Source organism: Dromaius novaehollandiae, chromosome 21 (genome assembly GCF_036370855.1).
Source record: "Dromaius novaehollandiae isolate bDroNov1 chromosome 21, bDroNov1.hap1, whole genome shotgun sequence".
Classification (NCBI taxonomy): Eukaryota; Metazoa; Chordata; class Aves; order Casuariiformes; family Dromaiidae; genus Dromaius; species Dromaius novaehollandiae.
In genome coordinates, this window is record NC_088118.1 from 8,923,643 (window position 1) to 8,993,169 (window position 69,527).

The 69,527-nt window shown below is 54.9% G+C and overlaps 3 protein-coding genes and 1 pseudogene across 3 annotated transcripts; 2 read left to right on the forward strand and 2 right to left on the reverse strand.

Annotated features, from left to right (window-relative positions):
• The first annotated feature begins 2,913 nt into the window (after positions 1-2,913).
• On the forward strand, positions 2,914-3,681 carry LOC135330428 (olfactory receptor 14C36-like). Its single transcript, XM_064524074.1, has one exon. The coding sequence runs from the start codon at positions 2,914-2,916 to the stop codon at positions 3,679-3,681; it is 768 nt and encodes a 255-aa protein (XP_064380144.1).
• Positions 3,682-8,375: 4,694 nt separating this feature from the next.
• On the reverse strand, positions 8,376-21,113 carry LOC135330429 (olfactory receptor 14A16-like; annotated as a pseudogene).
• LOC135330430 (olfactory receptor 14A16-like) lies at positions 21,112-36,293 on the forward strand. Its single transcript, XM_064524075.1, has 2 exons — positions 21,112-21,269; positions 35,489-36,293. Exons 1-2 carry the CDS (start codon positions 21,112-21,114, stop codon positions 36,291-36,293), a joined length of 963 nt encoding a protein of 320 aa, XP_064380145.1.
• A 12,201-nt stretch (positions 36,294-48,494) lies between these two features.
• LOC112979199 (olfactory receptor 14A16-like) lies at positions 48,495-55,949 on the reverse strand. Its single transcript, XM_064524076.1, has 2 exons — positions 55,828-55,949; positions 48,495-49,227 (listed from the first exon to the last, which is right to left on the reverse strand). The coding sequence occupies exons 1-2, from the start codon at positions 55,947-55,949 to the stop codon at positions 48,495-48,497; spliced, it is 855 nt and encodes a 284-aa protein (XP_064380146.1).
• Positions 55,950-69,527: the final 13,578 nt, after the last annotated feature.

Consider the following 69,527-nt stretch of genomic DNA (forward strand, 5'->3'; position numbering starts at 1 on the left):
GTCCAGATTGACTCATCTGAATCAACACCTGAACCATGTGTCAATGAGCTCCCTTCTTGTCCCAGTCTAGGTGTCCTGCCTAGTGAAGAGATGGGAATAGGGGCTTCCAGAGTGGGACATTTCCACCTATCATTAGATAGTCATCCTCTGATGAAATAAATTGCAACATTGGAATCAGTCTCTCTGCACTCTTTAGAGAAGGACAATAGGTGATTATTTAAGTTTACTTCAGGGAACATTTCCCAGGAGGAGGGAGCACAAGGGACAGAGACATTCAGGCCTTCAGCTGCACCTCTGCTTCTGAGTGTGGCCAGGCTTTAGGGACAGAGGGAGCTCATGGCAGCCTGGCAGCACTGCCCAGAGACAGCTGTGTGCAGGAGCAGCTCCTCTGCCAAGAGCAGCAGGGCTGCAGGCACTGCCTGCTGCTGCTGACATGAGATGAGATGAGACAGAGTGAGGTGAACGGCTGTGTGGAGTGGGAGCATGGCTGAGTGCTCCTTGTGGGAGGAATCTTCACAGCCCCGGACACGGTAAGCCTCTGGCTACAGGGCAATACTACTGAGGTTCCTGGAGGGGTCTTCTAAACCGATCCCATCCCATGACTGTTTTTTTAAAGACTCTCTCCTGACTTCTCCAGTGCAGGGGAGAAGACGCTTCAGAGCAGGGATTCCCTGACCCACCATCACAGGGACAGGGCATCCTGCTGCCTTCTTCCATGGACACTGCAGGGGTGTGAAGCCACGGTGTGCTCTCATGTCTACATGGACTGTAATTCAGAGCAGTGTCCCTGCGCCCCAGGGTGCTGTGTGCCTGGGGCAGTGACTCTGCCACCTGTGAGGGTCAGCACTCAGCCTGCCTGGGGAGCTCCCCATGGCACTGCGGGGAGAAGCTCTGAGTGGGAAGAGTGACCACTAGCAGGGCAGGTACTTTCTACCATGGAGAGACTGCTGCATGGGTCAGGGCTGGGGGACATATCCAGAGGTGACTTTTCAACAGGAATGCCAATGCAGGGGATACCTGAAAGGGAAGGAGCTTTCACGACCTTTCAGTTATTTATTTTCTGTCTGGGTGGGGTGAAATAGCATTGAATCTGTCAGGTTTAGACAGGGGACTAAGGCTCCAAAACAGTGACACGAAGAGAGGAGCAGCTCTGGGAGGCACTCAGCAAATGTCTTCATCCACCCCTCAGCCTACAGACACAGCCAGCATCACCTTCCCAGCCTCAGCAAGGTTTGTCTGCCCTGCTCCTTAGCACCTGCAACCACGAAGGTGCCCCTGGGCAGTGTCCTGCCCCCGGGAGGTTTCTGCAAGGTAGAGCTGAGCACCCAGCCAGTGGGATGGGGCCTGTGAGCACTGACAGGGGAGAGATGGGACAGAGAAAGAGCTCCCTGCAGGGACAGCTCCAGGCAGCAGTCATGCTCAAAGTGTGAGAGGAAACTCTCAACTCCAGCACCACCTGTCCTCTCCCAGCCAGCACAGCCCTCTGCTCTCAAGGCTGTGAGGTCCAGGGCGTGAGTTGTTTCTTCGGCAGCTGGACATGCAGGAGAGGAGACACTCCTCTGAGTGCCCCTCTGTGCCTCCCTGTCCCTGCCTGCCTGGGCACAAATGTCATGGTATTGCTCCATGTTTCCCAAATGTCCATGCTGTCCGTGTCCTTCCCCTTGGACTCTCTGGGTAGGGGGTTTCTGATGCAGTTCAGACACCGACCCTGCGTGTCCTGCCATGCAGACGTGTCCTTGACAGTGAGGTGCCCTTGTAGCCTGTGGGGCTCTGGGCAATGCAGTGTGGGGGGCTGGGAATGAGCCAACTCTCTCCTCAGGACACCCCATCCTTAGGACATTCCGCCATTTCCCTGGATTGTCTGGCTGGGCTGCAAGCTGCCCTCCAGAAGGGCCCAGCTCTCCCATTGCAGCTGGGTGTTCTCTAGGTGCCCCAGGGAGAAGCCACCTAGATACTGAGGCCACGGAAATGCTGCTGGGTGGCTGGATGTGGGCAGCTGGAAGGAACCTGGTGTGCTGCTTGCTGGCTAGAAGGGGAGGGCAGAGACGTGCCTCACACACCCTCAGAAAGAGTGCTGATGGGCACTTTGGAAGTGGATCCCTCTGCTCTCCACGGTGTCGTTTCTTTTTTGGGTAACATGAGTGCAACTGTCCTCCACCTCCAAGGTGGGAGGACAGGGCAGCTGGGAACAAGGCAGATGGACAGACCAGCTCTCCTGCCTCTGCACTGAAGCCAGAGTGAATCCTTTTGCCTCTCTGGAATCACAGCTGGTCCCTCTGAGTGCAGCAGCAATGCTGAGGATTTCTACCTCCAAGGATCCTCCTCCTGTGCAACAAGGTCAGCTAAAAAAAAACAAGAAGCCGTAAAACTATTCATGAACCGACATTATTTGCAGCTGGGAGTGAAGATGCTGAAAATCCCTTCAACATTATGAGTAGAGCAAATCTGACCGGAACTGGGAATGTGAATCTTAGTCACCCCTGTTCCCATGTAGGCAGTGCTGTAGGTCAAGTCTGACTCCTCTGGAGCCCACAGGCAGAGGCCCCCGCTCCTCACGGCAAATTCAGCCAGCACAAACCCGAGCTCAAGCCATGGAGCTCAAGGACGGTGCTGCTGAGATGGAGAGAGGTAATGTGTGTGTGTGTTTGGGAGGGTTTTAGCACAAAGCTTTGCTCAGAGAAGTCTGTCCTAACTTGTCAATGTCTCTTCTTCCTTAGAAAATCCCCTTGTGCCCTAAAGGAGCAAATGTCCAACAGCAGCTCCTTCAACGAGTTCCTTCTCCTGGCATTTGCGGACAGTAGGGAGCTGCAGCTCCTGCACTTCTCGCTCTTCCTGGGCATCTACCTGGCTGCCCTCCTGGGCAATGGCCTCATCATCACAGCTGTAGCCTGCAATCACCATCTCCACACCTCCATGTACTTCTTCCTCCTCAGTCTCTCTGTTCTAGACCTAGGCACCATCTCCACCACTGTCCCCAAAGCCATGGCCAATTCTCTGTGGGACACCAGGGCCATTTCCTACTCAGGATGTGCTGCCCAGGTCTTCCTGGTTGTGTTCTTGTTTGCGGCAGAGTATTTTCTTCTCACAGTCATGGCCTACGACCGCTTTGTTGCCATCTGCAAACCCCTGCACTACAGGACCATCATGGGCAGCAGAGCTTGTGTCAGAATGGCAGCAGCTGCCTGGGCCAGTGGTTTTCTCTATGCTGTGCTACACACTGGGAACACCTTTTCAATACCACTCTGCCAAGGCAACAGAGTGGACCAGTTCTTCTGTGAAATCCCCCAGATCCTCAAGCTCTCCTGTGCAGACTCCTACCTCAGGGAGGTTGCCCTTCTTGTAGTCAGTATCTTTTTAGTCTTTGGGTGTTTCATTTTCATTGTGCTGTCATACGTGCAGATCTTCACTGCTGTGCTGAGGATCCCCTCTGAACAGGGCTGGCACAAAGCCTTTTCCATGTGCCTCCCGCACCTGGCTGTGATCTCCCTGTTTGTCAGCACTCTCACGTTTGCCTACCTGAAGCCCCCCTCCATCTCCTCCCCATCCCTGGATCTGGTGGTGACTGTCCTGTATTCGATGGTGCCTCCAGCAGTGAACCCCCTCATCTACAGCATGAGGAACAAGGAGCTCAAGGAGGCACTGAGGAAACTGATTCAGCTGGTACAATGTCAGCACCAGTAACCATCCCATGTGCATCATCTCATCATGCTCAGGATATTTTTGGTCAAGGCTGTGAATTGTTCATTTCTTTTTGTCTTATTTTTCTATATTATACTCATTTTGAAAGGAAAACAGTTGGGTTCTTCCTGCTCCTCCTCAGTAATCCCTCTCCCGAATCTGACCCAGAAACCGTGTTGGAGCAGGAAGCCAGGCTTCCCCCTTCATCAGCAGAGATGGGGGAACCTCAGAGCCTGCTAATCTGAGCTCCTTCGGATGCCCCCCATGCAATGAGGAGAGTTTCCCTTTGCAGTCTCTCTTTTGGTACTGACACCCAAGGGAGCTCAGGGGCACAGAGTCAGGCTCAGATGAGTACAGGCAGGGGAGACCATGGCTCCCATGTCCATTAGGAGAGCTCAGCTTCCCTGGGCACCATCAGGGTGTGATCACACAACCCTCTCCTGCCAGGGTGACAGCCAGGTGTCACTGTGGGCTGGTCCCTTCCCTCTACAGACCTCCAACACTCAAAGCAGAGCAGGAGTGGAGGGGAGGAGAGTCAGGCAACAGCTTCTGGTGACAGACCTTCCATTCCTCAGTACCTTCGCCCTCTGCCACAGCAGGCATTGCCCCACTGTAGCCTTTGTGTGAGGGCTGCAGCTTTCCTGGAGAGACATTGACGCAGCAGCAGGACTTTCTATTTTCAAGGTTTCTTCTCCTCATTTCCACACTGTCCTGCTGTGCTCTCATGTGGATATATGGCCCAGGAGTTCTCATAACCTGGTGGTGGTAGGGCTGTGTATCCATGTGCATGTGTCCTTTAAGTACAGGGAGGACCAGGCAATGGGCACCCTTATGCCAGACCTGGCCTCCAGAATAAGATTTCTGTAATGAAAGAGCATCTCCCCTGTGACATGCCTGAAGTCTGGCCACAGTGGGGTAACCAGCAGGTAAAGCACTAAATCCAGGGATGCATGGGGAAACGAGGGCTCTGCAATTGCAGGAGAGGCAGTGGGGACCCCGGCGGCCCAGGGAAGGGGCCCTGGGGAGTGATTCCTGCACCCCCAGTGAAACACCACAGGCTGGAGCTAGTGCACCCCCAAGCACATCTCCTGCCTTTGCAAATGCCCTGGGGTCACGCTGAGCACCATCCATGAGCACAGACACGTGCCAGCAATATCACTGCTCCCTGCCCAGCTGGGTCTGCTTCCCACCCCAAGCAGCACAGCACAGCCAGTGTGGGATGACCACGTAGCCTCACAGCTGCTTGCACTGCAGAGCAGCACCACCAGCCAGGTGCCCTGTGGGGAGCACGGGCCAGGGGTGCAGGAGTGGCCAGGCCAGCATGGACACACTGACCTGGGGAAAGGCTCTCTGGGGAGGGGGGATGTCCCGGGAGAAAAGCAAGGCAGCGTTCAGAGATAGAAAATGAGAAGGAGAACCAGGTTTCTCTGTGCCCCAGCTCAGGGCAGGCGGCTCTGTCCCTGGGGCAGCAGGAGCTGCTGGAGGGGCTGCAGGGCCAGGGCTCTCGTGCTGTGCTGGGCAGTGGGGTGGGCCTGGAGGGGCTGCAGGCAGACAGGGAGGGGGATCTGCTGGGCACATGAGCAGGGGAGACAGAGAGTTACCAGCCTCACTGGGAGCCTTGTCCCCCTTGCCGGGGTGCTGCTGCCCTTGTCCTTGGGCCTGGCCTGAGTTACGCTGTGGACATGCCTGGCCCTGGCCCTGTGCTTCTCAGGTGCTGACCTGACTCTGTCCCCATCCTGCTGACCTGACTCTTTGTCTCTAGCTCAGACCTGCCCCTTCACTAATGTCAGGAAAGCCTTCTCAAGGGAAGCTATGACTTGAGGAGATCCCAGAGAAGGCTGCAGGTACAAAAGGTGACCATATAACCACAACAGCAACTCTTGCCTGACAGCCAATTCAAAGGTGTGAGGAGAGCTTCAGGATCGGGGCCCCTACTCAGGTAATGCTGCATGCAGAGTTTTAGCTGGATGAAAAAGCAAGGGCAGTGACTTGGGTCTGATTTTGTGATGCATAGTTGGGAGAGCAGGTTTTTCTGTGTCACAGCTTTGCTGTTTATGAGCCATGTGTGATGGGCTTCTTGCTACGAAGAGTATGTTGTTGGGAGCAGCCAGAGCAGGGTGCTCCCTCCATGTGGAAAGTGCAGCCAGGAGCTGAAGGTGCTGGCAAGGCAGGCAGGCAGGCAGGGACCCACCAACAGGAGGTCCTGTCCCACAGTGCCCAGACAAGAGGAGCAGAGCAGGTTTGGGAATGGTAACCGGGGTCAGGCACAGTCCTGCAATGCACAGACAAGACTACAAGGCTCCAACTGGCCCTGCTTTGCATGGGAGGTAGGACTGGAGACCTCTAGAGGTCCCTTCCCACCAAATCTCCTCTGTGACTCCAAGAATTCTTGCTCCTCAGCCTCTGCTCTGGAAGCACTGGCAGCTCACTCTACACTGGAAGCCCATGAATGTCTCAGGGCAGCTCCCCGCGGCTGGCACAGCTTTGCCTGAGGGACCTCCTGGTCCTCGGCCTCTCCTCTGCCATGGCTGGTGCAGGGACAAGAGCTCCTTGGGCAGGGCTGGGAGAGCTCCCCTGGGAGGTTCTCTTTTGCAGTGCAGTGGTGAGGAGCATTGTAGCTCCCATCTGTGTCCTGTCCCTGTGCCCACCCAGCCTTCCTGCCCCACGTATGGTCCCCCAAACCCACTGGGCAGGCACCGTATAGGACAAGGTGCATTCTGGGGTGGGGAAATGTCCCTCCTCCCACGGTCCCCATGACAACCCTTGGTGCCCCATCCCTCCACAGCCCTTCTGCTTTGGCAGCCTCCTCCAGCACCTGGCACCTGCCCAGCTCCATCCGTGTCCCAGGCAGGGGTGAGCACACTGCCATCCTCCGGGGTCTGAGCCTGGAGAGAGGTCAGGCCGGGCTGGCTGTTCTCCTCAATACAGGCACTGAGCCCAGCAGGACAGAGCTGGCCATACAGCAAAACTCACTGTAAACCTGGGGTGCGCAGCCTGGGGTGGCTGGAAACAGCCAATGTGAGAAGCTGGTCTGTGAAGAAAGTCCTGGGACACTTTCCCGGTCGATCCACACAACCAAGGGCACAGACTGGTCTCCTCTCTTCTGCGACTCACATGCCTTCGTTCCCCTCCATGAGACCTGGCTCTGCACCACAAACCCACCGGTGTATGTCCTCACCCTGCCTGTTCACACAGCTCAGCTGACATTGGCGTTCTCCTCTCCTGGGCCCTTTCCAGCTTGGAATAGCCCCCTCCTGACTCTCCCCACCTCCCCTGTCCTCTCTCCAGCCCAGTGCAGCACAGCTGCCCAGGCTGGGGTGGCCCCGCAGCAGTGCCCACCGCAGGGTGCAGAGCTCTGGGCACTCACACCACAACCCAGGTCCCGCTGTGGGCACAACAGCTGTGGAGTGCAGGGATGTGTGTAACCGCCCCATCAGCCTCCAAGCTGGGACTGGCCCCAGTGGCACAAGGACACAGGACAGTGACACTCAGTGTCCCTTTTCTTGTGTCCAGGAGACTCCCTGCCCCCAGACTGTCTGCAGCCCCTCGTGCTAGCCTCTCTCTCCAGGATGGCATGAGAGTCCTGGCCCTGCAGCCCCTCCAGCAGCTCCTGCTGCCCCAGGGACACGGCAGCCTGCCCTTAGTTCACATGCAGAGAAACAGATAACACTTTCTCAATAATTCCTCCTTCCAAGTGCACAATTGCTTCTTTCCTCTTTCCCAGGGATGTCCCTACTCCCCAGAGAGCCTTTCCCCAAGTGAGTGCATTGGTGTTGGCATGCCCGGCTGTTCCTCTGTGTTCCCTTCCCTGTGTTAACTGCAGAGCCCCAGTCTGGTGCTGCTCTGCTCAGCGAGCAGGCTGTGGTGCCCCAGGGCCATGGGGTGATTCCACACTGGCCATAGTGGTTGGGGTGGGAATCAGACCAAGCTGGATGGGTGTCATTGCACCTGCCAACTCCCTACCAAGGGGTCTGTGGCTGTGGATGATGCTCTGAGCAATCACAGGGCATTTCAAATGGCTCAGGCTGTGTCCAGGTGTGTCCTGAGATCCAGCCCAGGGTTTTTCAATGAAGGTGACATGAACCACTGTCCAGGCTCCCTTCCCTCTGCCTGCAGGGTCCCCACTGTGGACATCTGTCACCAGCCCTATCATAGGGCAGACAGTCCCAGGCAGATACTCTTTGAGGATTCAGCATCCCCAGGAGGACTGGGCACCCACAAGTCAGAGCTGAATCCAGCCCTCATTCCCTAACACATCACCCCATGAGCTCATCATCTTGAGCCCATGGAGAGCCCCACAAAAGCAACAGTCTCTTTCAGGGTGAAAGTCCTTGAGTGAATTCTTGTCTCCAGCTTTGGAAGAAGAAACCAAGCACAGCACTGAGGAAATCCCCTTTTACTAGAGAGAGGCCAGCTCTGACACAGTGATAGACACATTTACAGAAGGCCTCTGGCTTAGGCAGACAGGGTTTGTGCCTCTGGAGAAGTGGGATGAATTCAAACATTTCTGTACAAACATGATTATCACAGGGAGAATGCCCAAAGCACAAGAGCTGTCTGAGATGAATTCAAGTCACTTACAAAGAGGGATGGGCAGGTTATTGCTACTGAACTAGTACCAGTTGAATCAGTTTCCTCAGTGCCTCCTTGAGCTCCTTGTTCCTCATGCTGTAGATGAGGGCGTTCACTGCTGGAGGCACCACCGAGTACAGAACAGCCAGCGCCAGATCCAGAGCTGGGGAGGAGGTCGAGGAGGGCTTCAGGTAGGCAAACATGTCAGTGCTGATAAACAGGGAGACCACAGTCAGGTGAGGGAGGCACATGGAAAAGGCTTTGTGTTGGCCCTGTTCAGAGGGGATCCTCAGCACAGCACTGAAGATCTGCACGTAGGACACCACAATGAAAATGAAACACCCTGAAGATAAACAGGCACCAACTGCAAGAACCACAGCTTCCCCTGGATAGGAGTCTGAGCAGGAGAGTCTGAGGATCTGGGGAATCTCACAGAAGAACTGGCCCAGGGCATTGCCTTGGCAGAGTGGTATTGAAAAGGTGTTAGCAGTGTGCAGCACTGCACTGAGAAACCCACTGGCCCAGGCAGCTGCTGACATTTTGACACAGGCTCTGCTGCCCATGAGGGTCCCATAGTGCAGGGGTCTGCAGATGGCAACGTAGCGGTCATTGGCCATGACTGTAAGAAGGAAATATTCTGCTGAAATTAAGAAGATACCAGAAGAGCTGGGCAGCACATCCTACATAGGAAACGGCCCTGGTGTCCCACAGGGAATTGGCCATGGATTTGGGGACTGTGGTGGAGATGGAGCCAAGATCGATGCTGGAGAGATGGAGGAGAAAGAAGCACATGGGGGTGTGGAGGTGGTGGTCGCAGGCTATGGCTGTGATGATGAGGCCATTGCCCAGGAGGGCAGCCGGGTAGATGCCCAGGAACAGCAGGAAGTGCAAGAGCTGCAGCTCCTGCATGTCTACAAATGCCAGGAGGAGGAACTCTGTGAGGGGGCTGTTGTTAGGCATTTTCCTCCTCTGGGCTTTGGAGGACTGTCGAAGGAGGAAAGGACAGTGACAAGTTACATCAGGCTTCTGTGAGCCAAACCCATTCTGTTTCTCATAGAACCCCCCATGTTTCCTCTCTACTTTACCTCCGTTTAGCTCCCTTTCTGGAGCTCTGTTTACACTGGCTGAATGTGCCATGCAGAGCAGGGGCTTCTGCCTGTGGTCTTCAAAGGAGTCAGTTCTGCTCTGCCAAGGGCGTAAATGGAGATCAAACAGTCCCGGGTATTTGGGAGGATACCTGGGGATGGGTGCTGGGAGCTGGGAGCAGGGGACTTGGTCCAGTGACCCAGGGGGAATATTCTCTATTTGACATAATGAGAGCTGAATACAGCACTCACGGCAGCTGTGTCTGAAAGAGAAGACCCTTGCGAGGAATTCATCTCCTCCAGCCTTGCCCTCTTGAACAGAGGGGTCTGTATCTGAAGCTGTCACACCAGCTCCCACTCCATCAAGGCAGAGAAACAGTCGAGTGAAGGCATCCATTTTCTCTAGAAAATGTGGAGGAGTCTGATGCCAGATCTATATGTATATGTGTATATATATATGTATTTTAGATGCCTTCTTCTCATTGTGGGAGCATTCTTTGATGGGGTTCAGTTCTTTGGCACTTCAGTCGCCCTCAGCATGAGCACTTGTGTACACGAGGAGGAAAAAAGGGCTTGTTGTGACTTTGTACAGAGTCGTGGGATCTGGTCTGTCGATGAGTCTTGCCCCTCACTGTCCTACACTTGCACCTCACTCTGATAAAGGATAACCACACTCACACCTTCCTCTAAGAAAGAAACTGGACTGAGCTAGGAGCAAAGGAGTTCAGTTTCACAATGAAGATTTCCAAATTCTTCTCTCTCAGCCCAGAGATGGAGGGAGTGATGAGGAGTGTGACAAGGTTTCTGACTCACCGGAGCAGACAAGGACTCTCAGATATCACAGAAATGCTCCAGGGAAGCTGTGCTTTTCTGGAGGGCAGGTTGCAGCTTGACAGGACACCCCAGAGAAACAGTCAAGGATCCTAGCAATGGAGTCTCCTTAAGAGAGAGTCAGCTCATTCCCCAACCTGATGAAATGCATTGCCAGGAGCCTCACAGGTTGGAAGGGGGTTGAAGCTTCTCGCTGACATAAAGACACCACCATGCAGGACACACAGGGCCGGTGTCTTAACTGCAGCTGAACACCCCCAAAAGGTCTGAGAGAAACCTCAGCAAGTCCCTTCATCCTCACCTCAGCCTACAGACTGATGCCAGCATCACCCTCTCTGGCCTCGAGAGGGTTTGTCTGACCTGCTCCTTAGGACCTGCAGGCACAGACATACCCCTGGACAGTGCCCTGCCTGTGGGAGGGTTCTAAAGGGCAGGAATGAGCACACAGAGGGTGGGATGGGCTTGGTGAGCATCGACCGGGAAAAAGCATCGGGACAGAGAAAACTCCTGGCAGGGGCAGCTCCAGGTAGCAGAGGTGGGCAGGGAATACAGAAACATTATAGGAGGATGGAGCTGAGCAAGTCATGGTCAGTCCCTGCAATGCTAACATCTTCCTCGGTGAGCTCAGTTCTGCCCTGCAGAAACCTCCCAGCAGCAGGGCACTGTCCAGGGCATCCCCATGTTTGCAGGTGCTAAGGAGCAGGTCAGATAAACTCTGCAGAGGCCAGCAAAGGGGAAGCTGGTGCTGTCTATGGACTAAGGGATGGGTGAAGGGACCTTCAGAAGTTCCTAGCACACACACTGACTGCTCTTTGAAACTGTTAATGAGTCTCAGTCTGCTGTCCAAGCCTGACAGCTCCATTTCTATTTTCCCCTTGCCAGGTGGTAGGAAAGAAGCGGCTACCTCTAGACAGTTTCAGTTCGCTATTCTTTAACATATATTCCTTTCCAAGTGGGGTGAGAGTATTTCAGCCCCAGCTGCACTGCTGCTTTTGAATGCTGTGTTGCTGCTGATGCTGGAGCAGGCAATGCCAGTGCAGTCTGGCACAGATCTCGTGTTGTTTCTGCACTGGGCACTTGGGCTGCCGCTTGGTAGGGAACCTCTGGAGTCTGCCGCGTCAAAATCACAGCGCTTGACTGAAACCCAAGATTAGGCTGATGTTGCAAGCACTGTAATTCTTGTAGTCCTAAGTGTAACGCATCTGTGGGGCACTTAAAAACACTTCTCAACAGCATGTTGTTTGCCTTGGGGCTGGAGCAGCTCCCAGGGTCAAGTTTCCTTGGCTGGCACTCCCCGGAGCTGTGCCTTACTGCTGATCTCTGTTGCTCGCCCTGACACATCCCTTTCTTTTAAACAAAACAAACTGAATCCTGGGTAAAATTGTCTGGAACAAACACATATGCACATTTCCTGCAAGGGCCAGACAGAGCTCTCCATGTCACGATGAGCGTGGCAGGTAGCCACTAAGTTACTTTGCTTGATAAATTTGGCCTACCAAACTTGGTTACCTTATGGTGACACTTTCCGCCTTCTCAGTGATCACAATAATGTGATAATGTGTTTTGGCCTAAAAGGGCCAGCAAAACTGACACTTGTACCTTTCTCATCAGGTGATCTCTTTGCACTGTACAACTACTGGTAGTTCTGATTTAATGTTGAACTCCAACGGTAAATTCGGGCAGGACAAAATATCAGTGTCATTTTGTTGAAGCCCACCACGCACAAGACAGGAAGCTTTGCACTATGGCATTAACAGTCTCCTTAGGTCTGACAGTTACACACATACTTTGCCTTTTATCTGGTAGCTTTATTAAGCTATTATCTGTTTATTAGTCCTCTTCAGCAAGAAGTCCCAAACCAGTTTCATTTTGTTAAAATTCATAGTATCTCAACAGTGTGAAGCCACACATTTGATACTTATCAATCACAGACCTCCACCATGCAGGAATAGCACGTAGCTGTAGAAGAAGAACAGCAAAATCTACAGGCATGGTTTACCTTGAGTTAATGAAACTCATCACAGGAGGTCACCAGTGTCAACTACAAGAGTGAGTAAAAAAAACCACACGGGCTTATTCTTCCAGCAGTGTATTTGCAAAGCTGACTGAAGAAATATGTCTTTTTTAGATTGCTCCATTAACTTGAACACCTCTTGGCAGAGGAATGAAGAGTTTTTTTTTCTCCTTTCCTGTTGTACTTGTCCCCCTTTTTCAGACTCATACATAGCTTGCCCTTCACCACTCCTCTCTTTACACTCACCTTCCTCAAGCCAAAACCCCAATGAGGGCAAGAGTTGTTGCACAAAAGCTGTCATGACGTTTCTGGGTCTCCTTCCAAGGCAACCCTCTGCAGTGCTGAAGAGCCAATGTAGGGAACAGAAGTACCTAGGGAGGAAACTGTGGCTTAGGCAGCACGGGGAAGTTTCTTGCGGTAAGGCCAGCTAAACAGCACTGTCTGTTGCCCAGGAAGGCTGAGGAATCTCCACACCTGGAGGCTTGCACCACTAGTTCAACAGGTGGTCAAGAGCCATATTCTCAGAAGCAGATGTCAGGAGACTGCACCAGCAGAACCTTCCAGTAACATCACCACCTTCGCTGTTGAGCCATGCAGGACTACGTAGTGTTGTCCAAGCAGAAATGTGGGCTGAAGTACATGGCTGTCCCTGACCTGAGACCACCAAAGTATTGCCTTCAGAGTTGAAGGCTCAGCTCTCTTTAGGCTCTTCCTCGGGGCGAACCATGTGGCTCTTCCTTGGGACGGATCTAAGGTTTCCTAGTCGGCAAACAGTGGCTTCCTGAGGCTAGTTTGGGCTAGGTGTCGAGGCAGGCAACAGCACTATGTGCACAGCACCTGGTTGCCACCTGCTCCTCCTGCACACACTTGCCTTGGCACCCAGCACTGCTGGTTTCATAACCGGCTGGCTGTGGAGAACACTTGAATGTTGCATTTTCTTGCAAAGGTCCCTTTTCACTTCTTTCTGGTCTTCTATCCATTGTGTGCACCAGGGTAGCTGTCCCCATGGGTGAGGGCCGGCCTAAAGCCCCTGGGAGGGAGTGGGAGTGGGATGCCACGAAGCGGGCAGGAAAGGTGGGAGTATCCTGCAGGGAAATATGAACCTCTGCAATGCAGGCAGAGCCATCCAAGATGAGAGGCACTGCCAGGCCTCCCAGAGAGCCTCCTCGAGGAAGGCTCAGCAGAAGCTGCTGCCTCCCTTTGGCAAAGGGAAGCTTTGCAGAGCTTCACTCTGCAGGCAACTGGAGCGTTTGGGCATTTATCTATCCACCGCCAGGAGCTAGCCTTTGCAGGAGTTGCCTGTCCTACAACAACATAGAGGCACACCTCCATGGGGCACGCTGGTGCTCAACTCCCTGCTGTGGGGTCTCTCTCTCCCTCAACAGCCCTTTTCTGGGAGATTGGAAAATCTTAAAAAATATGTTCAATCCACACCACCTGAAATACAAGTGCATGATATACAGCCTGGGGATGAAGTTTTGTTAAAGAATAGTGAACTGAAACTGTCTAGAGGTAGCTGCTTAGCACAACTTATATAAAACTTGCTTAGCATGAGGAGCTAAATATGCTGAAGCCTCAGGCCACACTTAGATAAAATAATGAACTTTTCCTTAGTCCAGTAAGAAAAGGGCCTCAGAGCTGGTTCAAGCTGGGAAGATGAAGTTACAAGCAGTCAGCATTCCTGCGTCTCACACTCCAAAAGGGAGGATGTCAAGGCTTTGAAATAAGACCAGCGCAGGGCATCAGGACCTCAAGGGACAAAGCCTTAGCTCACTGCTGGGGCAATGTTAATTGTTATGATTTGGAATCACCTCCTCCTTCTCAGGACCTTGAGAGAAAACAGTAAGACCCAACAAAAATAAAGGTACAACCGTCAGCAGAGACCACAAAAAAAAAACAAAAATAAGGAGAAAAACAGCTTACCTAGGAACAACGATGAACTCCAATGAGAAGAAGACCCCAGACCTAAAAATTACTATTGGTCTAACTACCACGTGGGAGGTAGGAAATTTAAGTTGAAAAAAGCTATAATTGCCCAGGATTTGTTTTTGTTAGGGTCCCTCTTTGGTGGCACCCATCTCAAGCTGTAATTACGGCACACGTGTAACTAAAATTTAATTATTTAATTTGCTTTAATTTGGCTCTGAACTTTTCTGCGGGAAACTAGGGTCGGGCCCTGTTATGGTGGCCGACAAGCCTAATTTCCATAACAATCCTCACCAAGACAACCAGCAGTAATGTACCTGACGCTGCCCTACCAGGTATGGATTGAAAAGGGGCCTCACATTAAGCCCTGGAGCCATGTGCCTGCAGCTGCCCTATCAGATACTGAGTCACCACTGACCTCACAAGCGCCAATGGCAGCCATGTGCCCGCTGCTGGACTATCCTGTACCGAGGCACCACTGACCTCACACTCAGCCTCGAAGCTGTGTGCCTGCTGCTGGCCTATCAAGGACTGAGGCACAAGTACCTCACAACCTGCACCAACAGCACTTAGGTGCCTCCCCTGGCCTAGGAGGTGCTGAGGCACAAGTCACCTCACAGGCAGCACCCAAGCCAGCTGCCTGCAGCTTGCCTAGCAGGTCCTGAGGGTAAAGTGACCTCACAAGCGCATACCCTCCCCATGGGCCTGCTGCTGACCTATCAGGTACTCAGGCAGAAGGGACCTCCAAGGCCATACTGAAGGTATTAAACGGTTTCCTGCTGATCAGGAGAACACACAGAGGGGACATCCCAAGAATCTGCATCAACTAAGAGCCTGCTGGTCACAGCCTTTTCTCTACAGGAAGGTGCTCTGCCAAAGGATGTGTCACAGGGGGAACTGGGAACTTCTACTGGTTCTTCAGGCATGAGAAACATCTCTGGGCCAGCCTGTATTCCACAAGAACACATGGGTTGAGGCAGGCTTCTCTGATGCCTCTGATGCCCTTCTGATGCCCAGAGGAGAAGCTCACCTGGGTCACCCTCATGTCCCTTGATGTCACTGTCATCACTCCTTTCATGACACTCCTCTGCAAACGGCTGTCATCTCCTGGCAAGACTCTCCAGGTCATGGGACATCTCCACTCTGTCACCCTGGGCACAAATCACAGAAGGGAACAATTGCACTTGCATTTCCTTTACCACTGAGTCCTAGCTGTGAGCAACTTGTTCTGTAGCACCTGCTAGATGACAGCAGGACGCCACTTCCATTTCTAGTGCCTTGGTAAAGAGATCAGCCCAGGGAGCAGCTGCACTGGAAAGGGTTTCTCACATTGTCAGATCTGCTCATCACTGCACCAGGCATTGACCTGATGCCAGACCTCGGCTGTGGCAGCTAGTCTACAAACACACAGTCTCTGCCCCACAGAGCAGGTCCTTCTGCTAGATACAGCCAAGGGCCAGCAAGAAGAGATGGATGCAGGACACTCGCCACTTGCACACTCCCCTGGCACTGCTCTGCTCGCTGCCTTCCCCTGGCTCCTCAGCTCAGACACACAGGGAAGCTCTCGTGGTGACACCAGAAGGTGGCCAAGGCACTCTGGGCTCACAAGCTGCATGCAAACACTCCGCACAAGACCAGGGCCAGAGCTGGCTCCTTGGGCAATGCTGCTGCTTTCAGAAGGAAGGATGCTGCTCCCTGTGGGCACAGTAGGCTGCTGCTTTCCACCCCCATGACCCCACCACATCATGAACCTCCAGCTAGGGACAAGGGTTAAGGCAGTTATTTTGTAATAAAGAAGTTACAGACACAACTTGGAAACACCTGGGAGTCCTGTAGGTGTCCTGAGCACAAAGTAACCTCTGCCCCTTTCCTTTCGTTAGCTGGACAAGAAGCTTCTGTGAAAGGAAAAAGGGGGCAGAGGCTTTGAAACGAGGTGCCAGCAAGGAGACAGCCCCAGACTGGAGGGCTGGGGAAACACCTGCAGTCCTGTAGGAACAGGTTCTACAGCACGATCCCAGGCTCCACACCTGGGTTTGCAGCACACCGATGGCTGGGTGCCATGGGCAGCCTGGCCCTGGGCACATCTTCACCCCTCGCAGAGCCAGAAGCCCAAGAGCTGTGAGACTTCCTCAGTTCAAGCTAAGCAGGCTTTGGGGCACGCACACAAAGGCACACAGGGGATGCCGGCAGTAATTATAAGGGTCTTGGACTCATCCTACATGGCACCACAACCATCTAGGAAAAGGAGGGGGCACTACAGCATTTGCTGCGTGGGCCGGCACTAACAGCATTTGTGGGAGGAGGAATTTGCAGCAGAGCAGAGGTACCAGGAGGTGAACCCCCTCCCCAGGTCACCCAAAAAAAACAGGGGCATTGATGGAAGCCTTTGCATCCATATGTAGCCTCATCTCATTCACTAGCAGCTGCTTTCACACAGAGCTCACAATGCTGGCAATGGGGTTGACAGCTACAGGAACACACCCTGGCACCCTGCCTCCCTCCTCGGGGGCTCCAGGACTGCACTGGGAGCCTACATGACCATGACTGCAGTGACCTAGGAAGAAAGAATTGGAGGGTTACTGTCGGTTCTGCTGGCCTTTACATAGTCACAATAGCCAGGGGCAAATGTCTCCCCTCTATGCTGAACTACATTCATAAGAGCACAGGCAGCTAGGCCACTGGCTACTGAGTCCTGTTTGAACTCCCCAGTTCCAAAAAAGCACTGACACACAGGACAGATCCCAGCCTAAAGCCACCAAGTAGGTCAGGGGCTGGAGCATGGGGCATATGAGGAGGGGCTGGGAGAGCTGGGTTTGTTCAGCCTCAACAAGAGAAGGCCAAGACAGGGGGTCTACCTACTCTGCACAGCTACATTATGGAACGCACAGAGAAGATGGAGCCAGATTTTCTTGGAGGTGTGCAGCAACAGCATGAGAGGCAACAGGGACAGCTTGGAGCAAGGAACATTCTACGAGCATTCCTGGCTCGCACCAGGATGCTCCAAGGGGGGAAAACAGTCAGCAATGGTCCCCACCCCAGGTCTCCCAGAAGGCCCTGGGAGCACAGCACTGCTCTCTCCAGACACCTCCACCTGTGATGAGCACCAAGACATGGGGGTCACCACCCACCCCCACCACAGGCCACCCCACCGCTGTGACACCTCGCATCCCCCACCCCTCACCTCACAGAGGGTTCCCAGCCAACATGTGCCTCTGCAGCAGGGATACATAGGGTGCAGTTCCACACATGGCAGCAGCCAGGGCACCCCCAGGGCTCCAAATCACACAGACCAACTCTCCAGCCCTTCAGTTTGCTTCTAGTCCTCCAAGGCCTTGCAACAGGCCCTTCCTCTCAACAGCCAGGCACAGCCCTGTGCCTGCTCACTCCCCACCTCCAGGAATCAAAGGACAGAGATATCCTTCAGATCTGGGAGAAAAATCTCAGAAGCCTCCTGGTATTTTGACGGGGCAGAATTTTCTGCAGCACGCAAATAAATCAGAGATTACAAATGTCACTACTCACGTGAGCACTTAATTGATTTCGTAGTGTAAAAATTCCAGCTGGGCTCCCTCATCCACCCATAACAAGAAGTTATCAGCAAGAAGCACAAAAACAAATCCAACATCTATGTTTACCACACACCCAGGACAACAAGTACTCTCCTGTTTGGGACCCTGACACTCTGAGACACGGGGAAGGACTGCAGCAAGGGCATCTCAGGGGGTGAAACCAGCAGAGCCGGGATTCAGCAGCTCTGCAGCCCCACCTGGGAGCAGGGCTAATGACAACGGCCAGGGCAGCACTGGCTGCCCAGCAGCTGCCAAGGCCCTGCAGGAGCCCAGCAGCTCCCAGCACAGAGCTGCTCTGCAAACACCCTCCCGGCTGCTGCCAGGGCCGCAGGGCTGTGGCCCAGCAAGAGGCACGGAGCAACCGCAGCAGCTGGGGCCCGGCAGGACCCACGGGGACAGCCTCTCTGTGAGCCCTGGAAATGCACTTTTCAGGACAAAAGCGAGCCTGGGGCAGGGCCCTGGCAAGGACACAAGCAACCTGCTGCACTCCCATTGGCTGTCGGAGCCATCAGTCATGGCCAGCCTGCCCTCCTACACTTGCCGGCCAATAGGAGGGCAGCACTGGGGGCGATGCCTTGGCAACGCTGTGGCTCTGTGTGACCCCAGGGGCAGGCCTTCCCCTCCTCCCCCCCCCCACCCCAGTGGGACGCCATGTTGTGGGCAGCAACACGGGGTGTTGCCGGGTGCACCGGGGCCTGGGGGCAGCCTGGCGCCATGTGCCCAGGCAGTGCGGGGCCCCGGGGCCAGGCCACTGCCCTGCAGGGGCTGGGCTCTGCCGCAAGGGCCCTGCAGGGCTCCTGGCTGCCCTGCGCCTGGGGACTGTGCCGGGGTGCAGGGGTGTGTCCCATTGCAACCCCCATGGCTGGGGTGCCAGAGCCCGCAGGCAGTGTCCTGCCGCTTCAGGGCAGGGCCCTCTGGCCCCTGGGGCCCCAGCCCCTGCCCGCAGCAGCCCCGGGGCTTGGCAGCCCTGGCACTGCACCCGGCAGGGCTGGGCCGTGGCCAGGCAGGGGCTGCTCTCTGCGGGGCCAGGCTGGGCCATGGCACATCGCTCCACAGGGCTGAGGAGCCCCGGGGCCCCCAGGCAGCCAGGGCCAGAGCAGCTCTGGGCCTGCCGGTGCTGGGCAGTGGAGGTGTGGGGGTGGGGGAGATGGCCCTGATGGGCTCCTCCCAGCACTGCCCCCCCACGGCCCAGAGAAACAGGCTTGGGGTCAGCAGGCACTTGTGGGGTGGCAATGGCACCCCCACCTGTTCCCAAGCTGCTCTCCCAAAAAGGCTGTCTTTTGGGTGCAGAGGTCTGACCACAGTTTGCAGGAGGACAGGGGCTGTGGCCATTTGAGGACAAGAGCTCTGAGCCCAAAACATGTTCTGCCAAGTTGGAAGCATAAAAGGATTGAGGGGGAAGGAACAGAGGTTCTCCCAAACAAGTAGATGCCTGATGGTAATTACAAGATGAATGTTTCCTTTTCTATGTGGGTATTTCCAGCAGGGTCTTGAGAGCCCCACGGGAGCTGCGGGACACCTCAGCCTCCAGGACACAGGGCCCCTTTCCTGCCAGAGCCAGATCCCCAAGGGGGACCGACTCCCAGGAATCCTGGACTTGCATTGCCGCCTGCCATGAGGGGATGAAGCTGGCCCCACGGGAGCCTTGGGGCTCAGGGCAGCCCCATCCCCAGGACCTAGGAGTCCTGACTGCCACATTATCCGCTAAGTCAGGCGGGACCCTCAGGCAGGGCTCTCATGGCAGCCCCCCACCCTCTCCAGCCACCCCCACAGCCCAGGACCCACCTCTGTTTTTGCAGTTAACAGTCTCTGTGCAACACCTTAGGAAGGAGCTCCTGAAGCCCTTATCCTTGGTGGAGAGCCCCAGGAGCACTGGGAACAAGGAACTGTGGTCTGGGCTGATGGTCCCAGCGGCCCTCCATCTCACTTGCCCCCTTCTCGTCAGCGTGTCTCTCCAGATGGGGAGGAAGGATGCTCTTCTCATCTTGTCACCTAAAACTCCCCTCCAACATGTCCCTGTTCCTCTGCCTGTCAGCAAGCAGCTCCAACATGGCCCCACTGCCTCCTGTCCCTCCTCCTTGTCATGGAGCGGCTCCAAAGGACGGCAGTGGGGAGCACATGAGCAGTGCCCAGCAATGTCCGGGTCTCGCAGGCAAATAAGGACACTGCCATGGCAGCACCGGGGAGACCGTCCTGTGATGTGGCACTTCCAACTGTGACCTCAGCTCGTGTCACCTGGAGGCTCATTAGGTGACTGCCGAGGAGATGGCACAGTCAGGGAGAGAGCAGAGAGGTTTCCTCTAACATCCTGGAAAGCAGTCACCTCCCCTCACCCCAGTTATTTTCCAAAAATTTCTGATAAATCCTGGAACATCTCCAGACGATGCCAACGGCTCTGAAATATCTCAAATGGGGCACTGGAGAGGTCACTTCTGTGGGTCTACACTGGCAGGTCTCTGCCTTGGGCAGACCTGTGTAGCAACCTGGAGTTGGAGGGTTGTTTTGGGGTTTGGCATTTTTCAGAGACAGGAGAAGAGTCAGGTGGGATGAAACAGCACAAAGTGTGGCCACAAGCTGAGATGCTTTGGTGAGCCTCAAAACTGATAACTACTGTGGGTTGCTCTTTTTGTAGATGTAGGATGTAGGACAGTATGGGACAGGATGTAACCTTCCTCCTTGCGGCACCAAAGCAGCCTCTTTCTTTTTAAAAGTCCTCAGCAAGGTTTCTTGGTCTGTGGGTGTAAAGAGCAAATGTGCCCTTAGCACATATCATCCAGAGGGTTTTATCCAAGACCCTTGTCCCTGCCATGCTCCAAAGGCATGGGCGAGGCCAGTTTTCTCATGTCCAATGAATTTTGCCTAGCTTTTCTTCAGGCTGAGCCTGGGGAAAGCCATTTCTCATCTCTGGGACTCAGCTGATCCATGGGCTTCTCAGTATGACCTTGAGGCAGTGCTTCTTTCCTGGGTACAGTCCCTGACACCCTGGATCCCCCCTTGGACCCTAGCTCTCTTGGGGGCTGTACAGCCCTGGCACCCTGGATCTCCCACAGTTTTGACCCTGGGCTTCTCAGGACATGCCCACACACTGCAGGGCTGCTGCCCAGGCTCCAGTGCAGAGCCTATAAGGCAGTGCAGTGCCTCGGGATCTTCATTTTGGCTCATTCAGAAGTTTGTGAGGGGACCAGCCCTGAACTCTGCAGCTACTGGAGTTTGAGAACATCCCTACAACCAACCTTCCTCCTCCTCCTTGTCTCTGCACAGTCCTGGGGCGACTTGCCGAAGGGAGACTCCATGCTCCTTGAAGACTGTCAGAGATGGGAGTCTCTTCCCCATGGGGAGGAGAGGGAGGGCCTTCACCAGCCCCATGCTGACTTTTCCACCCCCAACCTTCACAGTTGTTTGGGCCTGGATCTGCCCACTTGCCTTCACTGTGGTCATGGCTGCACTGAAGCCCATGAAGATGCCGGTGCTCCCACCTCAAATGGGCATCCACCCCAAACCTGGGAGCCTAGGTGGGAATAACCCCATCCATGAGGAGATGTTGAGGGACCTGGGCTTCTTTATCCTGCTGAAGTGCAAGCAAAGGGTAGCAGAGTAGGAGCCTGTGGCTGCTTGAAGGGTGGTATCAGAGATGATGGAGTTTTTCTTGTCGGTGGGAAACAGCATGAGAAGGAGAAAAAGCCACAAACTGCAGCTTGTGGGGTTTAGATGTGACAGTAGGAAAAGAAAATGTCACTTAAAGGGTAGTGCTGTGGTGCTATAGGTCACCCAGAGGGAGTCTGTGATCAGCCCCTGGCTTTGTGTTTCAAGGAAAAGCAAGTGAGGACAGGAAGACATCAGGAGAGATCGGGAGATCCTGGGGTGAGAGCGAGGTGGGGAAGCAGGTTGGGTGTGTACAGTCTGCAGGGAAACAGGCACAGGTGTGGAAAAGCATAGGGCAGCCTGTGGTGGAGATGGCCAAAGGCAGTGCCAGGGTTGAAAGCTTATAACAGAACTAGGTCTTTGATCTCTTGGCTATGGCTGGTGTCTCTGCCACCGAGGCCCACGAGAAGACACCATTCCTTAAAGCACTGTGGCCTTGCTGCCTCCTTGTTCCCTGGGAGCCCAGGAGGGGCCATACCATGGTCCTGCACTCAGCATTGCACACTCCCACTTGCACACTGCCCCCAGGAAGAGCCCTGAGCAATGCATGATGGAAAGGATCACCCTACTCAGGGGCTGGCTGTCAGTGCCTGGCTGCTCTGCTTGATAACACACATCAAGGTTGACTTGGCATCAGAGCCACCTGCACCATTGCCTTTGCCTACCTGCAATCAAGGCCTCCAACTTTCTGCTCTAATCAGCCCCCAAGGGGACTTTGGTGGTAATGGCCCTCAGTGGGACCTGTTAACACTCCAAGAAACCTGGGATTTGCTTCTGACTTTAACTTCTTGAGAGGTTTCTTCAGTCTCTTCTCAGCATATGAGGTTCATGGGCTCAGTACCAAGTACACCCGAGGGGGTCATTAAAAACCCTCTAAGGAGTCATGCCTCCTTCCATAATTTTCTTCAGTTCTTCAAGTCTTCTGTGGCTAATTGGAAAGTTTTCAGGTGTGTGTTCAAATTAGGCAGATTTCAATGAGCACATGAAAAAGAAAGATGTCAGCTTCTGAAGCTTGCTTTATTTTTCAGTTTTCAGAATAAGCGATACCCACATTCTCCAATTCATACTGACCCACTGGGTCTCCTAATGAAGTCTGGACATGTAGGACAGGCAGTATTTTTGATAGGAGACATGTATGGACAACCTTCCTCCCCAGCTCCCCAGCTCTGCCAGTTCCCTCATCAGCCACTGGGGACTTAGATCACTCTGGTTAAAATCTACCCTTTTACCACTCAAGGCTGTAGCTGAATGTTACAGCTCATGTGCACCAATTCCCACCTGCTTTCCTTAGAGAACTAGCTGTAAAGAGACACAGAAGGATTTGTCTTAATTGTGATGAAACCAAAATAAAATTTGAAACAGTTTAATAAAAGATAAAAAACACTCCTCAACTGTATGTCCAAGCTACCTCCGGTGAGCTCCACTTCCCACAAGACATAACGAGCTCCTGCTGCTGGCCTATCAGCTACTCCAGTAGAAGTGGAGTAGCTCATCATCAGGCTGCTGGCCTGTCAGCTACTGACCAAGGGCTGATTTGACACTGGGGATCTCCTGGCCCAGCTCTCGCGGACAGTTGTGACCTCCCTGCCCACAGCCCGGCCACACGGCTATTGCCGCCTGCAGCTCCTCCTGCCTCCCCCAAGGCTCAGACAGCTCCTGAGCGGCCGCCCGGACTCACCCCGGGGCCTCACAACACTCATCAGGCAGTGAAACACCCGCTATGGACCAGTTACTGCCCCAGAGCAGCAGCTCCGGGAAAGGCTTGACAATGGGTCTGTGACCCAGGGCAGAGGCAAAGCTTCCTGCCCCCAACCCCCCCCAGCCACCCCAGATGAGCTGCTCAGGGGCAGGCCGGCACATCTGGCTCGCAGGGCAGCTCCCCTGGTCCCAGGGCGCTTTGTCCCAAAAAGGAAAGACCTTCTAAGCCTGTTCCTGATGCTGTCCTGTCCACACTCAGGAAGAAATGACCTTGCAACCACATATCCAGACATGTGCTGCCTTCTGTCTTCACAGGTACTGTGGGGGAAGTGACCCCAAAATCAACATGCAAGCCATGTGCCTGCTGCTGGCCCATCAGGTGCTCAGGCAGAAGTGATCTCACAAGCACAAAGCCAAGTTGTCCCCTTCTGGAGTACCAGGCGTTGAGGCAGAAGAGCCCTTACAAGCAAAATACAAACTATGAGCTTGTTATTGGCCTACCATCTTCAGACACAGAATGACCTCACATGCATTTTTACACCATGTTCCTCCTCATGGCCTATCAGCCGCTTAGATTGCAGTGGCCTCACAGCCACTTGAATGAACCTGTGCCTGCTGCTGGCCTACAAGGTACTCAGGAAGAAGCCATCTCAGAATCAATACTGAAATCATTAACCTGGCTCTGGCCTATCAGGTGCTATGGAATAAGGGACATCACCAGAACGTACCTGCTTCAAGCACGCAGACTCCGCTATACCTGCCCGAAAGCCAGGAGGCTGTTTGGAGGATGGCTGTGATCACCATCACTCCCTTGACTCCAGCTACTCCCGGCAATGCATCGAGAGCTAAGTGGGGCTCCGCACTCCCACCCAAAGCTCAGGCAAAAACCAGTGCCTTGCCATGGGCAGCAGTGGCAGCACCTAACCACACCACACCGAGCACACTGGTGCCTGCATGTGGGGTGCTCTCGTTTCCCTGCTGCAGCACACAAAGGTCCCCCTACAGCAGGAGAGTGGGGGAACTTGCAGAGCCTGCATCTGGAAGGAAGAGAGACCTGAGCTGTGCACCCCTTGCAGGGCACTCTTGCCTTGGCTTTCCTCCTCAGAGGCACTCCTTGTCGAAGGAGATGTGGCACAGGAAGGACTCAGCCCCTTGAGAGTCAGCTCCCAAGAGCACACCTGCCTGTCTCGAAAGACCACCTGGCCACAAGGCCTTCACTCCTCCAAAGAGCTGCCAGCACACTACAACCCAGCCAGCAACGAGCAGTGCTCACGGCCTCCTCCTCCCTCAGCAAACACTGCTGCAGGGGAAAGCTCTCATTAGCAAAAGCAAACGAGAGGAAAGGAGGGAAAAAGCAGACTTGGTTCATATCTCAGAGCTAGGGGAAACACTCCCTGGCCTTTAGGCAGCATCCTGGCTGCACATCCTGGCAAGTTCTTAGGAGACTCAAGGCCTGAACCTCAGCACGCAGAAGTGGGCTGCCAGCATCCCTGGCACATGCCATGAGGGCAGCCTGGGCCCTGTCAGCAAAGTCACCTTCTCACATCACAGCGCTCCCCAGCTCTCCAGCCTGGCAGCATTCCCCACGCACAGCACTGCTCTCTCCAGCTACCTCCTCCTGTGCTGAGCAGCAAAATACTGGGGGCACCGCCCAGTCCCACCACAGGGCATCCCACCACTGTGACACATCGCACCCACCACCCCTCACCTCACTGAGGGCTGCCAGCCAACAGACACTGTGAGTCAGGGACACACAAAGCACAGCACCAGACATGGCAGCAGCCAGGGCACCTCTGAGGGCCACAAAACACACAAAGGCCAACTCCCAGCCCTTCCATTACCTTCTAGCCCTCTAACGCCTTGCAACAGGCACTTCCTCAGAACAGCCAGGCACAGCCCTGCGCTGGGGCACTTCCCGCCTCAAGGAAGCAAAGAACAGAGATACCGTTCAGATCTTAGAGAAAAATCTCACAAGCCCCCAGTGTTTGGATGGGGCAGAATTTCTACAGCGTGCAGACACTGGAGATCAGAGATTACTAATACCACTGCTCACACCAGCACTTCATTCATTTAGCAGCATAACAATTCTATCTTGATCCCCTCATCGACCTATAGCAGGCTGTAAACCTATACTTAGCAAGAAGGACAAAGTCAAACTCTGTCCACATTTACCAGAGAACATCATCCACATTTTAAATGTTGCACTACCAATCCATGATGAAGGAGATAGATAAAATCTGTGTCACATGGTGTGCAACAGTATTGTCTATTTCTGACTGTTTCATTAGTTGCTTTTCTGTATTGCTGTAGAGATCTGCAGGTGTCAATCCCTCCTCTGGGCACACTCACCACACCCAGAAGTCACCTCACCACCAACAGCTGCTGGCCTATCAGCTGCTCAGGCAGAAGTGACCTCACAAGTGCATGCCCCCACCAGGTGGCTGCTGATGGCCTGTGGCTTTAGAGACACAAGTTTCCTCAAAATACCTTCCCCAGGCATGAACATGCTGCTGCCCCACCATTTACCCTGCCAAGGAGACCTCACAATGAATTTCCACACCTATCTGCCTGCTGCTGGCCTAGTAGGCACGCAGGTACAAGTGACCTCACAAGCAAATACCCAAGCCATTAGCCAAGTGCAAACCTTGGCAAAAAAAGTGACCTCACAGTGGCTTTCCCAGCAATGTGCCTCCACACAGTCTGTCAGGCACGGAGGAAGAGCTGAGCTCACAAACATTTTCCCTGCCATGGGCCTGCTGCTGGCCTCCCTGCTGCTCTGGAGGAAATGACCTCAAAGTCAGTTCCCAGCAATGGGCCTGCTGCTGGCCTATCACATACCGAGACACAGCTGACCTCACCAGCACATTCTCCACTTCACAGCCTGCTACTCGCCTATCAGCTTCTCACCCAGAAGGCACCTCACAGGCACCTTTACAGCCATGTGCCTGCTGCAGCCCTAGAGGCTGCTGGGACAGGAGGGACCTCAAAGGAGATTGCCAGCCACAGAGTGCCAGCTGCTGGCCTGCCAGCTGCTCTGTCAGCAGTGACCTCACAAGCAACTTCCCAGGCAGGGGCCTGCTGCTGGCCTAGCAGGGACGCAGAAGGAGATGACCTCACAGTCACCTTCACAGCCATGTGCCTGTCACTGGCCTACAAGCCTCTGAGACAGAAGCTACCTCACAATGACTTCCCCAGCCATGAGACAAATGCTGACCTATCAGCTGCTCAGGCAGAGTGATCGCAAAAGCACAGATCCCAGCCAGGTACCTGCTGCTGCCCTACCGGCTGCTCAGGCGGAAGTGACCTCACAGTTGTCACCTTTCCAGCCACAGGTCTGCTGCCATCCAAGCAGTTCATCAGTCACAAGTGACCTGACAATCAACATCCAAGCCTTGATCCTGCAGCTGGCCTATCAGCTACTCCACCAGAAGTGACCTCATCATCAGTAGCTGAGCCATGTGCCTCCTGCTGGCCTGTCAGCTACTGACAAAGAATGGATTTGAAAATGCTGATTTTCTGGCATAGCTCTTGTAGACAGCTGTGACCTCACTACCCACGCACCAGCCACGCAGCTATTGCTGCCTGCAGCTCCCTCTGCCCTCCCCAAGACTGAGCCAGCTCCTGAACGGCCTCCCTGAGTCACATCATGACATCACAGATTCACATCATCCCCTCACCATGCTCACAGGGCAGCCAAACACCCCTCAGGTACCAGGTACTACACCAAAAAATTAGCACCTACACCTAGCCTATCACATATTGATGCAATGGTTACCTCACAGTCCAGTTCATAGCCATATGCCTGGAGCTGCCCTAAAAGTGTCCGAGTCACAAATGACCTCACAAGCACAAACCGTAGCAATATGCTGCCTGCTTGGCACAAGTGACCTCACTATCAGCCTTGAAGCTGTCGGCTAGCTGCTCGCCTGTAACACACTCAGGAAAACATGACCTCACAAGCACAGAGAGCAGCTATGTCCCTGCTGCTGGCCTCTAAGGTACTCAAGAAGAAGTGACCTCACAGTCTGCCCCAAAGCCATGGTCCTACTGTTGGCCTATTATGTCCTGAGGCAGAAGTGAGCTCAGAAGCACAACACCACAACGTCCCTGCGGCCTGCCTCTCGGGCAGCATCGAGACACGAGGGACCTCACCAGCATCACCAAAGCAATGTGCGTGCTGTTGGTCTACCAGGCTCAGAGGCACAACTGACCTCACAAGCACAAATGGCATCGACGTGCCTGCTGCTGGACCATCTGGTACTGAGTCAGAAGAGACTGGAAAAGTGCAAAACCTTCACAGAGGAGACTCTCACCTGGGCCACTCGCATCGCCCTTGAGTATGCTGTAATCATTCCGTACAGAACAGTCCTCTGCAAACCGCTTTCATCTCCTGGCAGGATTCTCTCCAGGTCACGGGACATCTCCACTCTGTCACCCTGGGCACAAATCACAAAAGGCAACAATTGCTCTTGCTTTTCCTTTATTACCATGAATTCCGAGCTGTGAGCCTTTGCACTGGAGCACCTACACAATGACAGCAGGAGGCCACTGCCATTTCTAGGGCCTCGGTACAGAGATCAGCTGAGGGAGTAGCTGCACTGGAAAGGGTCCCTGACACTGTCACATCAACTCAGCACTGCACCAGGCATCAACCTCATGCCAGACCTCAGCTGTGGCAGCTACTCTACAAACACACTGTCTCTGCCCCTCAGAGATGGCTCTTCTGCTAGATACAACCAAGTGCCAGCAAGAAGCAATGGATGCAGGACCCTCACTGCTTGCACACTCCCCAGGCACTGCTCTGCTCGCTGCCTTGGCTCCTCAACCCACACACACAAGGAAGCTCTTGTGGTAACACCAGGAGGTGGCCAAGGCACTCCAGGCTCACAAGGCACATACAAATGATCAGCACAAGACCAGGGACAGAGCTGGGTCCTTGCGCAATGCTGCTCTTTTCAGAGGGAAGCAGCCTGCTTTCTTTGGGTAGAGCAGGCTGCTGCTTTCCACCCCCATCCCCTGAGGATCCTCCAGCTAGGGATGGGCCATTTTGTTTAGTAATACAAAAGTTACAGATCACTGTAGAAACCTTTGAGAGTCCTGAAGGCCTCCTAAGTCCAAAGTAACCTCGGTTCCTTTCCTTTAGTTCCTTGGACAAGGAGCCCCTGTGAAGGGAAAAAGGGTGCAGAGGCTTTGAAAGGAGGCCCAAGCAAGGAGACAGCCCCACACTGGCGGTCTGCTGAAATGCCAGCTGTCCTGGCTCTGCAGCAGCAGCAGCAGTAGTCTGGGCTCCACAGCTTGGTTCACAGAGCACTGGGGGCTGGGTGCCACAGGCAACCTGGCCCTTGGCACAGCTTCACCCCTTGCAGGGGCAGGAGCTGTGAGACTTTGCAGAGCTGGGAGCCCAAGAATTCTGAGACTTGCTATGGACTTGCTATCTCCCACATATTTGACCCTGGGCATCTCAGGACATGCCCACACACTGCAGGACTGCTGCCCAGGCTCTGGTGCAGAGCCCGTAAGGCAGTGCAATGCCTCAGGACCTGCATTTTGGCTCATTCAGAAGTCTATGAGGTGACCAGCTCTCAGCACTGCAAATCTTGCAGAAGGGAGACTCCATCCCCCTTGAATACTGTCAGAGATGTGGCTTTGCAAGTCACTGCCAAAGGAAGGACTCCTTTACTTCTTTGGGTTGCTTATCCAGCCTGTGGCACCTCCTCTGTGGCGCTGTGAACCCGGCTGTGCACCCTGAGGTCTCTGCCCTTTCTCTGCCTTGTCTCCTGGGGGTCTACCCAAAGTTATCTCTATGCACCAGGGCCATGGGAAGTGTTGCTTTAGAGAGCTTACTTGAAACTGTGACATGTTGTGGAGCTGAAGGTCTGACAGCAGCTAGTCTGGAACGTGGACGTGCCCCCCACACCCTCTCCTGCTCCTTGCCCAAGGCTCCAGGAAGGTGTCTGGAGAGAGCAGTGGGTTTGGTGGGGGTGGATTGGGTTTCCCTTGACATGCCTGAGTCCTGGCTGGGTTGCTCTGAGTGCCCAGGAAAATCCCTCTTCTCTAGGGGCTTGCATAGAGTGCTTTCCAGACTTTTGTACAGAAACACAGCCTTGTCTGGGATTCCCAAGAGCAGCACAGCCCCCGGCACAGCCCAGGACCCCCAGGAGCCGTGTGGCTCTCTCTTGTATGTCCACATGTCCCGATTAAATTGTCAATTTCTAACATCACCTTTACAGCACACTATCCGGGCGCTGTAACATTGCAGCTCCTTCCACTACTCTGTTCATTTTCATACAAAGCTGCTGATTTCCATTTCCACGAGTTTAAAGCTTGCTCCGTCTTTCAGTAGTTTGTTCCTCTGGGCAAGTCCTACATTCTGTTTCTATCTACCGTTTTCTCTCTCTCCAAAAGATTCCTAGTCAGGCTATCCCTTGTGGAAAGGGGACCTCATTGGAGGCAGCTTGGACTTAGCATACAGTTGAGGGGTGTAATTGTCTTTAAGGAACTATATCAAGCTTTATTTTTTCTCCTGCAGTTAAAAATAAAATCCTTGTGTGTCTATTTGCAGCTAGTTCTCTACAGGCTTCAGTGGAGTATGGGAAGCTTTTAACCAGAGGGATACAAATCCCAGGTGACTGGTGAGAGAAATGGCAGGGCTGGGGAGATGGGGAGGAAGGCTGTCCATACAGTGTCTGACCTCTGGGACACTGCTTTTCCTAGATGTCCAGACTTCATAAAGAGACACTTTTTGATAGCAACTGGAGAATGTTGCTGTCACTTATTCTGAAAGCTAGATAATACTAATAGTACTAGTAATAGTAGTAATAATACTAATACCTTTAAAAGCAGAAATACTTATATATTTTTGAAGTCTCCATCTTTCAGCTACACTCCTGAAACCTCTCCAATTAGCCATGCAAGACTTGAAGAAAATTATAGAGAGAGATGTCGTTCATCAGGCCTGTTCGCATTGTAATGAGTCGCATGGTGTATTTGGTGCTGAGTCCACAAACCTCAGCTATTGCGAGGAGATTGAGCAAAATGTTCAAGTCAAAGTCAGAAGCAAATCCCAAACTGCGGTAGAGCATTAATAGATCCCACTGAGGGCCATTACCAGCAAAGACTCACTTAGGACTGATTAGAGCAGAAAATTGTAATCACCCATTACAGGTAGGCAAAGGAAATGTGCAGGTGGCTCTGATACCATGTTAACCCTTGATGTGTTTTTCAAGCAAAATGGCCAAGCATGGACACCCAGCCCCTGGGAAGGGAGATCCTTTCCCCCATATGTTTTTCATGGCTTTTCCTGGGGGCAGTGTGTGGGTGGGGGTGTGCAATGTTGATGCAGAACAACGACATGAGACCTGCTGGGCTCCCCAGGGGACAAGGAGGCAGTGAGGCCCTGGTGTCTACTCCTAGGCCTCAGTGGCAGAGACAGCAACCATAGGGGACAAAGACATGAGTTCTGTTGGAGGCTTTCAGCCTGTTTCAGGCAGTTGGCCTTCCTTGCTGCCCAGGCACACTGCTGTCTGACTAACTTGCATACTAACTGGGATACAAGTATACTGTGGGAGAAAGTGTCAAAAGCCTTCCTAAAGTCAAGGTACACAGTGCTTTTAACACAGAAGACCATCAGGTTGATGAGGCATCATTTCCCTTCAGTAAATCTTTGCTGACTGTTCCCATCACCTTCTTCTCCTTTGTTAACCTAGAAATGGGATCGGAGAAGACATGACCCACTCCTGTCACCCTTGCTGACCTATCTGGCTTAGCTGTGCTCAGAAGGTGTCCTCCACACCCTCCAGAATCCTCTTGGACTCTTTCTACCCTGCAGCATTGCCCTCCCAGGATATGCCAGGGAGATTAAAGTCTCCCCATAGGAGCCGGGGTCTGTGATCCACAGAATTCCTCAGGTTGCTTAAGGTTGCTTTTGTAGTTCTGCAACAGCTTGTGCATCTCTGCTTCCTCTTGTTTTGTGACCCAGGCTTTGTACATCTGTGTATATTTGGGCTGCAAAACCTCAGCTGTGGCACCAGGGCTGAGTGCAGCGTTGTTGCTGTGAAACCTGTTCCCCAGAGCCAAGGGCATCGTGTATGCAAAGGCCAAAGTTCAGCACAGAGACCTGCTGGTGTAGATAGCAGATAGCAATGTAATGATGATATCAGGCACCAACTAAGGGAGCAAATGCTGCAGTAGCCAAGGCCAGAGAGAAACAGAGCTGGGCTGTGCAGCCATGTCAGGAGAGGTGTTTGGTGCCTGAGCTGAGTCTGTAGCACCTTGGGGCCTGTGATGGAGGTGACTGGATGTCCAGGAAGGACAAGGTGCCCCTGAGAAAGTGCCTGGGCCTGAATAGCCTGTGATCCAGCCATGCTGCAGCTGAATCATTAGCACAGTCCCTGTTCCTATCATAGGGAATGAGAAAAGGCTTAGGGAGAGGAAAACGAGCAGGGTTTGAGAGTCTAGGCATATGCGTGCAGACCTTGGTGGGATGTGCCTTCATGCTGGACACCCCATGCATTTGACAGCCCTCCATCTGCCCTGAATTACATGAGCTATTTGCAATGTGGAGATCTGCATATATTTCAGCTTCAGAGTGAGGGGAGCTCTTGCAGTAGTAGACATCAAGTGTCATTTCAGATGGCCAAGGAGATTCTCCACCTGGCCCCTGACTGATGCTCCAGAAGGATGCGGGTCTCCTAGCTGCTCCATCAGAGCAAGGAGACACTGGTACGTGTCTTGGACCACCTCTGGCACTTCAAATGTCCAAAAGTGTGTGTGTGTAAACAACCGGCAGCCACCCTTCATCTCCATTGATCACAGTGGGAGCTTGGACAACGAGATTGCCTGCAGACACCCATTTTATGCACCCCAAAACCTGGGCAAGGGGAATCCCACCTCCTGTGCATTTGTGGAGTGCACGGGAGGCTGAATGCCAGTCCATCCCAAGGGGCTTCTCAATGGGCATTAGATGTGTTGATTTCTTCCTCTAAATCACTCCCTGAAGCACAAGTCAATGAACTGGCTTCTTGTCTTTTGCAGGTGTCCTGTCTTCTTGGGAGATGGGAGCAGGGCCTTCTAGAGTGAGACATTTCCACCTCTCTCAGATAACCATCCTCTGGTGAGAGCAACTGCAATCCTGAAATCAGTCTTTCTCCACTGTTTAGGTAGTGACCATCGGTGATTGTTTTAGTCTACTTCAGTGGACATTTCCCTTGGGTGACCCTGCTGCCTTTCAGGAACTGTCATCCCTGGAGCCCCAGGAACATCTTGAGGATGCAGAAGGCGCAGCGAAAGTCACATCTTCAGCTGGGCCTCTGCTCCTGAGCTGGGTCTGGCTCCTGGGACTGCAGGAGCCCATGGCAACCTGTCATGCGCTGCAGAGAGACAGCTCTGTCCAGGTGCAGCTCCTCTTAAAGGAGCAGCAAGACTGAGAGCACTGCCTGCAAGCACCAGAATGAGATGAGTGACTCAGAAGTTAAAGACAGCTGGGAACAGGAGGATGGCTGAGAGCTCACTGTGAGGAGAAATCTTTACTGCCCTTGACACAGTAAGTCTCTGGCTGCAGGCAACGCTGCTGTGGTTCCCGGAGGGTTCTTCTGAAGCTGACACCTTCCACAGCTGATAGGGTCTGTCAGGGTGGCTCTCCCAGCTTCTCCTGTTTGGAGCAGGTGGCGCTTTAGAGCACAGATTCCCAGCCACACCGTCAGATTGACAGGGCATCACAGCTACATTCCTCAGGGGGTGGTGCAGGGGTGTGAAGCCAGGGAGTGCACCCAGGTCTGCCCAGGGCTGCATTTCAGAGCAGTGTCCCTGCACCCCAGGGTGCTCTGTGCCCGGGGCAGTAACTCTGCTGCCTGCGAGGGTCAGCACTCAGCCTGCCCAGGGAACTCCCCATGATGGTGCTGCAGGGAGAAGCTGTGGGTGGAAGAAGCAGCCCCCATCAGAGCAGGTTCATTCTGTTGAGAGGGTGCTGCATGGTTCAGGCCTGCTCTCAGCTCCAGCTCACCCCCAGGACATTTTCTGAAGGGGACTTTTCACGAGGAAAGTATATGTTGGTCATATCTGCAAAGGGCAGAGCTTTCCTGCCTGAGTCTGTGCTTAAGCTTTCCTCCTTTGGACAGGTTTGGAAACAGAGTTGCTGGGTTTAGACAAGAAACTGCGAGTCCTAAACTGTTGTTACACTGAGAGATCAAAAGGTCTGCAAGGAACCTCAGCAAATCCCTTCAGCCACCCCTCTGCCTATGAGCAGCACCACCATGATGTTTATCAGCCTCCTCGGGGTTGCTTCTAGCTGCTCCTTAGCACCTGCAAATATGAAGATGCCCCTGGGACAGTGCCAGGCAGCAGCGGTATGATGCATGAAGGAGGAGAAACCTCTAACAGGAAAGGCTATGGGAGGGTGGATGTGGGCAATTCCCTGACAGTTTCTGCAATGCAGATGCCTTGCCCTGAGTGACCATCCCATGTCTCCTCTGCCACCCAGCAGAGCCTCTTCCCTCAAGGCAAGGGATCCAGGATATGAGCCACCTCCTCTGCAGCCTGACCTCCAGGAGAGGAGATGTGTGACACAGTGGCTGAGAGTAAAACCTCACCTGCAGGCTGGTCTGCACGGCTGGGTAAGATGCAGGCTTTCCTGTGTGCCTGTGTGGAGAGTTTGCATGGGAGCGAGGGGTCCAAGATCCCTTCTAGTCTGTGGGTCTTTGGGCTATGCAGTCTGTAGGGCTGGGGAATGCGCCAAGTCTCCCTAAGGAACCATCTTTTTGGGGGAAATGCAATAATCCAAACAGTTTTATTGCACAGGATTTGCTAGTGTTCAGGCTGTTAGCAATGGAAAAGTCAAAGATTTCTATCATAGAAATGTGCCCCATGTGTGGCGACTGCATCTATAACAATAAATAAATAAATAACAAAGTCCCTCCGCTACAGCCCTTCTTCTGGAGAATGGGCTGTGAAGATGTTGCAGACCCCTTCCCCATTATGAGTAGGCTTAATCGGAGAGAGGATGTGGACACAGAGCTTGCATGTACCCCCTGCCCCACAACCCCTATTGTGGCTGCAGATGTGGCGCAGGTGGTAAACTGATGTGAGGATAGGCTCTACCTTAGTGGAATGGGTCCTGTAACCCTTGCCTTCATGTGCCTATTTTCCTCCCTTGTGCTGAAAAGGAGCTGGGGGTGATTGATTTGGATACAGACACCTCTGTTCAGAAGGGTGAAAGAGGAGGAGATGAATTCCTCCCAGGGTTCTTCTCTTTCGGAGGCTGATGGGCTGGATGCTAATGTCATCTGTCCCTGCAGGACTTGGAGAGTATTCCCACAGGGTCACTGTATGAAATCCCTTCATTCAACTAAGGGCATCCATTCCCAGAAAGTGCCCCTCCCACCCCACCCCCAAATACATGTTGCTGTTTCCTCTCTCCATGTACCCAGTGTGGCAGAGCAGATGGTGAGAGCTAAGGAACTGAAGTTACAGATGAGATTCAAATATGAAAAGTCAGTTTTGTTCTGGAGTCATGCTTGTGGTTTGGCTGGGTATCAGGGCTATGCTTGTGTGCACACCCCGAGCACTTTGGTCATTAGCTCCTTGCCTGGCCCGAGAATTTCCTCACCAGTCATCTGCACAGATGAGAGGATAGGTTGTCATGAGACAATGGACCACCCTGAAACTAGGTGATTGACTGGACCTAGGCAATTAAGTATTTGACTGAGAGTTATGGCAGCCCTGCAGGTGGGAATTGTTGAAGGTTCTAGAAATTCCTCAGTGGCAAATCCTGCTGTGTCTAGTCCATTTTGTATGCTGAAATGTGTTGATAAACATCCTGGGTGGAGTGTCCCAAAGTGTCCTTGCTGCAAAAGTGATCAGCTCATGCGTAGCTAAGACATTTGTAAATAGTCCATACAAAGTGTTCCTGCAATAATGGTCACATACTGTGCGGTTAAGGTGTATCAATAGCAATGAATTATGCATGTGCTGGGTGGTCACGTGGGTCCCCAGCCAACTGGATTAGAACTGAGCCAAACAGGGGTTCAGGAGTCTCACCTAATCCAGCTGACAGCACTGCAAGGAGACATTGTCACTGCACAATGACTGACCATCCTGTTTTGATTCTGAGTGTCTGTGTAACAAGCAGGGCTGAATCCCCTGGAGCCCATGGACAGAGGACCCTGCTCCCCATAGTAGACTGCGAAAGCAGAGACTAGAGCAGAAGTAGAGGAGGCAATGGAAGGTCCTGCTGGCAAGGAGAAGGGACATGTGGGGAGTTGCTGTGAGAAATGCTGTGGGTTTTGTTCCAAGTCAGTCCTATCTTGTCAATGTCTTTTTCTCCCTGGACAGTCCTCCAAAGCCCAGAGGTAGCAAATGTCCAACAGCAGCTTCCTCAACAAGTTCCTCCTCCTGGGGTTGGTGGACACGCGGGAGCTGCAGCTCTTGCACTTCTCGCTCTTCCTGGGCATCTGCTTGGCTGCCCTCCTGGGCAACAGCCTCATCATCACTACCATAGTCTGCGACCGCCGCCTCCACACCCCCATGTACTTCTTCCTCCTCAGTCTCTCCATCCTCGACCTTGGCTCCATCTCTGTCACTGTCCCCAAATCCATGGCCAATTCCCTGTGGAACACCAGGGCCATTTCCCACTTGGGATGCGCTGCCCAAGTCTTTTGGTGTCTCTTCTTAATTTCAGCAGAATATTTGCTTCTTACCATCATGGCGTATAACCGCTACATTGCCATCTGCAGACCTCTCCACTATGGGACCATCATGGACAGCAGAGCTTGTGCCAGAATGGCAGCTGCCTGGGCCAGTGATTTTCTCTACTCTGTGCTGCACACTGCTAACACATTGTCAACACCACTCTGCCAAGGCAACACAATGGACCAGTTCTTCTGTGAAGTTCCCCAGATCCTCAAGCTCTCCTGCTCAGACTCCTACCTCAGGGAAGCTGGGGTTATTGTGGTTAGTGCCTGTTTAGTCTTTGTGTGTTTTGTTTTCATTGTGCTGTCCTACATGCAGATCTTCAGTGCTGTGCTGAGGATCCCCTCTGAGCAGGGCCGGCACAAAGCCTTTTCCATGTGCCTCCCACACCTGGCTGTGGTCTCCCTGTTTGTCAGCACTGACATGTTCGTCTACCTGAAGCGCCCCTCCATCTCCTCCCCAGCTCTGGATCTGGTGCTCGCTTTTCTGTACTCGGTGGTGCCTCCAGCAGTGAACCCCATCATCTACAGCATGAGGAACAAGGAGCTCAAGGAGGCACTGAGGAAACTGATTCAACTGGTACTAGTTCGGTAGCAATAACCTGCCCATCCCTCTTTGTAAGTGATTTGAATTCATCTCAGACAACTCTCGTGCGTTGGGCATTGTATCTGTGATAATAATCTTTGTATAGAGGTATTTGAATTCATCCCACTTCTCTAGAGGCACAAACCCTGTCTGCCTAAGCCAGAGGCCTTCTGTGGATGTGTCTGTCACTGTGTCAGGGCTGGCCTGGTTCTAATAAAAGGGGATTTCCTCAGTGCTGTGCTTGAAAGTTGGTTTCTTCTTCCAAAGCTGGAGCCAGTAATTCACTCAAGGACTTTCACCCTGAAAAGGACTGTTGCTTTCTGGAGGGTCTCCATGGGCTCAAGGCGATGAGCTCATGGGGTGATATGTTAGGGAATGAGGGCTGGATTTAGCTCTGACTTGTGGGTGCCCAGTGCTCCTGGAGATGCTGAATCCTCAAAGAGTATCTGCCTGGGACTGTCTGCCCTATGACAGGGCTGGTGACAGATGTCCACAGTGGGGACCCTGCAGGCAGAGGGAAGGGAGCCTGGAGAGGGGTTCATGTCACCTTCAAGGACAAACCGTGGGCTGGTTCTAGGGCCACATCTGGACACAGCCTGAACCATTTGAAATGCCCTGTGATTGCTCAGAGCATCATCCGCGGCAGCAGACCCCTTGGTAGGGAGTTGTCAGGTGCAATGATGTCTGTCTGACTGGGTATGCTTCTCACCTCAACCACCACAGCCAGTGCAGAGTCACCCCGTGGCCCTGGGGCACCACAGCCCGCTCGCTCTGCAGTGCAGCACCGCCAGCTCGGGGCCCTGCAGGGAGCACAGGGGAGGGTGCAGGAATGGCCAGCCAGGCCAGCACTGATGCACTCACTGCGGAAAGGCTCTCTGGGGAGCAGGAACCTCCCTGGAGAAGGGGAAAGGAGCAATTGTGTGCTTGCAAGGAAGAGAAAATAGAAAGAGAAATCCATTTCCATGTATGTCAATGAAGGGCAGGGGTTGGTGAGCAGAGGCATTTCTACACCTGCTCTGAGCTGGCTGCCTCCCACCTGCAGTCCAGTTTCCTGGACTGGAGAAAAGTGGGGCCACACTTACACTGCAGAGCTGGTCACATGGGGACTTGCTTTCATTCAACAGGATGACATTCTGAGTGTAGCGGCAGGGCTGGCAGGCACTGGGGCCTTCTCCCCTGGCCCAGGAGCCGAGACTTATCCCCAGAGCTAAGGGTTAAAAAGGAGGTCTTAGGTGCAGGGAGAAAGGCAGAGAAATACTGCAAGTCTCGTTCAGGCCAGACATTATGGGATCTGCTTCTGAGGGCATTTCAAAGGTGGTCGTGATGTGACTCAGGTCCCTTGTGAGCCACACACTGGAGGCATCTCATAGTCTTCAATCACCCAGGACTTTAGTGTCCCAGAATGAAATCTTTGAGTTCCCAGAAACTCCCTCTTGGTTGGGAGAGGTGTCTCAGATCCTGATGCTCTCTATCCCACAAGGGGAGCCAGGAAAAGACCCTCCTTCTCCCAGGTGCCACTGGTCATGGAAGGAACGACCTTGCCAGAGAGGGGGTAAAATCCTCCGGTATTTGGAGATGTGTGCCAGTGGGACTCCTGGCCTTCATTCTCCCTCTTTTGATTTGTCTCCACTTTCTCCCACCACTTCTCCCACACAAATTTATTTGACACTGTGAGATGTGTCGTGAGCCCATGTCATGAGCAATCAGAAGAGGCCGTATCCATGGCTCAGGGACTGGGATACTTGGCACCCCAGGATGGCCAGTGCTGCTTGGCTTTCCAGGCCTTCGCTGTGAGCTCTCTCACGCACTTATTCTTTCAGTGGGCACCCCAGGCTGTCCAGATTATGGTGGTTTCCTGGAGTCAGTTCTTTCTCCACAGTACTGATCTAATATGCAAGGGAAAAAACAGAGTCATTGTAGACCGAGCTGTGACGCTTAGAAATATCATTGAAGAGCACAGAAGGCATCAAGTAGTCACCCTCAGGACATCCAGTCCTAATCTTCCCTCTTTCAGACCAAACTCAGGCTTCATCCCACAGCCACTGAAGCCAATGGAAAGAGGTTTTTGGCTTGCGTCCCCCTCCATTGGTGTGCCTGAGTCCTAAAGCTTTAATTAAAAAGTTAGACTAGCAAAGATAGGTTCTATCTCTAGATAGGTTAGACTAGCAAAGATAGGTTCTGTCTCTAAAAAGTGATAATCCTGTCCATGCATCTAGAGGTAGAGTAAATAACGGGTCCCCCTGGAACTCTGCCCCTTGAGCAAGTCTGGGCACCTCTGGCTCCAACCACTTGGCGACTGGCAAAAATGCCTGAATCCCTTCCCCCCTGCCTTTTTTTTTTTGGTTGTTTTAAAGCTTTTCCAGTACTGGGGCCATTGATCGTACCGTTGTCTCAAAGATCAGTACTCTGCCAGTCCTACCCTTTCTTTATCTTGCTTCTCTTTGGTCGAGGCTGCCAGGATATTTTGTCTGTCCCACTGCACTCACCCTTCAGTCTGCACTCTTGCTAATCCAGGATGAGGGTGGCTGGCTGTGCTACAAGGGCACCCTGAGGACTCCTTGTCAACTTGCTGTCCACCAGGACCACCACGTCCTTCCCAGCAAAGCTGCTTTCCAGCCAGTCAGCCCCAGCTTGCCCTGCTACATGGGGTTATCTCATCCCAGGGTTGGGACTTGGTTGAACTCCCCATGTCCCTGTCAGAGTATGTCACCAGCCTCTCACTGCCCCTCTGCTTAGCAATCCTGCCCTCCAGCATGTCAACCACTCACCCCAATTTGGCATCATTGATGAACTGGCTGAGAGTGCACTCAATCCCACCATCTAAATCATTCATAGTGGCAAACAGCATTGGCTCCAGTATCAGCCTCTGAAGAGCATCCCCGGTAACCATTAGTCACTTGGACTTTGTATCACTCCACTCGTTGAGCAAGGCAGCCTCGAGCTCATTTCCCACATCCTCCATTGCTTACTCCTCTATCCCACATCTCTCCAGTTTGTCTGCAAAATTGCTATGGAAGACCACATCAAAGGCCTTCCTAAATCTGTGGTGTACAGCATGCACTGCACTCCCCTTGTCCACACTGCCAGTGGTCCCATCACAGAAGGCAGGCACACTGACCAGGCACAGTTTGCCCTCAGTGACTTCCTGCTGGCTGGAACTAGCGTTCATGTGGCTAGAACTAGCTCACAGAAAGATCTGCTTCCCAGGGACTGAGGTGACTCTGACCAGCCTGTCATTCCCCAGATTCTCTTTCTTGTCCCTTCTTGAAGATGGATGTTAAATTTTGCTGTTTTCCAGTCCTCAGGAACCTCCCTTGATGGCCATGACCTATGGGAGATGATATTGAGCAGCCTAGCAATGATGTCCACCAGCTCCCTCAGTAACCTAAGAGATTGCAACTCAATACAAGCAAAAGAGGTTTCCTCATGAGGGTGGTCAAAGACTGGACCAAGGGCCCAGGACAGCTATGCGATCTCCACTAGTGGAGATGTTCAGAGCTCACTGGGACACTGCCCTGAGCAACTTGCTCTAACCAGGCCTGCTTTGCATGGGAGGTTGGACTAGAGACCTCTGCAGATCCCTGCCCACCTGAATGGCTTTGTGATTTCATGAATAGAGCCCAGACACAGAGGGAGGCTATGTCTCTCCCATAGGCTGCCCACCAGCAGGGGACATGGAGAGCCCTTTGCCAGCCCCACGCTCCCTTGTCCCTCTCCACATCTGTCATGGGACACTGCCTGGGTCTGGCCCAGGCCCAGGCAAGGTCTCCACCGCTTGCCATTGCCCTGCGAAGGGAGGAAACCCTGACATTCCTGCCATGGAGCTGATGTCAAAGCAGCAGCTGGAGCCCAGCTGGCCTGATGGCCTTGTCCCTCCTGGCCCAGCCGTGGGCCCCTGAGCAGTACTGTTCACCCTGCCCCACTGCCCCTGTGGTCTCCACCCACTGTACCCCATCCCAGCCTCCAGCTCCTTGCGAGAGAATCGCAGCACAGGAGGAGTGGGCGGGGATGCTGGACCACAGGCAACATTGGCCCTGCCAGGCCAGGAGCTGGAGGGGTGAGGCACAATCTGCTGCCTGGATGGCACTGGAGCCCCGGCATGGGGAGAGGTGGGGGCTGGGCAGTGGCTGCGGGGCTGTGCCTGCTCCTGCTGCACTGCTGGTCTCTGCAGTGTGGGGAGAGAGGACAGGGCAGCGTGAGGGTGGCGGTAGGTCAGCAGGGGCAGGGGGCAGTGGGGGCTGCAACGAGGGATTGTGGATGGTGTTTGTGCAACATAGTGGCACTCACACCACTGCCCAAGCCCCCCCCCCCCACACACTCATTTCCTCCCTCCAAGAACAGGGAGGAACAGAGGCCCTGAGGCCGGTGTCCACTGCCTGCGTGGCTCCTCCTGCAAATGCCTCCTTTTCTGTTGCAGACTGTGGGGACAGAGGGGCTCACTGGCTGCAGCCAGCCTGGACACATGGAGTGGCAGAGCTATGGGAGCAGTGGCCAGGTGTTCCCCACAGCCTACTGGATGGGGACAGATAGGACCTGGCCCTTCCTATTCCTCTCAAGCATGTCATTTGAGGAAGAGCTGGAAGAACAGGCCTGGAGGGATGCTCCTGGCACTGCAATGCCTGGGGGGTGTGACAGCTCACCAGCTTCCTCCTGCAAATGCTTCCGGGCCAGGCACTTGGGGACAAAGAGCTGACAGTGCTTGTGGGAGTCCATCAGGGCTGTGCCCTCTGGGTGGCAAGAAGACCTCAGGCTCTTGCCACCCTGTGGAAGAGGAACTAGCCTCTCAGAGGACTAGGGGGAAGTGGGACAGGTCCCACGGCTCATGAGGTGAAGGTGCTGACACATGCCTGGGGCCAGGGCCCTGCTTCCTCCTAGACCCTCTCTCAGCTCCTGGGAAGCCACTACAGAAGGAAGCAAATCTCAGGAAGAAACTTTCCCCGTGTTCCTGGGAGTCAATGACAGGGAGACTTACGTGTGAGAACGTGACAGGCCAGCAGCAGGGACATGGCCGGAGTTTGTGCTTGTGAGGGCACCTCTGCCTGAGAAAATGATAGGCCAGCAGCAGGCACATGGCTCAGATATGGGGCTGTAAGGTCACTGCTGCCTCAGTACCTGATAGACCAGCAGCAGGTACCTGGCTTCAATGCTGACTGTGAGGGCACTTCTTCCTCTGTAGCTGATAGGCCAGGAGCAGGCTCTTGTTTTGGCGTAGGTTCTTGTGAAGTCACCTCTGCCTGTGCAGGAACATGGCTGCGAACTATATTGTGAGGTAAGTGTTGCCTAAGTTCCTGATAGGCCAGCAGCAGGCACATGGGTGGGATATGTGCTTGTGAGATCAGCTCTGTTTGAGTGCTGATAGGCCAGCAGTGGGCGTATGGCCTTGATTCTGACTGTGAAGTCACTTGTGTCTCTGGAGCTGATAGGCGAACAGGAGACTCTTGGCTCATGTAGGTTCGTGTGATGTCACCTCAGTCTCTGCTGCTGATAGGCCAGAAACAGGCTTATATCTTGGATTTCGACTGTGCCATTGCTCCTGCAGCTCAGCAGCTGATATGGCAGCAGCAGCAGACTGATGACTCAGGCTTGTGCTTCTGAGGTTACTTCTGCCTGAGCCCCAGGCACGTGGCTTAGATGCTAATTGTGTTGTCACTGCTGCCTGACTACTGCTGATAGTAGGGACATGGCTTGGACATAGACTGTGAGGTTACTGTTGCCTGAGTAACTGATAGGCCAAAAGCGGGGACACAGCTCTGATGCTGACTGTGAGGTCACTTCCTCCTCTGTAGTTTACATGCCATCAGCAGGCTCTTGGTTGCTCTAGTTTCCTGTAAAGTCCCCTCTGTTGCTGCTGCTGACAGGCCACAGCCGGGTTTGTGGCTTCAGTGTAGATTGTGAGGTCACTTCTGCCTGAGTACCTGATAGCCCAGAAACAGGCACAGGGCTTAGATACATATGGTGAGGTCACTTCTCTCTCAGAAGCTGATTGGCCCACAGCAGACTTGTGATTCACGTAGATTATTTGTAGGTGTCCTCTGCATCTGCTGCTCAGAGACCAGGAATGGGCTTATGGTGTCGATGCTAATCGTGCGATCGTTTCTGCAGCAGCACCTGCTATGCCAGAAGCAGAGAGAAGACTGAAGCTTGTGCTTGTGAGGTCCCTTCTGCCTGAGTACCTGATAGGCCAGCAGCAGGCACGTGGGTGGGGCATGTGCTTGTGACATCACGTCTGCCTGAGTGCTGATAGGCCAGCAGTGGGTACGGCTTTGAGTCAGATCAAATGATAAAAACACAGCTCATGCAGTTGTGTGGGGACTTTGTTATTCTACACTAGTACTCTGTCACAAAATATATATATATATACACACACACACACACACATGCATATATGTATATATCTATGTACATATGTATATACTGTGTAGGTGTCTGGGAACTTTACAAGGCATTCCTGATGACTGTGTATTTTTATTCTTAGGAGAACAGGTGTTTTAACCACTGGAGAAACTTACTTGGCCAAACTGGGATATTTATGAAAACTTTGTAGAGACTTGTACAGTGTCACTGGATGTGTTGCTGCACATAATGCCACAGCAGATGAGTTAAGACTCATGTCACTGTTGCTCTGGAGGTGCCTGGGCAGGTAACCAGCCTGGATATAAACACTGTGGGGGTGCAGGGCACCATCAGAGGAAGCTCCCAGCAGAGGGTAGTGGTAGGACACTTTGGGGGGAAGCTCAAAGCTAGGGGCAGGGAGAGGTCAGGGCACTGCTGGGTGAAGTTCACAGCAGTTGTGGGTCAGGGCAGTGCTGGAGGAAGTTCACAGCTACTTGGGTGCAGGGCACTGCTGCAGCAAGCTCGCAGCAGTTTTGGGTCAGGGCACCGCTGGGGGAAGCTCAGATCTCTGAGGGGTCAGGGCACTGCTGAGGGAAGCTCACAGCTGTGGGGGCACAGGGCATCACTGGGGGAAGCTCACAGCTATGGAGGTCAGGACACCACTAGGAGAAGCTCAGAGCTATGGGGGTCAGGGCACTGCTAGGGGAAGCTCACAGCTATGGAGGTCAGGAGACCACTGGGGAAAGCTCACAGCTGTGAGGGTGCAGGGCACCACTGGGAGAAGCTCACAGCAGTGGTTGGTCAGGGCACTGCTGGGGGAAGCTCACAGCTATGGGGGTCAGGACACCACTAGGGGAAGCTCAGAGCTATGGGGGTCAGGGCACCACTAGGGGAAGCTCACAGCTATGGGGGCCAGGGCACTGCTGGGGGAAGCTGACAGCTATGGGGCTCAGGGTACCAGGTGCCAGGGAGTTTAGTGGTGTCGCTGAGGCCAGAGGGAGCAGGGGGGGGTGTCACTGAGGCCATGGGGGTGCAGGGGTGTCCATGAGGCTGTGGGGGTCTGGGGTTCATGGGGAGGAGGCAGGCGGGCAGGCAGGTTTGCAAGGACCTGCAGGAAATGGCAAAACCCTGGGGAGCAAACACAAGGCATGAGAGGTCTGTGTGCTGGTGCCGAGTTATGAGCTCATTGGGATCACAGAGACCTGGTGGGACGGCTCACAGGACTGGAGTGCTGCGATGGATGGACGCAGGCTCTCTAGGAAGGACAGGCAGGAGAGGCGAGGAGAGAGAGTTGCCCTTTATGTGGGAGAGCAGCTTGGAGGAAGGGAGCTCTGCTTGGGATGGATGATGAGGCAGTTGAGAGTTTTGGGGTGAGGGTTAGTGGGCAGAGCAACACGGGTGACATTGTGCTGGGTGTCAGCTACAGGCACTTGATCAGGGAGGAGAAGCAGACAAGGCCTTTCTCACACAACTGGAAGAAACCTCACATTTGCAAGCCCTGGTCCTCATGGGGGAACTTGAACCACCCTGATATTGGCTGGAGGGACAGCACAGCAGGGCAGAAGCCGTCCAGGAGGCTTCTGGAGTGCATCGATGACAACATCCTGGCAAAGGTCATTAAGGAGCTGACAAGGAGAGGAGATCTGCTGGCAATAAAGCTTACAAGTCTGAGCTTCCCTGACAGTGACAGTGCCCTGACCTCCTCCCCCACCACTGCTGTGAGCTTCTCCTGATTGTGCCCTGACTGCATGCTACAGTGATCTTCCCCTGCCAGCGCCACATTCCCTCTAGCTTCCAGGAGCAGTGCAATTTATGTCATGAAATTCAGCAGAAGTGACCAGCTCCAGCCTTGACTGAGACAGAAAAGCAGGTTTGCTTGTCCTATGAGGAAACTGCTTTGAATCAGTCCCTCAGGTCATCGACCCTGCTAGAGCAAAGAAAAGCATCTTGGTGCCCATTGGCCTCCAAGGCAGTTGTGCTTGTGCTGCCCCACCTGATGTGCTCACCTGGATACCCAGCTATGATGTCACAGTCTCTGATGTCACAGTTGCTGGTGACCACTGGAGGAGATGGTCAGGCTCAGAGGGGCTCTGTTGTCTGGCTTCCCCCACCTTTCAGGTCAGGCTTGCCCTTTGGGGCTTCCCCACCTACAAGGTGTACTGGGAAAAAAAAACATCCAATTTGAGACTGAAGGAGACTGCATGATCCAGCATCTGGTACAGAAAGAAATCTGAAGAAACCTATGTCCCTGTTATCTGGAGATGTCAGCCCTTGTGAAAGGAGCTGTAAGTAGTGGAGGTGGTTGGAAGGGGCAAGTGTCAGTGTAGGAGATACCTGTAGTTCTTTGAGAGTGGAGGGCATTTTCATATTTGCAGCATGCTTGGAGGGTGAAATTCTCTTCACAGTCCTCCTAAGATGCATTCCCTGGGGCTGCAGTTTGGTGCAGCAATGGCTTTCCTGAGGTGGAGGATCCCCCAGAGCAGCTCCTCAGGGAGCTCCCCAGGGAAAAGCTGTGCCCAGCCCCAGTCCCAGCATGGCAGAGGGGAGCTGCCCTCTCCCAACCCACCTTGACAGTGCCAGCCCCACCTCAGCTGCCTCCTGAAAGGCTCCAGCACAGCCCTGGAGGGAGCTGGAGCTGCCTCGGGCCCCAGGGCGATGTGGATACAGAAGGTTTGACATGGGCACAGAAGCAGCAGTGCTGGGAGCAGGGGGAGGAGCAGGAGAATCAGGGCAAAGATCCCTGCTGTCAGCTTCGTGGCTGGGGCACTGGATGGGTGATGCCTCTGTGGCCAGCCAGGCTCTAGGTTTGGGGTGGATTCCGGCTCGAGAGTAGGAGCTCTGAGATTTTCTTGGGCTTCCAGCGCAGCCGTGATTGTGGTGAAGGCAAGTGGGCAGAGCCAGGCACACGCAAAAGGCTGGGGGTGGGAAAGGCAGTGTGGGGCTGGTGAAAGACCTACTTCTCCTCCCTGTGGGGAAGAGAGTCCCTGGGCAATGCTGGACTCTGCTTCAGTTTAGGAGAGGGGAGCACAGAGAGGGTGTAAGAGGTAGATGGAGCCTCTTGGGGTGTGTGAGGGAGTTTTCCAAAGCCCAGGGCTGAGCCAGGGACCCTTGGATCTTCCCTCTGCAGCTCCCCAGCCCCTGGCCCTCCCCCCCTCTCCCCATGACAGGGAACCAACCCCAGCCAGGCAGAGGGGCACTGGCATCCCCCTGGGCTGGGGTCTTTCTACTCATGGAGTTGCAGAGGAGTTCTGGTGGGAAGGGACCTCTCGAGGTCTCCAGTCCAACCTCCTGTGCAAAGCAGGGCTGGTTGGAGCCCTACAGTCTTGCCTGGTGATTGCTGGACTGTGCCTGACCCTGGTTACCATCCCCAGACCTGCTCTGCTCTGCTCCTCTTGTCCAGGCACTGCAGGATGGCACCTCTCGTTGTGGGGGCACTGCCCTCCTGCCTTGCTGTCACCCTCAGCTCCTGGTTCCCCTTCCTGTATGGAGCAGCCTCCCTCTTGCTGCTCCCAACAACATACTCTTTGTAGCAAAAACAGTTGAGCTGTGATAGAGAAAAACGTTCCCTAACTACCCATCATAAAATCAGTCCCCAAGTGGCTGCCCTCACAGCTAAGACTGCATGCAGTGTTACCTGGGTAGGGAGTCCAAATCCAAAGCTCTCCTTACACCTTTAAATGGGCTGTCACGCAAGGGTTGCTGTTTCTTATATAGGGTCACCTTTTGGACCTACAGATGCCTTCTGCTCAGATCCCAGCTTCCCCTGCCAAAGCTTTCTTGACTGTATGTGGAGGCAGGTCTGAGGTAGAGATGGGGAGTCAGGTCAGCAGGACAGGGACAGGGTCAGGTTAAGACCCGTGAGGTGCAGTTCGAGGCACTGGCATGTCCAAGCGTAGCTCAGGCCAGGCCCAAGAACAAGGGGAGCAGCTCCCCTGCAAAGAGGACAATGGCACCACAATGACACCAGTAACTCTCAGTCTCCACTGCTCTGGTGCCCAGCAGATCCCCCTCCCTGTCTGCCTGCAGCCCCTCCAGGCCCACCCCACTGCCCAGCACAGCACAAGAGCCCTGGCCCTGCAGCCCCTCCGGCAGCTCCTGCTGCCCCAGGGACAGAGCAGCCTGCCCCAAACTGCTGCACAGGGAAACCTGTTTCTCCTTCTCATTTCCTTTCTCTGAATGCTGCCCTGCTTTTCTCCTGGAACATCCCTGCTCCCCAGAGAGCCTTTCCCCAGGTCAGTGTGTCCGTGCTGGCCTGGCCAGCCTTTCCTGCACCCCTGCCCTGTGCTCCCTGCAGGGGCTCAGGCTGGTGGTGCTGCTCTGCAGAGCAAGCAGCTGTGAGGCCCAGAGCCCCGTGGTGACTCCTGACTCAGCCCTGGCCATGCTGGTCAGAGCGGGAAGCAGATCCAGCCAGACAGGGATCACCACCACTGATACTCCTGATGCATGTCTGTGCTCATGGACTGTGCTCAGAGTGACCCCAGGGCGTTTGCAATGGCAGATGTGTTTGGGTGGGCACTAGCTCCAGCCTGTGGTGTTTCACTGAGGGTGCAGGAATCACTCTCCAGTGCCCCTTCCCTGGGACTCCTGGGTCCCCACTGCCTCTCTGGGGATCGCAGAGCCCTCGTTTCCCCATGCATACCTGGATTTAGTGCTCTACCTTCTGGTTACTGCACCGTGGACCAGCTCTCATTTTGTCAGGCTCCACTCACTGCCCACCCCCAGACACACACTGTCCCTGCAGATCCCCCGAGCACTCCTGGGAGCTCAGATTCCCCTCCAGAAGGACGGGCATCTCTCATCAGCACTGTCACCAGTGGGACAGCCCCAGGCAGGCAATTCAGAGACCATTCCCCATCTCCAATGGTCACTGAGAGAGGCGCCTCCATTCCAGCCCTCAGTCCCTAACAGATCAGCCAGGGTCTCTGAGCTCATCTCCTGGAGTCCATGGAGCTCACAAGCAGAAGAACAGGCCCTTCTGTGGTCCAATCCCATATTTTTGACTCCATCTTCTGAAGAAAGGCCAGACTTCAGGGACATCACAGGGGAGATCCTCTTTTATTACGGAAGTGTTATTCTGGTATAAGGGTGCCCAGTGCTTGGTCCTGCCTGAGCTCACAGAAACGCACAAGGATTCCACACATTGCAAGAGCACTTAGGCCATATACACACAGGAGAGCACAGCAGGACAGTGTGGAAGTGAGGAGAGCAGCCCTGAAAAGAGAAAGTCCTGCTGCTCTTGGTGGAAGAATCTCGAGGAAAGCTGCAGCCCCCAAGTGAAGGCTGCAGCGAGGAAATGCCTGCTGTGGTGGTGATGGGATGGTGCTGAGGAACAGAGGGTCTGTTCCCACGGGCTGCATCCAGACTCTCCTCCCCTGCACACCCGCTCCTCAGTGTTCATTGGAGCACCGGAGAGGGAAGGGACCAGCCCACGGTGACCCTTGGCTGCCACCCTCGCAGGAGAGGGGTGTGAGATCACACCCTGACTGTCACCAGGGGAGCTGAGCTCTCCTAATGGACATGGGACCCATGGTCTCACCCTGCCTGTACTCATCTGACTCTGAATCTGTCCTGCTGAGCTCCCTTGGTGTCAGAGCCAAAAGAGACACAGCAAAGGGAAACTCTCCCCTTTGCCCTGAGGGCATCCGAGGGAGCTCAGACTAGTGGGCTCTGAGGTTCCCCCATCTCTGCTGATGAAGGGGGAAGCCTGGCTTTCTGCTTCAGCACCACCTCTGGGTCAGGTTCAAATGAGAGGTTCCTGAGGACAAGTGGCATGAATGAGGAAAGTAAGGAAGAAACACATGAACAGCATGTATCCTTGATGCCAAATGCTCTGGGAATGATGAATGGACACACATGAGATAGTTACTGGTGCTGACATTATACCCACTGAACCATTCTTCCCAGTGCATCCTTGAGCTCCTTGTTCCTCATGCTGTAGATGAGGGGGTTCATTGCTGGAGGCACCATTGAATAGAGAACAGCCACTACCAGATCCAGAGCTGGGGAGGAGAGGGAGGGGGGCTTCAGGTAGGCAATTATTGCAGTGCTGACAAACAGGGAGACCACAGCCAGGTGTGGGAGGCACATGGAAAAGGCTTTGTGCTGGCCCTGCTCAGAAGGGATCCTCAGCACAACTGTGAAGATCTGCATGTAGGACACCACAATGAAAACAAAACACCCAAAGATTAAACAGCTACCAACCATATGAAGCCCAACTTCCCTGAGGTAGGAGTCTGCGCAGGAGAGCTTGAGGATCTGGGGAATCTCACAGAAGAACTGGTCCACTGTGTTGCCTTGACAGAGTGGTATTGAAAAGGTGTTCCCAGTGTGCAGGAGAGCATAGAGAAAACCACTGGCCCAGGCAGCTGCTGCCATTTTGGCACAGGCCCTGCCATCCATGAGGGTCCGATAGTGCAGGGGTTTGCAGATGGCAATGTAGCAGTCATAGGCCATGACAGTGAGGAGAGAATATTCTGCTATGAACAAGAAGAGAAGCAGAAAGACCTGAGCAACACATCCCAAGTGGGAAATGGTCCTGGTATTCCAGAGGGAATTGGCCATGGATTTGGGGACAGTGACAGAGATGGAGCCAAGGTCGAGAAGGGCGAGGCTGAGGAGGAAGAAGTACATGGGGGTGTGGAGGCAGTGGTTGCAGGCTACAGCTGTGATGATGAGGCCATTGCCCAGGAGGGCAGCCAAGTAGATGCCCAGGAAGAGTGAGAAGTGCAGGAGCTGCAGCTCCCTACTGTCCACAGATGCCAGGAGGAGGAACTCACTCAGTGAGCTGCAGTTGAGCATTTTTCCCCCTGTGGGCATGGGGGACTGTCCAGGGAGGGAAAGACGTTGACAAGTTAGGACAGACTTCTCTGAGCAAAATTATCTATTTCTTAACACCCCCTTACCCAAACACACACACATTACCTCTCCCCATCTCAGCAGCACCATCACTGAGATCCATCACTTGAGCTCTGGTTTATGCTGGCCGAGTTTGCCATGAGGAGCAGGGCCCTCTGCGAATGGGCTCCAGAGGAGTCAGACCTGACCTACAGCACTGCATACATGGGAACAGGGGTGACCAAAATTTTCTATTCCCACTTCCAGTCAGATTTATTCCACTCATAACACTGAAGGGATTTCGGCATCCTCACTCCCAGTTCCAAATAATGTCGGTTCATGAACAGTTTAAAGGCTTACTGTGTTTTCTTTAGCTGACTCTGTCACACCTGAGGAGGATTCCTGGGAGTAGAAATCCTCAGCATTGCTGCTGTACTCAGAGGGACCAGCTGTGATTCCTGGGAAGCAAAAGGATTCACTCTCGCTTCAGTTCAGAGGGAGGAGAGCTGGTCTGTCCATCCAGCTTGTTCCCAGCTGCCTTGTGCTTGCACCTCGGAGGTGGAGGACAGTTGCACTCATGTTACCCAAAACAGAAATGGCTCCATGGCTTGAGCTCTGGTTTGTGCTGGCTGAGTTTGCTGTAAGGAACAGGGGCCTCTGCCCGTGGGCTCCAGAGGAGTCAGACCTGACCTGCAGCACTGCCTACATGGGAATAGGGGTGACTAAGATTCACATTCCCAGTTCCGGTCAGATTTGCTCTACTCATAATGTTGAAGGGATTTTCAGCATCTTCACTCCCAGCTGCAAATAATGTCGGTTCATGAATAGTTTTAAGGCTTCTTGGTTTTTTTTTAGCTGACCCTGTTACACAGGAGGAGGATTCTTGGAGGTAGAAATCCTCAGCATTGCTGCTGCACTCAGAGGGACCAGCTGTGATTCCAGCGAGGCAAAAGGATTCACTCTGGCTTCAGTGCAGAGGCAGGAGAGCTGGTCTGTCCATCTGCCTTGTTCCCAGCTGCCCTGTGCTCCCACCTTGGAGGTGGAGGACAGTTGCACTCGTGTTACCCGAAAAAGAAACGAGACCGTGGAGAGCAGAGGGATCCACTTCCTAAGTGCCCATCAGCACTCTTTCTGAGGGTGTGTGAGGCAGGTCTCAGCCCTTCCCTTCTAGCCAGCAGCACACCAGGCTCCTTCCAGCTGCCCACAGCCAGCCACCCAGCAGCATTTCCGTGGCCTCAGTATCTAGGTGGCTTCTCCCTGGGGCACCTAGATAACACCCAGCTTCAATGGGAGAGCTGTGCCCTTCTGGAGGGCAGCTTGCAGCCCAGCCAGACAATCCAGGGAAAAGGCCGAATGTCCTAAGGATGGGGAGTCCTGACAGGAGAGTTGGCTCATTCCCAGCCCCCCACACTGCATTGCCCAGAGCCCCACAGGCTACAAGGGCACTTGGGCACCTCACAGTCAAGGACACGTCTGCATGGCAGGACACGCAGGGTCGGTGTCTGAACTGCATCAGAAACCCCCTGCCCAGAGAGTCCAAGGGGAAGGACACGGACAGCATGGGCAGGTGGGAAACATGGAGCAATACCATGACATTTGTGCCCAGGCAGGCAGGGACAGGGAGGCACAGAGGGGCACTCAGAGGAGTGTCTCCTCTCCTGCATGTCCAGCTGCCGAAGAAACAACTCACGCCCTGGACCTCACAGCCTTGAGAGCAGAGGGCTGTGCTGGCTGGGAGAGGACAGGTGGTGCTGGAGTTGAGAGTTTCCTCTCACACTTTGCGCATGACTCTGCTGCCTGGAGCCGTCCCTGCAGGGAGCTCTTTCTCTGTCCCACATTTCTCCCCTGTCAGTGCTCACAGACCCCATCCCACCCGCTGGGTGCTCAGCTCTACCCTGCAGAAGCCTCCCAGGGGCAGGACACTGCCCAGGGCACCTCCGTGTTTGCAGGTGCTACGGGGCAGGGAAGACAAACCTTGGTGAGGCTGGAAGGGTGATGCTGGCTGTGTCTATAGGCTTCAGGGTGGATGATGACATTTGCTGAGTCCCTCCCAGAGCTGCTCCTCTCTCCGTGTCACTGTCTCAGTCCCCTGTCTCAACCTGACAGATCCAATGCTATTTCAACCCACCCTGACAGAAAATAACTGAAAGCACAGACTTTGAGGGAGCTCCCTCTCTTTCCGGTATCCCCTGCATTGGCATTCCTGTTGAAAAGTCACCTCTGGATATGTCCCCCAGCCATGACCCACACAGCAGCCTCTCCATGGGAGAAAGTAGCTGCCCTGATGAGGGTCGCTCCTCCCACCCAGCACTTCTCCCCACAGCACCATGGGGAGCTCCCCGGGCAGGCTGAGTGCTGACCCTAGCAGGTAGTAGAGTCACTGCCCCAGGCACACAGCACCCTGGGGCGCAGGCACACTGCTCTGAATCACAGCCCTGGGCAGACTGGGTGCACGTCCCAGCTTCACAGCCCTGCAGCTGTCCCCAAGAAAAAGCAGCAGGATGCCCTGTCCCTGTGACAGTGTGGAGGCAAATCCCTGCTCTGAAGCATCTGCTTCTCCTCTGCAAAGGAAAAACTGGGAGAGACATCCTTGAAAAGCAGATGTGGAATGCAATGGGTTGGGTTTAGAAGACCCCTCCAAGAACCTCAGGAGCATTGCCCTGCAGCCAGAGGCTTACCATGTAAAGGGCTGTGAAGATTTCTCCCGCAATGTACTGTCAGCTGTCCTCCCACTCCACACTGCCTTCCACATCCCTCTGTCTGGTCTCCTCTCATGTCAGCAGCAGCAGGCAGTGCCTGCAGCCCTGGTCATCCTTGCAGAGGAGCTGCTCCTGCACACAGCTCTCTCTCAGCACTGCTGTCAGGTTGCCATGAGCTCCTTCCATCTCGGGAGCCTGGCCCCACTGGGCAACAATGGCCCAGCTGAAGGCATGAATTTCTCTGTCCCTTGGGCTCCCTCCTGCTGGGAAATGTTCCCTGACATAAAGCAAAATAATCAACTTTGATCCCTCTCTAAACAATGCAGAGAGACCAGCTATGGCATTGTCACTTGTTTCATCAGAGGATGGTTATCTACAAGAGGTGGAAACGTCCCACTCTGCAAACCTATATTCCCATGTCTTAACTAGGCAGGACACCTAGAAGGGGACAAGAAGGAAGCTCATTTTCCTATGGTTCAGGCTTTCATTCAGATGAGTCAGTCTGGGCATCTCATGCCCATTTAGAAGCCCCTGGGATGCAGTGGGATTCAGCTAACTCCCATGAACTCCACAAACACACAGGAGGTGAGATTCCCCTTGCCAAAACCAAAGTGTGTACAACATAGAGGTCTGCATGCAAGCTGCTTGTCTAAGCTCCTGTTATAATCAATGGAGATGGAGGGTGGGAGTCAGCTGCTCACACGTAAAAACCTGATGGCAGTTAAAGAGACAGAGGTGGTCCCAGTGCAAACACATGCAGCCTGGGGTGCAGGCAGGAGCAAATGGAGATGCACAAACTGTCACAGGACTGCCACCACATGATTGGAATAACTGAGATGTGGGGGGGATCACTCACATGCCTGGAGTGCTTCAATGGCAGGGTGCAAGTTCTTTGGGAGAGACCACCAGGGAAGATGAGGAGGGGGATGCCCTATGTGAGAAGGGGCAGCTTGGATGTATGGAGCTCTTCCATGGGATGGACCAAGGGAGGCAGCTCTGAAGGGCAGAGGAGCTCAGGAAAGCCAGCAGAGCATTAAACACCCATCAAGCACAAGAATGCTCCATACAAACTGTTTGTAAAATTCCATGTGAGCTCCAGGGCAATAAGGCAGCCTATGGAAAGGGGAAGAAAGCAGAGGCTGCAAAGGAGGAGTTTAGAAATACTGTCTAGCAAAGTAGGGATGGTGTTAAGGAAGCCAAAGCTCCCCTGGGACAGAGACGCTTGCAGGGGATGTGAAGGACAGGAGGAAAAGCTGCTACTGCTTCAGTGACAGTAAAAGAATAAACAAGGAGAATGTGGGCTCACTGCTGAATGGGGCAGGGATTCTACTAACTTAAGCCTTTCTTGGCTTCAGTCTTTACCAACAAGGTATCCCAGGTTGTTGTGCCTAGGGTCAAGAGTCTTGAGGAGAAAACCAACCTGCAGTGCCAAAGTCTTGAGTGCAGGATTACTTGCAAGAGCTCAACCCATACAAGTGTATGGGATTGGGTGGCTGGAGTCCATGGGCATGCAGAGAGCTGGCTGCTATGACAGCAAGGCTGCTCTCTATCATCTTTGAAAGGTTGTGGAGATCAGGGGATATCTCAATGAGCAGAAGGAGGAATAGGCTGTGCCCATCTTCAAAAAAGGCCACAAGCACAACCTGGGGAGCTGCAGGCCGTTCAGCCTCACTCTGGTGAGGAGTGTGTCGTGGACCCAATCCTCTCCAATCACCTTTCTGGGCACATGAGGGAGAAGAAGGTGCCTGGGAACAGTCAGCATGGATTTACAGACGGTAAATCACTCCTGACCCACCTGATTGTCTGCTGTGATAAAAGGCCTGCACTTGTGGAGGAGAGGAGAGTAGTGGATGTCCAGCAGACACCCAGATGGGCAAGAAGCTGGTTGGATAGTGAAGGTCAGAGGGCTTTCAGGAATGGTCATGCTTTACTGGGAAGCTAGCTAAAGGTGGGGCATGCAGTCGTATACCCCACATCCCGTCCTGTCTGAGAGGCTCATCAGTGACCTGCAGAATGGAAATCTCACCACAATTGTAGATGACATCTAACTGGTGGAACAGTCGTAAGCTCGAGGGCTACCATTCAGAGGGAGCTCAACAGGCAGGAAGAATGGATTGCCAGGAACTTTGTGAAATTCAGCAAAGACAAATGACAGGTCCTGCCCCTGGGACTGACCAAAACCCTGCAGTGATATGGCCTGGGGAATGCCTGGCTGGGCAGCAGCTCTGAGGAAAAAGACCTGGGACCATTTTGGCAGGGAGCTGAATGTCAGCCAGCAGCATGTCCTGGCAGCAAAGGAAGCCACAGTATCCTGGGCTGCATAAACAGGAACACAGCCAGGAGATCAAGGGAAGTGATTATCTCCCTCCACTTGGCCTCATTAAAGCACAGGTAAACACTGCATCCAGTTGGGGCCCCCTGTAGAAGAACGCTGTTGATCACATGGAGTGAGTTCAGTGGCAGGCAACCAAGGTGGTTGGGGGCTGCACACTGGGCATGGCCGGGAAAGCCTGCTGGGCTCCTTGCTCTGTGTCCCTGTGCACCAGGGTGTCCCTGTCACCGCAGAAAGGGCAGGAGTCCAGTCACATGCTGGCATTGGCAAGTGGCTTCTCTCGCAGCTCCACCAGCAGCCGGGGAGCTTGGCAGAGCTGGGCACAGTGCCAGCAGCTGGGCAGCAGTGACCTGCTGGCAGCTGGAGGTGGGCGTGTTGGAGGGGAGGGGCGAGCTCAGTTGTTCTGGGCACCAGAGCGTGGCCCCGGGCCACGGGTGCAGGCCCATCTTCCACCCTGCCGCACAGCATCGGTGCCAGGGCCCTAGCCGGACTTCTTCAGGCACAGAACAGCAGCAGGTCCAGCAAAGAAGGGCTCTCTCTTCTCAACACGGCTTCAGCAGAAGCACAACCTCTGGAAGCTTACACAGTGGCTCCTGTGGCTGTCAACACTACGACCATGCCCTGAGACAGCTGCTGCCAGGCCTTCCAGCTGCTGGTGTGTGCAGGTTGAATCACATGTGCCTAGGATTTTCCAAAAGGCTGGCCTCTAAACCTCCTCTCTTTAATAGGCTCCTGAAGCAAGCCATTTCTGACTGACAAACTGGGAGCAGGCTTCTTCAAGACAAAGTTTGGGGACAGCCAGCTGTGGGCTTAGCTGCCTGAGTGGGGTGCAACTGCAAGGCAGCATTCCCATGAAAGTCTCCGAGGCCAATGCAGGTGACCAGGGATTGAGAAGCTGTTGACTCAAGCAACCTGGCCAAGCACAGACGAGGAGGTTCACCTGTCTGATTGAGAAAGCCTTTGGGAGCAACAGTTCGGTGTCTCTTTGTTTGTTTGTTTTTTCCTTGATAGCAGCAAGGAGAGGAAATGGCAGTTAGCAAGGCTCTGGAAGTGCAAAGGCTGGAGCACTTTCTGGAGTTGGAGTCTGTAGGAAAGCTGCCATTTCCAAGCATCTTGAGCAGCACTGGGAAGGCTTGGCATAGGCCTGGTTTACTGCAGTCAGCCTCTCTACTAAAGCTAGCACTCAGCGCCCCTCGCAGCTCGGCAGGAGTTTGCTGAGGCCTTGCACATACCCCACTGTCTTCTTGTGTGCATGCCACCTTGTTCAGCAGCTACTTGCACAACTCTGCAAGAGTTGGACAAGACCTCGTCTTGGGCATGCCTAGTTTCTTGGCAGGAGACTGACCTTGAGAGGTACAGGCCCATTTTCTCACTCGAGCTTTGACATTGGCAGGCCGCAGCAAGGGCCAGCTGCTCCCTCAGCTGCTGCTGGGAGCTGGGAGCCAAACACAGTCCCACGGCTGCCATGGCAGCAACGTCCCCAGCCAGGGCCCCATCCCACAGTAGCCACATGAGGTGAGCAAGGCAGGCCCAGAGATGGCAGCTCGCTTCAAGCAAGAGTCCAGATCCTCAGGCGTGCTCGTGGGGATGAGACAGGTGCGAGGTCAAGCCGGGAAACCAATGCACAGGTCAAGGTCAGCATGAGGTCTGACGAGGGTGCCTAGGGTCAGACACAGCCCAGTGATCAGCAGGTAGGTCCCGGGTCACGCCAAGAGGTCTGGCCATGGGCCAGGTGTCCATGACCAGGCACAGGCATGGCTGGAGCTGAGCAGAAGACTAGTGCTCCTACAGTGCTCCTTGTACTCGCCTCAGGAGAAAGCAGGGGTGGCCAGCTCTGTGTGCAGGCCAGCAGCTCAGCTCTGCTGAGCCCACGGAATGGTGCAAAGGGGCTCTTCTGCTGCCTCTCAGCACCTGGGGCCCTTTCCTGACACACATGTTCAGAGTTGCTCTTTTGATGTCAGCCAGCACACAGGCCATTCTCAGCAAGGCCCTCAGCCTCTGCATGATGCCCAAGGAAAGGGGAGGAGGTTATGTAAGAAGTCTGGCAGATGTGGAGACCAGAGGAGGATGCAGCAACGGAGCGGAAGGTGTGTTTGTGGCAGGCTGAGGAGGCAGGTGCAGGCATTAGGAGTGGGAAAGAGGAGGAGGTGGCAGTAGAGGTCGAGAAGAGATGGGCAGGAGAGGGCAAGCAGGCAGTGGCTGTGGTGAGGCTTCAAGGTGGTGGCCACTTGGAGAAAAGGCTAACAAGGAAAGGAAGGGGATGACAGCGAGGCACAGAGTGTCTTTTCCAGGGCCAGTGGCCACATCTACCACCATCTGTTTCAGGAGGTGAGGCCACCTCTGCTGTGAGGGCCGAGAAAGCCCTGCCACAGGAGAGCTCCGGCCACTCTCCTCCCTGGCCCACTCTAACCCCAAGCCAGGAGGCAGGCACTGAAGACGCCTTGGACACAGGCTGCTGAGACACACCCACCGCCCCCCCAGCAAGGGCTGGGGCAAAGGCCAACCCTCCAAACTCCCCAGGGCACGCGGCAGGACAAGCCCCGTGGGCAGCAGGGTACCTGACAGCGCAGCTGCAGCAGCAAGCTCTCAGGCCACAGCCAGGACACGCGCAACACAAACAGCACACCTAGGAGAGGACAACAGCACTTTGCTTTTATTGTGTGCATGCAGGCATAGATGACAAGGGGCAGCTCCTCATGGATCCTCCAGCCTGCAGCCTTTCCAAACACACTGTGCTGTCTTGTACAAGCCAGAACACCCCAAGAACGTGGAAGCAAGGGCAGGCCCTGAGCTCCTGCGACAAACTTGCCCCAGGGCAGGCAGAGACTGAGAGCTGCAGGGCACAGCTGGTGTCTTGGTGCTGCAAGAGCAGGCAGCCACTGGCCTGCAAGGGCCCAGAGGAGCCTTGGCAATGGGCCCTGCTCAATGCTGCAGAGGAAGGTGAAAAGCCCCCAGGCACTGCTGCCAATGTGTCCTGGGGGAAAATTCCTTCCTGACCCCAAAGCTGGCGATCGGCTCTTCCCTGGGCATGTGAGCAAGGCCTGCCTGCCGGCCAGCCCTGGGAGGCTTCTCACGCCCACCAGGGCATAAGACACCAGCACTGCCCCACCCCTTTCCTCTCTCAACCTGCAGCCACCTTAGGGGCTCCAGAGAGTAGCAAAAAAACCCAAAAACCAAAAAACAACCCACTGACCCAACAGAGCTGGGGGAAAAACGTCTTTCCTGGGCCCTGCAGGAAACCACCGGCTGCTCCAGAGGGTTGGCGGAGAGGTATGACACTGAGGAGAACCACCTGGAACATCCTCACATCCCATCGCCTGCATTTCCTGACTGCTGCATCTGGCACCGAAGCAGATCTGCATGGGGAGCTTTGGAAGGGTCTTTGGCTGCCGAGAAGGCATGTCCTTGTTCTTTGCAGGCCCTCAAGTTCACTTTTCCCACTGATCTGCAGCTGGAAAGGCCTGGTGCCCTTGGGCATCTCCAGGTGTGTGGGGGTCTTCTCATGCCAGCAAGGGCTTGGTCCAGTCTCTGAAGGACCACAGTTACATCCGGCTAGGAATCCGAGCCTGCTCGGAGCATGCCTTGGATCAGAGCACCTGCAGAGAACTCTTGCAATGGAAATTCTTCCACGATCCAATGGCTACACAAGGGCTGAATCAGCTGTGAGATTCAGCCTCTTGCCTTCCCATCAGGAAATGCCTGGCCACAGTCTCCGCTCCCAGAGGAATGGCTGCTGACAGTGGTGGGAGGTGTCCCTTCCATTGCTCACAGCAGGCATGCAGAGGCCAGCAGTGCCCAGCAGCACAACACGAGGACAGGAAGAAAGCCTTCAAGCCTGCTTGCCTTGGCCTCCTTGGGTCCGCTCAGCTGATGGGGCTTCCAAGAGACCTGCAGCTGGCAGATGCTGACCTCCCTCCGCTTTCCGGAGAGGGAAAACACTGTGAAAACATTGCTGTGCCTTGGGATTGCTCTCTCCGTCTTTGGAGGTGTCCCAGGCAGAAGAGGAACAGCATCAGCAGTCTTGCTGAGGCTCAGACAAGCCAAAGGCCCAATCTGAGAGCAGGTGCTGGCCACTGCAGCAGCACTCTCTCCCAACAGGTAGCTGCTGCCCAGCAAAAGCCCCTCCTGGCACAGGCCCTTGTCCCAGCAGGCTGCAAGCACTTCCTCTGAAGAAAGAAGGCTATTGGTCCACAAGCAGCAGGCAACCTCTTCTCTGCCCGTGCTGCTGCAACCTGCCACCGGTACAGACTGGCGCGAGACGCCAAGCACAGGCAAGGAGAACTGGCACCTCCGAGAGTCCCTTGTCCTCGGGGGAACATTGGTGCCGTGATGGGGAAGGGCCGCCTGCTTCCCACTTCCAGCAGCTCTGCGAGGCTTTGCCAGGGAGCTCGGACCTCCCATCTCCATCAGGCTCTCAGCAGTCCTCATCCCAGGCAGCCATTTCCTGAGGCTCTTTCAAAGAGCCCTCTCTCCTGTCACAGGTCAGGCACTGAGGGCCACTGCGCTCAGCAGGCCAGCAAAGGTGCTGCACATAGGGCAGTTGCCACAGGCCAGGTCGTGGCCACATGCCATGAGCATCAAGAGCTGCTCTAGGTCATTTGACTGAAAGCATACACACAACACTGCCTCACCACATGCATCCTAATACCCATTGCTGACTCCTGCCACCACATTGAGTCCTGCAATGAGCCAGCAGATTCCTAGGCACTGGAACCTGCATTCCAGTGGTGGCAACAAGGGCCAGGAAATGGCTTCAGAAAGAATGAGATGGCGGCTATCTTTTTGGAGTCTATGGAAGAGCTGCGTTTCCCTCTCGGGAAGAGCAGTGGAAGGGAGCTCTGCCTGGGCAGCTGGAAGCGCACAATAGCCCTGCGTGACACTCAGCAGGCAAGCACGCTGCAAGAGCAGGATTTGGAGAGACACGCGGGCACAGGCAGCCTCTCTGATTTGCTGCCTTGTCTGCCTCCTGTTAGCTGGAGGAAGGAAGTGCTCCACAGTCAAATCCCGCACAGCTCCTGCAAACGCCCAAGCAGACTTCCTCCAGCCCTGCGCAGTGCACTGCCTCCAAGCTCTGCACTAGCACCACAACACAGCACCGCACACTTCAACCTCAGCATGGCCCTCCCCGCTGACCTCTCCTGCAAATGCCGCTGCCACAGCTCCCAAGATGGAGCAGCCCCAAGACAATTTCCACCATGCCCCTTGAGGGCCTGACAACCACCAGATGCCTGAGGTCACGGCAAGCTTTCAGAGGACACCTCCAAACACCTAGCAGCACCCCCGGAGCCAGCACAAGGCAGAACACAGCCAACCTGGGAGCTCCACAAAGGCAGGGTTTTCTCCACCCCAAAAGCACAGGACAGCTTCGCTATTGTTTCAGCACTGCTGAAGCTCATGCAGCCTCCTCAGAAAGCTCCCGATGCAACACCAACGGCCACCACAAAGGGAGAAGCAAGGGCAGCAGGGGCGGAGCAAGAGGCAGGCAGAGCTTTGTTGCACTGCATGGGAAAGTGGTTGGGCCAGCACCAGGCTACTCGGTTGCCTGCAGTCTCTTGCCAGTGGGAAGTGCAGGCCAGTGCGGCCAGAGAGATCACCAGTGCTTTGGGGCTCTCATGTCTCCCTCGTGGCCTGAGCAGGCTGCAGAGTGGTGCCCCTCTCTTTGCTAGGCCCCTTCTCTCACTCTCCTTGGCCAAGAGGCATCCTAGGGTCTCACCATGCCTGTCTTCTCCATCCTGGCTTTCTTCAGGCCCTGTTGAGGCAGTGTTAGGGAGCGGAGCGGCAGACACAAGCACTCGACGAGCCCACGAAGCAGAGCAGTGAGTGGTCTCAGCACCAAAGCCGGGCAGATAAGGTGCAAAGCAAGGGCTGGAAGGATGGTCAGAGGAAGGCCAGGAGGAGGTCTCCATACCAAGTGGAGGTGCAGCTGCTGGGTGCTTCCATGGTTCAGTGTGCTGAGGTGCAGGCACTGGTGCTCCTGCATGTGCTGCGACAATGCCCTGCTCGGTAGCCATCGATAGCCCTGCTGGCCTCGCAGGAGTGTGTTCGTGCCCAAGGACAGCCTGCCGAGAGCCTCCCAAGAGCCCTTGGCTGCAGGCAGCTCTGTGCTCTGGCAGGGGGCCCGGGAGGCTGCGCCTCTTCTGCTGCCGCGGGGCATTGTGACTGCGTTGCCGGGGGACAGCACTGTGACATCGGGGCCCCGGGGCCCCGCCGCAGCCTCCCCTGCCAGCTGCCTGCTGGCCCAGCATCAGCGCATGGCACAAGGTCCCTGGGGTGCCAGCCCTCACGCAGTCCCTGTGCCCAGGACGCCAGGGCAGCTGGTCCTCTCCTTGCCTGGCTGCACACTGGGCATGGCCAGGAAAGCCTGCTGGGCCCCTTGCTCTGTGTCCCTGTGCACCAGGGTGTCCCTGTCACCGCAGAAAGGGCAGGAGTCCAGTCACATGCTGGCATTGGCAAGTGGCTTCTCTCGCAGCTCCACCAGCAGCCGGGGAGCTTGGCAGAGCTGGGCACAGTGCCAGCAGCTGGGCAGCAGTGACCTGCTGGCAGCTGGAGGTGGGCGTGTTGGAGGGGAGGGGCGAGCTCAGTTGTTCTGGGCACCAGAGCGTGGCCCCGGGCCACGGGTGCAGGCCCATCTTCCGCCCTGCCGCGCAGCATCAGTGCCAGGGCCCTAGCCGGACTTCTTCAGGCACAGAACAGCAGCAGGTCCAGCAAAGAAGGGCTCTCTCTTCTCAACATGGCTTCAGCAGAAGCACAACCTCTGGAAGCTTACACAGTGGCTCCTGTGGCTGTCAACACTACGACCATGCCCTGAGACAGCTGCTGCCAGGCCTTCCAGCTGTTGGCGTGTGCAGGTTGAATCACATGTGCCTAGGATTTTCCAAAAGGCTGGCCTCTAAACCTCCTCTCTTTAATAGGCTCCTGAAGCAAGCCATTTCTGACTGACAAACTGGGAGCAGGCTTCTTCAAGACAAAGTTTGGGGACAGCCAGCTGTGGGCTTAGCTGCCTGAGTGGGGTGCAACTGCAAGGCAGCATTCCCATGAAAGTCTCCGAGGCCAATGCAGGTGACCAGCGATTGAGAAGCTGTTGACTCAAGCAACCTGGCCAAGCACAGACGAGGAGGTTCACCTGTCTGATTGAGAAAGCCTTTGGGAGCAACAGTTCGGTGTCTCTTTGTTTGTTTGTTTTTTCCTTGATAGCAGCAAGGAGAGGAAATGGCGGTTAGCAAGGCTCTGGAAGTGCAAAGGCTGGAGCACTTTCTGGAGTTGGAGTCTGTAGGAAAGCTGCCATTTCCAAGCATCTTGAGCAGCACTGGGAAGGCTTGGCATAGGCCTGGTTTACTGCAGTCAGCCTCTCTACTAAAGCTAGCACTCAGCGCCCCTCGCAGCTCGGCAGGAGTTTGCTGAGGCCTTGCACATACGCCACTGCCTTCTTGTGTGCATGCCACCTTGTTCAGCAGCTACTTGCACAACTCTGCAAGAGTTGGACAAGACCTCGTCTTGGGCTTGCCTAGTTTCTTGGCAGGAGACTGACCTTGAGAGGTGCAGGCCCATTTTCTCACTCGAGCTTTGACATTGGCAGGCCGCAGCAAGGGCCAGCTGCTCCCTCAGCTGCTGCTGGGAGCTGGGAGCCAAACACAGTCCCACGGCTGCCATGGCAGCAACGTCCCCAGCCAGGGCCCCATCCCACAGTAGCCACATGAGGTGAGCAAGGCAGGCCCAGAGATGGCAGCTCGCTTCAAGCAAGAGTCCAGATCCTCAGGCGTGCTCGTGGGGATGAGACAGGTGCAAGGTCAAGCTGGGAAACCAATCCCCGGGTCAAGGTCAGCATGAGGTCTGACGAGGGTGCCTAGGGTCAGACACAGCCCAGTGATCAGCAGGTAGGTCCCGGGTCACGCCAAGAGGTCTGGCCATGGGCCAGGTGTCCATGGCCAGGCACAGGCATGGCTGGAGCTGAGCAGAAGACTAGTGCTCCTACAGTGCTCCTTGTACTCGCCTCAGGAGAAAGCAGGGGTGGCCAGCTCTGTGTGCAGGCCAGCAGCTCAGCTCTGCTGAGCCCACGGAATGGTGCAAAGGGGCTCTTCTGCTGCCTCTCAGCACCTGGGGCCCTTTCCTGACACACATGTTCAGAGTTGCTCTTTTGATGTCAGCCAGCACACAGGCCATTCTCAGCAAGGCCCTCAGCCTCTGCATGATGCCCAAGGAAAGGGGAGGAGGTTATGTAAGAAGTCTGGCAGATGTGGAGACCAGAGGAGGATGCAGCAACGGAGCGGAAGGTGTGTTTGTGGCAGGCTGAGGAGGCAGGTGCAGGCATTAGGAGTGGGAAAGAGGAGGAGGTGGCAGTAGAGGTCGAGAAGAGATGGGCAGGAGAGGGCAAGCAGGCAGTGACTGTGGTGAGGCTTCCAGGTGGTGGCCACTTGGAGAAAAGGCTAACAAGGAAAGGAAGGGGATGACAGCGAGGCACAGAGTGTCTTTTCCAGGGCCAGTGGCCACATCTGCCACCATCTGTTTCAGGAGGTGAGGCCACCTCTGCTGTGAGGGCCGAGAAAGCCCTGCCACAGGAGAGCTCCGGCCACTCTCCTCCCTGGCCCACTCTAACCCCAAGCCAGGAGGCAGGCACTGAAGACGCCTTGGACACAGGCTGCTGAGACACACCCACCGCCCCCCCAGCAAGGGCTGGGGCAAAGGCCAACCCTCCAAACTCCCCAGGGCACGCGGCAGGACAAGCCCCGTGGGCAGCAGGGTACCTGACAGCGCAGCTGCAGCAGCAAGCTCTCAGGCCACAGCCAGGACACGCGCAACACAAACAGCACACCTAGGAGAGGACAACAGCACTTTGCTTTTATTGTGTGCATGCAGGCATAGATGACAAGGGGCAGCTCCTCATGGATCCTCCAGCCTGCAGCCTTTCCAAACACACTGTGCTGTCTTGTACAAGCCAGAACACCCCAAGAACGTGGAAGCAAGGGCAGGCCCTGAGCTCCTGCGACAAACTTGCCCCAGGGCAGGCAGAGACTGAGAGCTGCAGGGCACAGCTGGTGTCTTGGTGCTGCAAGAGCAGGCAGCCACTGGCCTGCAAGGGCCCAGAGGAGCCTTGGCAATGGGCCCTGCTCAATGCTGCAGAGGAAGGCGAAAAGCCCCCAGGCACTGCTGCCAATGTGTCCTGGGGGAAAATTCCTTCCTGACCCCAAAGCTGGCGATCGGCTCTTCCCTGGGCATGTGAGCAAGGCCTGCCTGCCGGCCAGCCCTGCGAGGCTTCTCACGCCCACCAGGGCATAAGACACCAGCACTGCCCCACCCCTTTCCTCTCTCAACCTGCAGCCACCTTAGGGGCTCCAGAGAGTAGCAAAAAAACCCAAAAACCAAAAAACAACCCACTGACCCAACAGAGCTGGGGGAAAAACGTCTTTCCTGGGCCCTGCAGGAAACTACCAGCTGCTCCAGAGGGTTGGCGGAGAGGTATGACACTGAGGAGAACCACCTGGAACATCCTCACATCCCATCGCCTGCATTTCCTGACTGCTGCATCTGGCACCGAAGCAGATCTGCATGGGGAGCTTTGGAAGGGTCTTTGGCTGCCGAGAAGGCATGTCCTTGTTCTTTGCAGGCCCTCAAGTTCACTTTTCCCACTGATCTGCAGCTGGAAAGGCCTGGTGCCCTTGGGCATCTCCAGGTGTGTGGGGGTCTTCTCATGCCAGCAAGGGCTTGGTCCAGTCTCTGAAGGACCACAGTTACATCCGGCTAGGAATCCGAGCCTGCTCGGAGCATGCCTTGGATCAGAGCACCTGCAGAGAACTCTTGCAATGGAAATTCTTCCACGATCCAATGGCTACACAAGGGCTGAATCAGCTGTGAGATTCAGCCTCTTGCCTTCCCATCAGGAAAAGCCTGGGCACAGTCTCCGCTCCCAGAGGAATGGCTGCTGACAGTGGTGGGAGGTGTCCCTTCCATTGCTCACAGCAGGCATGCAGAGGCCAGCAGTGCCCAGCAGCACAACACGAGGACAGGAAGAAAGCCTTCAAGCCTGCTTGCCTTGGCCTCCTTGGGTCCGCTCAGCTGATGGGGCTTCCAAGAGACCTGCAGCTGGCAGATGCTGACCTCCCTCCGCTTTCCGGAGAGGGAAAACACTGTGAAAACATTGCTGTGCCTTGGGATTGCTCTCTCCGTCTTTGGAGGCGTCCCAGGCAGAAGAGGAACAGCATCAGCAGTCTTGCTGAGGCTCAGACAAGCCAAAGGCCCAATCTGAGAGCAGGTGCTGGCCACTGCAGCAGCACTCTCTCCCAACAGGTAGCTGCTGCCCAGCAAAAGCCCCTCCTGGCACAGGCCCTTGTCCCAGCAGGCTGCAAGCACTTCCTCTGAAGAAAGAAGGCTATCGGTCCACAAGCAGCAGGCAACCTCTTCTCTGCCCGTGCTGCTGCAACCTGCCACCGGTACAGACTGGCGCGAGACGCCAAGCACAGGCAAGGAGAACTGGCACCTCCGAGAGTCCCTTGTCCTCGGGGGAACATTGGTGCCATGATGGGGAAGGGCCGCCTGCTTCCCACTTCCAGCAGCTCTGCGAGGCTTTGCCAGGGAGCTCGGACTTCCCATCTCCATCAGGCTCTCAGCAGTCCTCATCCCAGGCAGCCATTTCCTGAGGCTCTTTCAAAGAGCCCTCTCTCCTGTCACAGGTCAGGCACTGAGGGCCACTGCGCTCAGCAGGCCAGCAAAGGTGCTGCACATAGGGCAGTTGCCACAGGCCAGGTCGTGGCCACATGCCACGAGCATCAAGAGCTGCTCTAGGTCATTTGACTGAAAGCATACACACAACACTGCCTCACCACATGCATCCTAATACCCATTGCTGACTCCTGCCACCACATTGAGTCCTGCAATGAGCCAGCAGATTCCTAGGCACTGGAACCTGCATTCCAGTGGTGGCAACAAGGGCCAGGAAATGGCTTCAGAAAGAATGAGATGGCGGCTATCTTTTTGGAGTCTATGGAAGAGCTGCGTTTCCCTCTCGGGAAGAGCAGTGGAAGGGAGCTCTGCCTGGGCAGCTGGAAGCGCACAATAGCCCTGCGTGACACTCAGCAGGCAAGCACGCTGCAAGAGCAGGATTTGGAGAGACACGCGGGCACAGGCAGCCTCTCTGATTTGCTGCCTTGTCTGCCTCCTGTTAGCTGGAGGAAGGAAGTGCTCCACAGTCAAATCCCGCACAGCTCCTGCAAACGCCCAAGCAGACTTCCTCCAGCCCTGCGCAGTGCACTGCCTCCAAGCTCTGCACTAGCACCACAACACAGCACCGCACACTTCAACCTCAGCATGGCCCTCCCCGCTGACCTCTCCTGCAAATGCCGCTGCCACAGCTCCCAAGATGGAGCAGCCCCAAGACAATTTCCACCATGCCCCTTGAGGGCCTGACAACCACCAGATGCCTGAGGTCACGGCAAGCTTTCAGAGGACACCTCCAAACACCTAGCAGCACCCCCGGAGCCAGCACAAGGCAGAACACAGCCAACCTGGGAGCTCCACAAAGGCAGGGTTTTCTCCACCCCAAAAGCACAGGACAGCTTCGCTATTGTTTCAGCACTGCTGAAGCTCATGCAGCCTCCTCAGAAAGCTCCCGATGCAACACCAACGGCCACCACAAAGGGAGAAGCAAGGGCAGCAGGGGCGGAGCAAGAGGCAGGCAGAGCTTTGTTGCACTGCATGGGAAAGTGGTTGGGCCAGCACCAGGCTACTCGGTTGCCTGCAGTCTCTTGCCAGTGGGAAGTGCAGGCCAGTGCGGCCAGAGAGATCACCAGTGCTTTGGGGCTCTCATGTCTCCCTCGTGGCCTGAGGAGGCTGCAGAGTGGTGCCCCTCTCTTTGCTAGGCCCCTTCTCTCACTCTCCTTGGCCAAGAGGCATCCTAGGGTCTCACCATGCCTGTCTTCTCCATCCTGGCTTTCTTCAGGCCCTGTTGAGGCAGTGTTAGGGAGCGGAGCGGCAGACACAAGCACTCGACGAGCCCACGAAGCAGAGCAGTGAGTGGTCTCAGCACCAAAGCCGGGCAGATAAGGTGCAAAGCAAGGGCTGGAAGGATGGTCAGAGGAAGGCCAGGAGGAGGTCTCCATACCAAGTGGAGGTGCAGCTGCTGGGTGCTTCCATGGTTCAGTGTGCTGAGGTGCAGGCACTGGTGCTCCTGCATGTGCTGCGACAATGCCCTGCTCGGTAGCCATCGATAGCCCTGCTGGCCTCGCAGGAGTGTGTTCGTGCCCAAGGACAGCCTGCCGAGAGCCTCCCAAGAGCCCTTGGCTGCAGGCAGCTCTGTGCTCTGGCAGGGGGCCCGGGAGGCTGCGCCTCTTCTGCTGCCGCGGGGCATTGTGACTGCGTTGCCGGGGGACAGCACTGTGACATCGGGGCCCCGGGGCCCCGCCGCAGCCTCCCCTGCCAGCTGCCTGCTGGCCCAGCATCAGCGCATGGCACAAGGTCCCTGGGGTGCCAGCCCTCACGCAGTCCCTGTGCCCAGGACGCCAGGGCAGCTGGTCCTCTCCTTGCCTGGCTGCACACTGGGCATGGCCAGGAAAGCCTGCTGGGCCCCTTGCTCTGTGTCCCTGTGCACCAGGGTGTCCCTGTCACCGCAGAAAGGGCAGGAGTCCAGTCACATGCTGGCATTGGCAAGTGGCTTCTCTCGCAGCTCCACCAGCAGCCGGGGAGCTTGGCAGAGCTGGGCACAGTGCCAGCAGCTGGGCAGCAGTGACCTGCTGGCAGCTGGAGGTGGGCGTGTTGGAGGGGAGGGGCGAGCTCAGTTGTTCTGGGCACCAGAGCGTGGCCCCGGGCCACGGGTGCAGGCCCATCTTCCGCCCTGCCGCGCAGCATCAGTGCCAGGGCCCTAGCCGGACTTCTTCAGGCACAGAACAGCAGCAGGTCCAGCAAAGAAGGGCTCTCTCTTCTCAACATGGCTTCAGCAGAAGCACAACCTCTGGAAGCTTACACAGTGGCTCCTGTGGCTGTCAACACTACGACCATGACCTGAGACAGCTGCTGCCAGGCCTTCCAGCTGTTGGCGTGTGCAGGTTGAATCACATGTGCCTAGGATTTTCCAAAAGGCTGGCCTCTAAACCTCCTCTCTTTAATAGGCTCCTGAAGCAAGCCATTTCTGACTGCCAAACTGGGAGCAGGCTTCTTCAAGACAAAGTTTGGGGACAGCCAGCTGTGGGCTTAGCTGCCTGAGTGGGGTGCAACTGCAAGGCAGCATTCCCATGAAAGTCTCCGAGGCCAATGCAGGTGACCAGCGATTGAGAAGCTGTTGACTCAAGCAACCTGGCCAAGCACAGACGAGGAGGTTCACCTGTCTGATTGAGAAAGCCTTTGGGAGCAAGAGTTCGGTGTCTCTTTGTTTGTTTGTTTTTTCCTTGATAGCAGCAAGGAGAGGAAATGGCGGTTAGCAAGGCTCTGGAAGTGCAAAGGCTGGAGCACTTTCTGGAGTTGGAGTCTGTAGGAAAGCTGCCATTTCCAAGCATCTTGAGCAGCACTGGGAAGGCTTGGCATAGGCCTGGTTTACTGCAGTCAGCCTCTCTACTAAAGCTAGCACTCAGCGCCCCTCGCAGCTCGGCAGGAGTTTGCTGAGGCCTTGCACATACGCCACTGCCTTCTTGTGTGCATGCCACCTTGTTCAGCAGCTACTTGCACAACTCTGCAAGAGTTGGACAAGACCTCGTCTTGGGCTTGCCTAGTTTCTTGGCAGGAGACTGACCTTGAGAGGTGCAGGCCCATTTTCTCACTCGAGCTTTGACATTGGCAGGCCGCAGCAAGGGCCAGCTGCTCCCTCAGCTGCTGCTGGGAGCTGGGAGCCAAACACAGTCCCACGGCTGCCATGGCAGCAACGTCCCCAGCCAGGGCCCCATCCCACAGTAGCCACATGAGGTGAGCAAGGCAGGCCCAGAGATGGCAGCTCGCTTCAAGCAAGAGTCCAGATCCTCAGGCGTGCTCGTGGGGATGAGACAGGTGCAAGGTCAAGCTGGGAAACCAATCCCCGGGTCAAGGTCAGCATGAGGTCTGACGAGGGTGCCTAGGGTCAGACACAGCCCAGTGATCAGCAGGTAGGTCCCGGGTCACGCCAAGAGGTCTGGCCATGGGCCAGGTGTCCATGGCCAGGCACAGGCATGGCTGGAGCTGAGCAGAAGACTAGTGCTCCTACAGTGCTCCTTGTACTCGCCTCAGGAGAAAGCAGGGGTGGCCAGCTCTGTGTGCAGGCCAGCAGCTCAGCTCTGCTGAGCCCACGGAATGGTGCAAAGGGGCTCTTCTGCTGCCTCTCAGCACCTGGGGCCCTTTCCTGACACACATGTTCAGAGTTGCTCTTTTGATGTCAGCCAGCACACAGGCCATTCTCAGCAAGGCCCTCAGCCTCTGCATGATGCCCAAGGAAAGGGGAGGAGGTTATGTAAGAAGTCTGGCAGATGTGGAGACCAGAGGAGGATGCAGCAACGGAGCGGAAGGTGTGTTTGTGGCAGGCTGAGGAGGCAGGTGCAGGCATTAGGAGTGGGAAAGAGGAGGAGGTGGCAGTAGAGGTCGAGAAGAGATGGGCAGGAGAGGGCAAGCAGGCAGTGACTGTGGTGAGGCTTCCAGGTGGTGGCCACTTGGAGAAAAGGCTAACAAGGAAAGGAAGGGGATGACAGCGAGGCACAGAGTGTCTTTTCCAGGGCCAGTGGCCACATCTGCCACCATCTGTTTCAGGAGGTGAGGCCACCTCTGCTGTGAGGGCCGAGAAAGCCCTGCCACAGGAGAGCTCCGGCCACTCTCCTCCCTGGCCCACTCTAACCCCAAGCCAGGAGGCAGGCACTGAAGACGCCTTGGACACAGGCTGCTGAGACACACCCACCGCCCCCCCAGCAAGGGCTGGGGCAAAGGCCAACCCTCCAAACTCCCCAGGGCACGCGGCAGGACAAGCCCCGTGGGCAGCAGGGTACCTGACAGCGCAGCTGCAGCAGCAAGCTCTCAGGCCACAGCCAGGACACGCGCAACACAAACAGCACACCTAGGAGAGGACAACAGCACTTTGCTTTTATTGTGTGCATGCAGGCATAGATG

Bases quoted from the DNA above. Each gene is read 5' to 3' on its own strand.
- LOC135330428 (XM_064524074.1), top strand. From the start codon at position 2,914: ATGTACTTCTTCCTCCTCAGTCTCTCTGTTCTAGACCTAGGCACCATC.
- LOC135330430 (XM_064524075.1), top strand. From the start codon at position 21,112: ATGGCTGCACTGAAGCCCATGAAGATGCCGGTGCTCCCACCTCAAATG. The intron at 21,270-35,488 runs GTAGGAGCCTGT...CCTGGGCAACAG, and splicing joins TGCAAGCAAAGGGTAGCAGA to CCTCATCATCACTACCATAG.
- LOC112979199 (XM_064524076.1), bottom strand. From the start codon at position 55,949: ATGGCAGCCGTGGGACTGTGTTTGGCTCCCAGCTCCCAGCAGCAGCTG. The intron at 49,228-55,827 runs GTCAGTCTCCTG...CTTCCTCCTCAG, and splicing joins ATGGGCCTGTACCTCTCAAG to CCTCGCCCTTCTCGACCTTG.